Source organism: Schistocerca gregaria, chromosome 2 (assembly GCF_023897955.1).
Source record: "Schistocerca gregaria isolate iqSchGreg1 chromosome 2, iqSchGreg1.2, whole genome shotgun sequence".
Taxonomy (NCBI): domain Eukaryota; kingdom Metazoa; phylum Arthropoda; class Insecta; order Orthoptera; family Acrididae; genus Schistocerca; species Schistocerca gregaria.
The window spans coordinates 847,937,134-847,998,081 of NC_064921.1; the positions used below are offsets into that span (position 1 = coordinate 847,937,134).

General features: G+C 43.6%; 1 protein-coding gene and 1 pseudogene across 1 annotated transcript; one reads left to right on the forward strand and one right to left on the reverse strand.

The window, feature by feature from the left end:
- The first annotated feature begins 17,843 nt into the window (after nucleotides 1-17,843).
- On the forward strand, nucleotides 17,844-26,596 carry LOC126336005 (charged multivesicular body protein 3-like; annotated as a pseudogene).
- Nucleotides 26,148-59,956, reverse strand: LOC126335206 (uncharacterized). Its single transcript, XM_049998218.1, has 3 exons — nucleotides 59,288-59,956; nucleotides 33,625-34,078; nucleotides 26,148-27,520 (listed from the first exon to the last, which is right to left on the reverse strand). Exons 1-3 carry the CDS (start codon nucleotides 59,715-59,717, stop codon nucleotides 27,355-27,357), a joined length of 1,050 nt encoding a protein of 349 aa, XP_049854175.1. The 5' UTR covers nucleotides 59,718-59,956; the 3' UTR covers nucleotides 26,148-27,354.
- Nucleotides 59,957-60,948: the final 992 nt, after the last annotated feature.

A 60,948-nucleotide genomic window follows, 5' to 3' on the forward strand; every position in this document is an offset into this window, starting at 1 on the left:
CTCGCTTTTTTTTTTTTTGTAACTCGTCTGTAACGGTTCCAGCCAGGACCAAGCTCTTCGCTGGTGGACGGAAGATAACGTTGATTTTAATTTTCAAAAGCACTCTATCTTAGGAGACACATTCTCAGCATATGAAAGGTACGCAATTGATTTATAGCGGTCATCAGTGTCCTCAGTGCGTTGCTTTTTTGCATTATAGCTGTGATTGGCTTTCCCTGTTTGGTGTGCTTTGTAGTCATTCTCTTTAGAAACCTTCTCCAAGTGTTTTAATTATACGTGGAGGTTTTCATAGTCCGATATTTCGTGCGCCCAATGCGTTAAGCTACTAAGAAGACTGACCGTTTGTGCTGGGTGACGTCAGCTAGACGCCTGCAGATATAAATCTCTGTGGGTTTTCTGTGCACAGCATGTCCCAATGATCCATCATTCTTAGGGCGTACTACCACGTCTAGAAAGGGTAAAGTTTCTTTCTCAGTCTGTAACACCTATTTTCGACCTATTTTGTATGTGTATCGATATTCCTATGTCAATTTTTAGTGTTGTATCAGCCAAAGAAAATTCTTTGATTTTGTACAGTTAAGTGAACTTTTAGAACAATGCTATTTAAACTGTGCTTGTGGATTTAAATAACTATTGGAATGATTGTTTTATAATGCATTGTGAATGACTTGGCCCATACCTAGGGAACGTAGGGTTCAATGTAAAAGATTAGGTGTGGGGGAGGGGGGGGGAGAGGGGGGGGAGGAACCCCCGCAGCTACGGACGTAGCCTGGAGGAGTGGAAAAGGTGTGGTTGTCGCGCAAGTGGCAACTCGTCCTTTGTGACGAGTAAGCAGTCAGGACTGAGCAGTACTGTGGTTAACATCTCGCTAGCAGCAGCGGATCATTGTGGCTCATATTCCTGGAGTTTTGAGTCCAGCTGAGCTTAAGGGCAGTATTTATTGGCCTCGGATTTTGCATTTGGTGATACCATTATCATGGCATGGTTTTTGGCCCTGTAAAAATATGATTCCGACTCCAAGAAGATCAGTTACAGGGGGAGGCCAACAGTACTGCCATGACTGCATCGCCGCCATCTTAACAGCCACTGCAAATTACGCCACCACTACCACCAGCCTTCCACTAAATTGTTTATATTTGGCACTCTGAAAACTGTGCCCGTGGTCTAGGGGTAGCGTATTTGATTCATAATCAAAACGTCTTCAGTCCCGGGTTCGATCCCCGCCACTACCTAAATTTTGATAAATAACCAACATTGGAGGCCGAAGACTTCCGGCATAAGAAGTCAGCCTCATTCTGCCAACCGCCTTGTCAAAGAGGGCGGAGGAGTGGATAGAGGTTCAGGGCATTCTCTTGTTCTAGGAGTGGGAAATTGCCCCTAAAGGCGGAAGAATCAGCAATGATCAACGACATGAGGATGCAGAAGGCAATGTAAACCACTGCATTAAAGACACGTAACGTGTATCCACAGGACATGTGGCCTGTAGTTGAAGAAGTGTCATGATGATCTCTCCATTGGCAAAAGATTCCGGAATAGTCCCCCATTCGGATCTCCTGGAGGGGTAGCCAAGGAGGAGGTTACCATGAGAAAAAGATTGAGTAATCAACGAAAGGATAATGTTCTACGAGTCGGGGCGTGGAATGTCAGAAGCTTAAATTATTTAGGGAAACTAGAAAATCTGAAAAGGGAAATGCAAAGGCTCAATCTAGATATAGTAGGGGTCAGTGAAGTGAAGTGGAAGGAAGACAAGGATTTCTGGTCAGATGAGTATCGGGTAATATCAACAGCAGCAGAAAATGGTATAACAGGTGTAGGATTCGTTATGAATAGGAAGGTAGGGCAGAGGGTGTGTTACTGTGAACAGTTCAGTGACCAGGTTGTTCTAATCAGAATCGACAGAAGACCAACACCGACAACGATAGTTCAGGTATACATGCCGACGTCGCAAGCTGAAGATGAACAGATAGAGAAAGTGTATGAGGACATTGGAAGGGTAATGCAGTATGTAAAGGGGGACGAAAATCTAATAGCCTTGGGCGACTGGAATGCAGTTGTAGGGGATGGAGTAGAAGAAAAGGTTACAGGAGAATATGGGCTTGGGACAAGGAATGAAAGAGGAGAAAGACTAATTGAGTTCTGTAACAAGTTTCAGCTAGTAATAGCGAATACCCTGTTCAAGAATCACAAGAGGAGGAGATATACTTGGAAAAGGCCGTGAGATACGGGAAGATTTCAATTAGATTACATCATGGTCAGGCAGAGATTCCGAAATCAGATACTGGATTCTAAGGCGTACCAAGGAGCAGATAAAGACTCAGATCACAATAGAGTAGTGATGAAGAGTAGGCTGAAGTTAAAGACATTAGCCAGGAAGAATCAATACGCTAAGAAGTGGGATACGGAAGTTCTAAGGAATGACGAGATACGTTTGAAGTTCTCTAACGCTATAGATACAGCAATAAGGAATAGCGCAGTAGGCAACACAGTTGAAGAGGAATGGACGTCTCTAAAAAGGGCCATCACAGAAGTTGGGAAGGAAAACATAGGTACAAAGAAGGTAGCTGCGAAGAAACCATGGGTAACAGAAGAAATACTTCAGTTGATTGATGAAAGGAGGAAGTACAAACATGTTCCGGGAAAATCAGGAATACAGTAATACAAGTCGCTGAGGAATGAAATAAATAGGAAGTGCAGGGAAGCTAAGACGAAATGGCTCCAGGAAAAATGTGAAGACATTGAAAAAGATATGATTGTCGGAAGGACAGACTCAGCATACAGGAAAGTCAAAACAACCTTTGGTGACATTAAAGGCAACGGTGGTAACATTAAGAGTGCAACGGGAATTCCACTGTTAAATGCAGAGGAGAGAGCAGATAGGTGGAAAGAATACATTGAAAGCCTCTATGAGGGTGAAGATTTGTCTGATGTGATAGAAGAAGAAACAGGAGACGATTTAGAAGAGATAGGGGATCCAGTATTAGAATCGGAATTTAAAGGAGCTTTGGAGGACTTACGGTCAAATAAGGCAGAAGGGATAGATAAAATTCCATCAGAATTTCTAAAATCATTAGGGGAAGTGGCAACAAAACGACTATTCACGTTGGTGTGTAGAATATATGAGTCTGGCAACATACCATCTGACTTTCGGAAAAGCAACATCCACACAATTCCGAAGACGGCAAGAGCTGACAAGTGCGAGAATTATCGCACAATCAGCTTAACAGCTCATGCATCGAAGCTGCTTACAAGAATAATATACAGAAGAATGGAAAAGAAAATTGAGAATGTGCTAGGTGACGACCAGTTTGGCTTTAGGAAAAGTAAAGGCACGAGAGAGGCAATTCTGACGTTACGGCTAATAATAGAAGCAAGGGTAAAGAAAAATCAAGACACGTTCATAGGATTTGTCGACCTGGAAAAAGCGTTCGACAATATAAAATGGTGCAAGCTGTTCAAGATTCTGAAAAAAGTAGGGGTAAGCTATAGGAAGAGACGGGTCATATTCAATATGTACAACAACCAAGACGGAATAATAAGAGTGGACGATCAAGAACGAAGTGCTCGTATTAAGAATCTGTACATCGAGGAAGCAATGATGGAAATAAAAGAAAGGTTCAGGAGTGGAATTCAAATACAAGGTGAAAGGATATCAATGATACGATTCGCTGATGACATTGCTATCCTGAGTGAAAGTGAAGAACAATTAAATGACCTGCTGAACGGAATAAACAGCCTAATGAGTACACAGTATGGTTTGAGTGTAAATCGGATAAAGACGAAGGTAATGAGAAGTAGTAGAAATGAGAACAGCGAGAAACTTAACATCAGGATTGATGGTCACGAAGTCAATGAAGTTAAGGAATTTTGTTACCTAGGCAGTAAAATAACCAATGACGGACGGAGCAAGGAGGACATCAAAAGTAGTGAAACATGGACTGTGGGAAAACCGGAACAGAAAAGAATCGAAGCATTTGAGATGTGGTGCTATAGACGAATGTTGAAAATTAGGTGGACTGATAAGGAAAAGAATGAGGAGGTTGTACGCAGAATCGGAGAGGAAAGGAATATGTGGAAAACACTGATAAGGAGAAGGGACAGGATGATAGGACATCTACTAAGCCATGAGGGAATGACTTCCATGGTACTAGAGGGAGCTGTAGAGGGCAAAAACTGTAGAGGAAGACAGAGATTGGAATACGTCAAGCAAATAAATGAGGACGTAGGTTGCAAGTGCTACTCTGAGATGAAGAGGTTAGCACAGGAATGGACCAGGTATTTGTGAAATTGGGTTGATTTTAACAATAATCGTGGTGTTGCTAAAAACTCTATCTTACACGCGTTATTATCCCGTATCACAAACTTGGACAGGAATCCTATCCTAGTGAATTCACGTAATTCCAAGTGTCCTAATTTATTATGGAAAGACTTATTTGGCAGCTGTAAATGATTTTGTGATTGCTTTCTAATGTGTGGAACTATAATGTTTAAAGTTCAGTTTTGTAGTTAATAGTAAAGTTGTTAGTTGAAAGAACAATAATATTGATCTGAAATGAAAAAGGTTATTAATTGTTATATTTATGCACTTTGATCACAATCACAAAGTTTTATCAGTGTTCATTTCATGATGAAGTGTTTGAACTTGAATTTAATGTTGAGTTGGCATTTGCACAGCGAACTATATTTTGAGAAGGTTAAAAGCATGCTTGTTATTTGAATAGTTATAGTTTGTTGTGATTTAGTTAATTAATAATTACTGATGAGAATACTAACCATTTCTCATACATACTTGAGTAGTTTTGCTAATGAACATGTTTCTTCAAACTATGAAAGTTTAAGGGGGCTCATGTGCTAGTCTAGTTAGTTAATGAAGCAAAGCAAAGGCTCTTTCAGAGCCAGTGTAATTACCTTTGCATTCTGTTTAATTTCTTCAAACTGTACTTAAGAAAGATATATTTACGGTGTCAGCTATTCCGTTGCTAGGCGCAGGCGTAGAGACCCTGTACTAAACAATGATATTATAGAGTATGATCGTTAATAGACCCCCTGATTTAAGTCAGAATCATTTCATGCACTTCCCTTTCTATTATTGCTATTAGTTTCATGCACGTTGGTGAATGGTTCTAAAAACAGCTGCATCAAATTCATTAAATGTATGTGTTGTTGAGAGGCATGTGTTGTGAGTGTGTGGGTCTTCTTTTGTCAAGTTTCGGAATGGGTTGATCCAACAAGTACCCTTTGGCGCCTGCAAGAAACAATTTCCTCCTCACACTACTACAGCAGTCAGACAGATGCTCCTAATGTAGCAACAAGAACTGCTTGAAAAACATTCAGCAACAAATATCTTCTGAAATTTTCCGCTGTAAAGACACAAAAATATTCTATATTCTTATGTAACTAGCAGAATACATGTGTACTGGAGTATTGCTAGTTAGTGTAAGAAAAACATTAAACGAAAGAAAAATATTATTTATTGCAAAAAATTCTGAGAAATCAAATGAAACATTTTCTTATAAAATAATAAATTTGCGGGCTCTTTTCGGAACAGTAGATTGCCTCTTATGGATAGTAATGTTATTATTTTACAAAGTGTAGATAGGTTCTTTTCTCCATATTTTTTTTAAAGAATGTTGTTTGCTCGGCAGAATGGCTGAGAGCCACGCCTACACAAGTTGAATAACTTTTCTAGGTATGGTCAAGGCTGTCTCGTGAGAAATTTAATGGAGTGTACTGTTATGGAGGGCAGATGTGGCTCGCATATGCTATAGCGCACAGTACCGTGAGCTGCGACGACTGCTGCCTGCGTCGCTCGCTGCTGACAAATTACACAACTGTCTCTTTCTATCTGGACTGACCGTCACCAATCAAACTCTCCCTACACATTGATGAAGTCAAAGACTCCTATCCTCCCCTATTGTAACTATTGGTATGGTACACTGGTCAGATAACCATTCCTCTGTGATGCCACTCAATATTCGCTCGCAGGTGTTTAACCAGTACTCTGTCCGTGTTCACACCACACAATAAGTGTGGTGGCCAACACAGTGAACAATATCAGCCCACACTCCGCTGCAGAATGAAAATCTCATTCTGGAAACATCTCCCACGCTGTGGCTAAGCCATGTCTCCGCAGTATCCTATCTTTCAGGAATGCTAGTACTGAAAGTTTCGCAGGAGAGATTCTGTAAAGTTTGGAAGGTAGGAGGCGAGGTACTGGCAGAAGTAAAGCTGTGAGGACTGGGCGCTAGTCGTGCTTGGGTAGCTCAGTGGTGGAGCACTTGCCCGTGAAAGGCAATGGTCCTGAGTTTGAGTCTCGCCCGCATCTTGTGGTCGTGCGGTAGCGTTCTCGCTTCCCGCGCCCGGGTTCCCGGGTTCGATTCTCGGCGGGGTCAGGGATTTTCTCTGCCTCGTGATGGCTGGGTGTTGTGTGTTGTCCTTAGGTTAGTTAGGTTTAAGTAGTTCTAAGTTCTAGGGGACTGATGACCATAGATGTGAAGTCCCATAATGCTCAGAGCCAGTTTGAGTCTCGGTCCGGCACAGTTTTAATCTGCCAGGAAGTTACATATCAGCGCACACTCCGCTGCAGAGTGAAAATCTCACTCTGGACAGTGAACAATGATTAATCGCGAATGACTCAATGTAGAGTATCTCTCCAATTCGCTAACGACAGAGGCGATCTCCCAGTGAAGTACTGACGAGGGACTTTGTTCCTTGCTCTTTGCGTACACGTACGAGCGCACTTGCTGTCGTTACATGTTCCCACTCCAAGAGCGACAGCGAAATGGCCCCTTTTTCTGGGAAAATTGCAAGGGTATATCATCCGCTGTCTTCCCTCACTCCTCTGGCTCTCTGTGTCGGAAATATTGATCCATTGAGCGTTGCTCTTTTAAATAGTAGAATGACGTTTCGTTTAAGTCGACCAATGCGGAAATATGTAGCATCTCCGTTAGGCACATTCTGTCCTCCTGTGAGAACTGCGTATCTACACAGTCGGTCCGTCAAAAAATGCGTCTTCTGGGCGCTCTCACAGAATTTGCTTTTAAGTCGAACACAGGGGTTGTTATCCCTTCACTCTGGCAAAAGCTGTCCTCTCTCTGGGCGGTCGCTCTGGCCGAAGTAGGTGTTTGTTGACTCAGCCCTCTCAAGGGTTCAAATGGCTCTGAGCACTAAGGGACTTAACTTCTTAGGTCATCAGTCCCCTACAACTTAGAACTACTTAAACCTAATTAACCTAAGGACATCACACACATCCATGCCCCAGGCAGGATTCGAACCTGCGACCGTAGAGGTCGCGCGATTCCAGACTGACGCGCCTAGAACCGCTCGGCCACACTGGCCGGCCCTCTCAAGGGACGGGCCTTCCAGCGAGCTGGTTGCCTCTTTAGAACGAAAATTCCTGTGGCCGTCATGTTGTGTACGCCAGCATCGACTTTTTCAATCTTGATGCGCACTTGCGAGTTACTTATTAGATTTGCATATTGCTTACATGAATTCATACAAAATTGGCTCTACATTATAGAGAGTTGGGTTCAAATGAAGCGTCTTGATGTGCTGAACACGATTGTGAGGATGTAATAGGTAAGAAATGAAGGTCAGGAGACCACGCTGCCTTACAATGTTACTGTCTGATATCTCAATGGCCATTTGTTTAAATAATTCAAAAGCCAAGATTGCTTGAATTGTGTTTACTGAATAACCGGTTTCATCACAAGAAATTTACAAAAACAGAAAGAGGTTTCTAGACAAATTGGATCATATAGTAATCGCGAAACCGTTAAAGAGATGATGCATAAACTCCAGTGGAAGACTCTGCAGGAGAGACGCTCAGTAGATCGGTACGGGCTTTTGTTGAAGTTTCGAGAACATACCTTAACCGAAGAGTCAAGCAGTATATTGCGACCTCTTACGTATATCTCGCGAAGAGACCACGAGGATAAAATCGGAGAGATAAGAGCCCACACAGAAGCATACCGACAATCCTTCTTTCCACTAACAGGAGCGATTGGAGCAATAGTCCTAGTATCAGGATTAGCAAAATGATTTCACCTACTTAACATTAACTTATTTATAATATGATTCAGAATTATCTTACTAACTATAATTCAAAGATGACGAGATGTAGTACGAGAAGGAGAGACTGGAATAGAAGGGAGAACCGATAGAGATACTCAAGGTACCCTCCGCCACACACCGTCAGGTGGCTTGCGGAGTATGGATGTAGATGTAGAAATTGTTGAACGACCAATTAGAATCGATGGTTCATAATTTCTTTGACATATTTGATGCAGTGCTCTAGAGATCCCGTGCAGTCTATTCACACACTATGATGGGTGTTGTGTATCTTTTATGCTTGGAAAACCACCTATTAAATACTGCTGTCATTTATTGGTCACTTTGTTTTGCAGGGCGTGCCCTGCCAAGTTATGGTAAATGATTGTTATGAGGTCTGACATGTGGTTGGTCAGCCTCGGCAGTAAATCTTTGCTTGATGATTACCATTGCCCGCCAAATGTGTCTTCGTCACGTTTCTATGTTCTACGGGTGTATTTGTGTATGGCCAGCCAGAATGGGGTTTTCTTGATATCATAGTAACACGTTCTCCATAACTCCCCATTTGGTGAGTTGAATGGACGGAACGAGTTCCATACCGATGGGAGCACACTTGGAGTGGCTGTGCACCTTGGTGCGCATGTCTGTTTGTTCCCCCCTGTTCTCGTTGCCCCTCGGATTGTTTCTGACCTACCCTTCCTTCATTTCGTGTGGCTATGCAGGTTTTCATAGTCGGCCCGTACTATGTTCATAATGGGTGTATAGATGGTGAGGGCTTTTTGTAGCATGTTGGTACTTTTTGTACTGCTTACAATACCTAAGACAGTAGTGCCCAGAAAGGCAAAGCCCAGTATATAGGTTGTAAGCAATTGTCACATTGCATCTAAGTCGTTTTATGAACAGCTTACTGTGTGTAATTCCTGATTTCTATACATGAATAAGGGTAAATTATATAGTTTTGTATGGTGTTAATATGGATAAAGCCTTTACTTCAGATGTTTTAACTCTGTAATTGACGTACTTTAAAGTATGTATAGTATGCATTGCATGTATAGTATGTACAGTAAGTGTGCTTTGCATGGGTATTTCATTAGCAGTAATAGTAAACAGGGATGGCTAGAGGACAAATGTAAGGATGTAGAAGCTTATCTCACTAGGGGTAAGATAGATACTGCCTACAGGAAAATTAAAGAGACCTTTGGAGAGAAGAGAACCACGTGTATGAATATCAAGAGCTCAGATGGCAGCCCAGTTCTAAGCAAAGAAGGGAAGGCAGAAAGGTGGAAGGAGTATATAGAAGGTTTATACAAGGGCGATGTACTTGAGGACAATATTATGGAAATAGAAGAGGATGTAGATGAAGACGAAATGGGAGATACAATACTGCGTGAAGAGTTTGACAGAGCACTGAAAGACCTGAGTCGAAACAAGGCCCCCGGAGTAGACAACATTCCATTAGAACTACTGACGGCCTTGGGAGAGCCAGTCATGACAAAACTCTACCAGCTGGTGAGCAAGATATATGAGACAGGCGAAATACCCTCAGACTTCAAGAAGAATATAATAATTCCAATACCAAAGAAAGCAGGTGCTGACAGATGTGAAAATTACCGAACTATCAGTTTAATAAGCCACGGCTGCAAAATACTAACGCGAATTCTTTACAGACGAATGGAAAAACTGGTAGATGCAGACCTCGGGGAGGATCAGTTTGGATTCCGTCGAAATGTTGGAACACGTGAGGCAATACTGACCTTACGACTTATCTTAGAAGAAAGATTAAGAAAAGGCAAACCTACGTTTCTAGCATTTGTAGACTTAGAGAAAGCTTTTGACAATGTTGACTGGAATACTCTTTTTCAAATTCTAAAGGTGGCAGGGGTAAAATACAGGGAGCGAAAGGCTATTTATAATTTGTACAGAAACCAGATGGCAGTAATAAGAGTCGAGGGGCATGAAAGGGAAGCAGTGGTTGGGAAAGGAGTGAGACAGGGTTGTAGCCTCTCCCCAATGTTATTCAATCTGTATATTGAGCAAGCAGTAAAGGAAACAAAAGAAAAATTTGGAGTAGGTATTAAAATTCATGGAGACGAAGTAAAAACTTTGAGGTTCGCCGATGACATTGTAATTCTGTCAGAGACGGCAAAGGACTTGGAAGAGCAGTTGAACGGAATGGACAGTGTCTTGAAAGGAGGATATAAGATGAACATTAACAAAAGCAAAACGAGGATAATGGAATGTAGTCAAATTAAATCGGGTGATGCTGAGGGAATTAGATTAGGAAATGAGACACTTAAAGTAGTAAAGGAGTTTTGCTATTTAGGAAGTAAAATAACTGATGATGGTCGAAGTAGAGAGGATATAAAATGTAGACTGGCAATGGCAAGGAAAGCGTTTCTGAAGAAGAGAAATTTGTTAACATCGAATATAGATTTATGTATCAGGAAGTCGTTTCTGAAAGTATTTGTTTGGAGTGTAGCCATGTATGGAAGTGAAACATGGACGATAACTAGTTTGGACAAGAAGAGAATAGAAGCTTTCGAAATGTGGTGCTACAGAAGAATACTGAAGATAAGGTGGATAGATCACGTAACTAATGAGGAGGTATTGAATAGGATTGGGGAGAAGAGAAGTTTGTGGCACAACTTGACTAGCAGAAGGGATCGGTTGGTAGGACATGTTTTGAGGCATCAAGTAATCACAAATTTAGCATTGGAGGGCAGCGTGGAGGGTAAAAATCGTAGAGGGAGACCGAGAGATCAGTACACTAAGCAGATTCAGAAGGATGTAGGTTGCAGTAGGTACTGGGAGATGAAGCAGCTTGCACAGGATAGAGTAGCATGGAGAGCTGCATCAAACCAGTCTCAGGACTGAAGATAACAACAATAATAGTAAAGTTGTGTTGTAGTAGTAATGAGTGGTTATACTGTGGGACTGTGTGTGCACTACTTGGACAGCACTATCTAGTGGCCGGTTGTGAACCACTAGAATCGCAGCAGGTAAACCTGTGCGAAACAGGGCAGTGTCATGCCGACCATTATTAGTCAAGCAGCGATCATGTACCAAATAGTTTTATATTGTCACTTTGGTTTTACATGTCATATGGAAAAGAATGACTATGAGAGCAGTTGATTTTTATAATGGTAATGTGTATAGTGTAACTAGTGTAATCTCTCCCTCAAACCTGTCATCATGTTACATCTTCACAGATCCGATGATGGCACCTTTATTTTGTTGAAACCGGTTATCCAGTAAACAGTATGTAAGCGATCTTGGCTTTTGAATTATTTCTACAACAGAGTGGTCGCCCCACTACACACTATGTGTTCACTGCAAAAAAGGCCATTCCAAGTTAATAGTTCATTTATCTGAAAGGTTAGGTTACTGTGGTGTAATGTGAACAGATATAAAGAAAGAGTTTAGTGTGTATCAAGAAAGGTTAAGTTAGACTTAGCATTACCTTCTGCTTTATTGTATTGCTTCACACAAGAGTGCCTAATTAGGCTGACGACCGATATTAATACGTAATATTGAAACTTGCTTTTGTGCTGAGAGAAAGTCTGCTCCTGACCCACCTGTTTATGGTTGGTTATACTCTGCTGCAGTGTTTTGGAAACGAATCCCAGTCTGATTGCTCTGTTCTCATTAGCTTATTTCGAAATTTGTGGGAAGTTCCTAGGGGAACTGCAGGGTCATCGGTTCCTAGGCTTACACACGACTTAATCTAACTTAAGCTAACTTAACGCTAGGGACAACACACTCCCATCCCACGGTGGACTCGAACCTCCGACGAAGGCAGCTGCGCGAACCGTGGCAAGGTGCTAAAGACCATGCGGCCACCCCGCTTTGCTCATTATATTACCTCACGGTCACAACTTTCTCAAAAATTCCTCGCAGAGATTTAACGTTAGCATTGATTGCAGTTTAAGGTGATCGGTGTTACCGTTACAAGTCTCCACCGTAAACATAATGTTCTTATGTAATGGGCCAAAGACCATGCGGCCACCCCGCTTTGCTCATTATATTACCTCACGGTCACAAATTTCTCAAAAATTCATCGCAGAGATTTAACGTTAACATTGATTGCAGTTTAAGGTGATCGGTGTTACCGTTACAAGTCTCCACCGTAAACATAATGTTCTTATGTAATGGGTTTAAGTGAGGCCATACAACAAATATATCATCTACATATCGCAAGAAAACGATGGCCTTTAAAAAGGCAGGTGCTTTCTCCTCAAAGTCCTCCATAAAAGATTAGCCACCACAGGAGTCAATAATCATATAAATCGTGGCAACTTTTTCAGTTGGAAAAAAATTGGAATCCTACAGTTAAAATTATCTAGTCAGATTGGAGTCAACGGGGTTATTCGATAATGATTAGATCATCACTCTCTTCCAGGGGCAGCACACAGCCGACTGCTGTGGCCGAGCGGTTCTAGGTCCGGAAGCGCGCTGCTGCTAGGTCGCAGGTTCGAATTCTGCCTTGGGCATGGGTGTGTGTGATGCTCTTAGGTTTAAGTAGTTGTAAGTCTAGGAGACTGATGACCTCAGATGTTAAGTCCCATAGTGCTTAGAGCCATTTGAACCAAGTGCAGCCGCGCGGGATTAGCCCTGCGGTCTAGGCGCTGCTGTCATGGACGGCGAAGGTTCGAGTCCTCCCTCGGGCATGGGTGTGTGTGTTTGTCCTTAGGACAATTTAGGTTAAGTAGCGTGTAAACCTCACACACATTTGAACATTTGAACCAAGAGCAGCATACACAATTCGGCTGTCCCCGCATATCATCACCTGACGCATGCGCCGAAAGATGGCTGCACATTTCTAATGAACGAGATTCGGCATAAATACCGTGAATGCACCTGGGCTCTTTAATAGTCGTCTACTCACCTGAAGATGGACTGACGTCTGCGGGCCGATATATCGTCGCACACCCGAAAATTATTAAAAGACGGAAATGCGTGAGAGGTAAGTAATGTGGATTTGGATGAAATCAGGTGGAACATCTCAGTGGGCACCCTCACTTGGCGGGAGTCGCAATTGTTCGAGGCATCTGTACGTGCTCACTGTGTGCTGAGAACTGAGAAGAGCGACGTAACGCAATACATCTGAGCAAAGCTTCATCGGATTTTCACTGTCGTTTCCATTCCACGACCTATCTGACCTTACTTTCCTAATAGCCCTCGTAGTCTGGGTCAGCTTTGTGAGTCTCTTTTGCCCTTATTTTTCTAACGATGAATACGGATTATCTTAGAAGTAGCTTGGAGCCACGTTTGACTTCGCTGGATATTCGAATGTAGTAATCGGTCGACTCGCTAGGCTGTCGAGGAGAGGAATTTCGTGGGAGCTGAACGTAAAAGACAGTTCCATTACAAGAGGAGAGTCAATCGAGAATACCGTGTCGAACGTGGGCGTCCCGGAAGAGAGAAAGCAAAAACAGTCTCAGGAGTCGGAAGGCGCCCCTGTCCCAGACGGACAGCTGAATGGGGACTCTCGACACATCCGAAATCGCGGGTGTGTCTGCTGCATTGCGGGCGAGGTGCGAAAAACTCAAGAACAAAGCGACGAACACTGAAGAGCGACTGAAACCGACGTCTCGGCGTCTGACGTGATGTAGAAGATTTGTGAAGCTCCCATCCTGCCTTTGTCGACGATTAACCTTTAACAGTGACGACGCACATTCAACACCTCTCCACCGTTCAGTAGCCAGTCTGTGTAGGCGAGGTGCATGCTGGGTGCCACCTAACCGGTGTGAAACAAAATCTGTTGCCCTGGAACACATTCCCAAATTGCACGAAGTATCGACAATGTGAATGAGTGTTTTGCACAGAACGGCTCGTAATGGCATTTAATAACAGTCTGTTAAAGTGTAAACGGACAGTCACATTATTATTGACTATTCAAAAAAGTGTATATTATTTTGCCTTAAGTTGTCGCTCATAACTTTAATTCATGTGTACACCAAATGGTAGAGTGCACGTGACAGTTTCCTTGAAGTGGAGGAGTATCTTTAAGCGAGGTCGTATGGCATGAAGGGCAGGTTGAGCCGGCTAATTGGAAAAGTTTTCCCTGTCCGTCGTGCCCACAGGCACCTTCCCTTCTCGATGTATAAAAGCTGTCTGCCAAGTGTGTCTCTTAAGTGTGATGATGATGAGGTCCCACACTCAAAGGAGCGTAGGGGACCATGCGGGAAACCCACACCGTCGTACTAGGCAAGGTTTGCCGTTGCCTTCCTCCGACCGTAATGGGGATGAATGACGATGATGAAGACGACACAACACCCAGTCATCTCGAGGCAGAGAAGATCCCTGACCCCGCCGGGAATCGAACTCGGGACCCCGTGCGGGGGAAGCGAGAACGCTACCGCAAGACCACGAGCTGCGGACCTCTTAAGTGTAAGTGACTGTAATTGGTGTTTGTGTATTGTAGTGCCATATTCGTGTTTCAGATGATGCTCTCATCGTGCCATTGCTTTATCGTTTGACTGGAGAGAGGTTTGGAATTTAATCCAGGACATTGGTGCGAAGTCTGGTGATCAGGGAGTTCACGCCACCACCCCTCCGGTTCTCTCTATCGTAAAGGCATTGTGATGACTGAGAAGAACAAAATGAACGACATTTGCGGGCTAACAGACGTCGCGGTCGTAACATCTTTATTGTAATACCCCTGTGATGGGACGTTTCCGTTAAGTGAACTACACTGTTCAGTCCATAAATGTGACCTCCTGTCAAAAGCCTGAATAACCATCTTTTGGAGTGCAGACGTCGCTAGGATTCTCGGTTGAAGGATCCATGACGCTAACAGCCCAAAAGATGGTGGTACCACAGACTCTCGGTTGCATTTAAATCTGGGGGGGGGGGGGGGGGCGCGGGTTGGGGGGGGGAGGGAGAGTTGGGGTCGGGGGAGTATAGTAAAATCATCCCGGTGCTCTTCGAATCACGCATGAACACTGCGAACTGTGTGACACGTTGCATTGTTCTGCTGATAAATGCCATCGTGTCGACGAAAAGTAAACTCCATGTAGGGGTGCACATAGTCCCCAAGCATAGATGTATTCTTCTATTGATCCACTGTACCTTTCATAATGACTACATATTCTCCAGTCGATACCACACCCTTCTCCAGCGTGGACCTTTCCGACGATTGTTGCAGGGTGTCTGCTTTCCGACGAACCACGCCGTACACGCCAACGGCCATCTATCCGATGCAGCATAAAGCGTGGTTCACCTGAAAAGGCCACCTGTCGTCACTTACTGAACGGGTAGCTGAGGTACTGGCGATCAAATTTCAGCCTTCGTTGCCAATGAACAGCCGTCAGCATGGGTGCGTAAACCAGGCGCCTGCTACGGAGGCCATACGCAGCTACACTACTGGAGACACTATTGGTAGCATCGTTGATTCACGAAGTCGGTCAGCTGCTCAACAGTTGCGCGTCCGTTCGCCCGCACACATCGCCGAAGCTGTATTTCAGCCCCGTCACCTACAGCCCATTTTGCACCACAGTTGCCTCAGGCACCGGTTTTGCGTAGCGCCATTTTTCCATACACGATATCCTTTAACCATAGCGGCACATGGACAGTTTACAAACTTACCCTTTTCCCGGAAGCCAAGGATCATGCCTTTTGGACGCGAGATAAATCGCTCTGTTTCTGCTTACGACAACAACTGTACTGTGTTCCGCGGCTCCCACCTCTCCTCCGCTCCCCGACACTTTTTATACACCCTCCGCTGCTAATGCTGCCACCTACGTCTGTGAGTGGTTATTGCACGTTGATGTCGACCATACGAGGTGATCACATTAATGTGACTCGAGCGCGTAGTATTACACCAGATCCTTAACAAACAATATGTGAAAACCCACTGAGCGATAGCCGGTGCGCTTACATACTTCGTTGTGAATGTTCAGCTCGTGAGAGATGTATGTCAAATGTGTAATTTTTATATCCATTTATTGCACGTATGTGGGGCTTCGATCAGTTTTATTCTGCAACTTTAAGGGCAGGCTACATTGTTTCTGGTCACAACAGTGAGCCAAATTTGGCGTCCACTATCGCGCAGCGAGTGTTGTGTTGGAATATGCGAGAGAGAGAGAGAGAGAGAGAGACAGTCGCTGTTTAAACGGGCGTCTTTTAGAAAAGATATAACCTTCTTTGTGGTTCCTCAGATGAATTTCAATATTGGTTCCATGATTCTCGGGTGCACTACCAGATCCGATCTTCCAAAAGTCTACGATATTTTGGCAGACAACCTTTCCTACATCACCAGCTGGTGCTGAATCCATCAATTTCAATAGTATTTGAACAGTGAATTTCCTCAAATTTCATCAATGTGGTGATCATCAAAAGTGGAGTGTATGTGTGCTATTAAATCTGAAAGTTCCAATGGGCTCTTAACACCTAGTTACAAAATTTCTGCTTGTTTGCCCTATGTAAGCAACCAGCTAATAGACGGCGGCTTCGTTAAATTTGCCTTCAGAAACGTTGGTTCCAAAACGTTTGTGGAATATGTTGTGCTATTTGAAGCTTCGAAATAATCACCAGATTATCTCTGAAAGCTAACCAGTCAGTTCTCAAGATTTTGTTCGAGCAGCCTGACTCATTGAACATCCACCACACAGCTTCTCAGCCACTCGCAAATAAGTTTTTCTGGGACTGAGATGGACAACAGAGATGGTCTATCTACTTTCCTCACCACTGTTGTGATAGGGAAACAGTTATCCAAAATCTATCTGTTGATACGACACATCCTGACACATCAAGATATTGTCAATTTGGTAATGGTGTTACGTGTCGTACACAAATTGCAGTGGGAGACTAAGGTTTGACTACAGCAAGTGGGTTGAAATGTATGTAGCTATCTTTGTTACGCTGAGATGGTGTCAGTCACACAGTGGAGAGCTTTCGAAGTGAAGATCTCAGCAATGTAACAGTATGCTCAACATCCAGTTTCTGAACAGACTGAGAGCGCTGACAGTTCTCTAGAAGATGGGAATACACCAGATGCATTATATTCCGATTAAAATTACTTGGTAGTTCAAACTTGAAGCGTTGGAGCGGGTTTCCTCCAGTCAGAGCGCTCAACGTCACCCCCAAACCTTTAATAGTCGACAAACTGCCACAAAAATTATTCAATTCTCTTCCAGTTCCTCGTCTGACTTTCTTTCTTAATGTGTTTGAATCCAGAATCTTGGACCTGGCCCTTTGATTTCACATTTCATCACATATGGTAACCACACAATGACAACACACACACACACACACACACACACACATAACAATGATAACGAAATACACACGTTTCATACGCAGCACTAACCAAACACTACAGGATCCTTCCGCCCAAGGCGCAATTTATTGTTTATTAAAATCACAGAGATTGGCTTACCTTAGATGAGTTTCGCTCGAGATTATGTGAAGCTGAATTTTTGAAGGCTGTCAATTAATCGTTGCCACTGGGACAGCAGAATCATAAATATAACAGCATTTTTCAGAGTAGTGGAATAGCATAGTGGTTAGCGTATGAACCTAACGTGCAGTTCAGAGACTGTGGTTTAGACAATGCCAGTCATAGAATATATTTGCAGAGATTGTTAACTAACATTTTGCAGTGAATTACTCGTAGCTTGTCGCTTTTTTAGCACGTATCACGCCAGTTTTCTTCAGTCATTACAGTTTCAATATTATGGTTCATGTGAGGTGAGATATCTGGCCTACGATTGTACAAGGACAGCCAGCATGACATGTTTCTTGCTACGTGGGAGTGATTGTCATGAAAAGTTTAAGAAGTGTCATTCTAGTTTAAAATGGGGCTGTTCGAGAAGACACCAGAAAAAAATAGAAAGAAATTGGTTAATGAATAGTCCCACAAAATAAGAACCGGCAAATAAAAGCAGTACGGAGGGAAGAAGATGAAGTGAAGAAATCACTGAAAGAAGCAGCAAAGAAAAGTGTCTGCACGATTTTAGCGAAAGAAAGCGGTGAACAAAATACGTACAATAATGGCTCATCTCAGCTCTGTACAGATGCAAATGAAGAAACAATCAGCCACACTCAGAGTTTCTGGTTCACAGCAGCTCTGTACAGATGCAAATGAAGAAACAATCAGCCACACTCAGAGTTTCTGGTTCACAGCAGAAGTCAACAGAATTCATGCAGGCTAAAAGTCATTAGTGCGGGTGCCAGAAGCAACAAAAATAATGAGGGAATTGTTGGAAGAGGCAATGGAAGGGGAACGGAGTGAGAGATTGAAGAAGAAGCCCAGGAAAGGTTGATACGGTTCTGTGGAAGCTGACAGCACGCACACTGGACGAGCTCCCAGCCGCCGTTACGGTCTCCCTTCGTCCAGCAGCGTCCGTCGTTGCCGCAGCCTCGGCAGATGCTAGTTTGCTACTGGAAGTCGAGGATGAACTCAAGGACGTGCAGAGTAGGTTGCGGTGTCTCCGAAGGTACTGTAAAGCTGCACAGTTTGTATTTCTGGGAAATAACTCTACCAATTCTCTTTTACTGAAGTATCTGGAGATAACTACCACGAAATATTAGTTTATGTAATTAACAAGTAGGCCAAGAGTACTATTCTACTAAAGGGCAAACAAATTTTTGGTATTATGATAGTATATAATGCTTTCGTATTCCCTTTTTTAGATTTGTCTACGGTGTTTTTGAACAAAATAGACAGAATAAAAAAGGAGCACATTTGATTTGCTTGGCATGTAATGCAGTCTGTACAACTCATGAAAGATCGATCATGATAAATGGCAAAAAAAAAGAAGTTTGAATCTCGTCCAGAACAGCAAAATTTTTATTTTTCTAAGGCTAATCAAAAGACTTCGATCACCATGTTTATTCAGTTAACTGATGTAAATGTAATTTTTTATTTGTAATACTTGGCTGTATCATTTTCAACATAGCATTGACTTTTTTATTTGCTATTATTTCTATTCTCATAATTCATGTTTCATTTGGAATCTGCTTGTGTTCCCTATAATCTGCATCCAAGGGCCTTTCATGCCTGCTCATGATTGATAAAGCGGGATCCTGTGTCGCCAGTGTGACGACAGTATCAGACAACCAGTGTCAGGGAGAAATTACAGTTTGTTTTTACCGCTAAAACTGGAATTTTGCTGCAGAGGGTGGTTATACAATCAAACTTTTTTTTTCATGAGGCATGCTCGTAGATGTGACCCTTAAACGCCGTGAACAAAGCGATCGTGATTTTATTTCTTCCGCAGATTGTTGATTGCTATTTTCTCGGGTACATTGTACATCACGAAGTTACGGTTAAGTTAGGATATGACTTAAAATTCAGGGGTACAAGTTGCTTCATCTGCCGCAGTTCAGTCATTGGCCACTTAAAACAGGCTGTCGGCAGAACATCTCCCATTTCCTTCATACCACGCGGCCTCCACTTCCATTTCTACGCGTGTCGTCTATTACCGAGCGGTAGGCGGTAGCGGATGTGGCAAAACTGTATCGGCAAGTGACAGACATCAACTTGAAAGTATTTTTTAACAGGACAATATGAATTTTCTCAGGGTGGCGAGATTCTGTCGACACAGGCGCTAAACAGGTCATTCCTGTTAGGTTCAAAAATGGTTCAAATGGCTCTGAGCACTATTGGACTTAACATCTACGGTCATCAGTCCCCTAGAACTTAGAAATACTTAAACCTAACTAACCTAAGGACAACACACAACACCCAGCCATCAAGAGGCAGAGAAAATACCTGATCCCGCCGGGAATCGAACCCGGGAACCCGGGCGCGGGAAGTGAGAACGCTACCACACGACCACGAGATGCGGGCTCCTGTTAGGTGCAGCATCAAATTCCCACAGAGCTCGCTTGAGAAAACTTTGTGTAAGACGTCTGTACGAGGAGAAGTGGCTGCAGTATCAGTATCTGTAATATTTGCCTCAGGCAGTTTTATTCCTGAGCGCGTGGGAGGAGACTACCTCTCTGGGGTACTAGAGTTAATGACGGTACGAGTAGATAATGTTACTTACTTGCTTGCTTCCTTCTGATTGGTCACGACTTCTTGTAATCGGCTCCTACCGTTGGCAATGATAGTGTGGAGATGCCGTTACCTCCATCTCGGAGTATGCTGAATGAGGTAGTGCATTTGCATTTTCTTCCAGTGCATAGCTATGAGTGACTTACTTACGGAAGATTTTTCATTTCAAGAGAAATTCAGTCCAGGGTTAATATAAAATAGTCTGGGCAGCTATGTTTCGATCGCCTTACATGTACTCAGGGAATCATTCCCTCTCTCTTCATTCTTTCAAATGCACTTAATGGAGAAACTATATCCTGTTGAAACTCTGTAATTTACAACGACCGTTTTACGTGTTCGTGCTTGTTCAAGTGATTGTTAGTCCAACAGTGTTTAATAGGATCATGTTTATACCTTCAAATAATGTCTTTTTAACCCTACCTGCTTTCTCATTTAATATACAGGAACTAAGCTGAAATAAGCTTTTGATTTAGGTAATCTTTTTCTAGTTGTTGCTTCACAATCCTGCGTTAGTCTTTGCCTTCTTAACAATATCCTTCTATTCTGCCCTCTCCTTTACTTTCTTTCTCCATTCTCTGATTCCTAGGGCTCTGATGTTTTCATCCATATCATCCAGGTATCTCTTACGTGGACTTCCTTTTAATTTTCTTCCTGTCGGTTTTCACTTGAAGATTTCCTTTGTAGTTGTATCCTCCAGCCTTAGAAGATGCCCCAGTCAGACTATTTACGTAATCCTCGATCCTCATATTTTTGTCTTCTCGACTGAAAATTTGCTATGTACAACCATTCTTAGTCGCATTGTAAAGTGGCGAGATTAATTCTGAAATGTTTGTGCAATCGTTGCGCGTATCACGTACTAAATATGGATTTATTTTACAACGCTTTAGATGTGCTACGTGGTTAAATTACAAGTCGACTTGCAACGAGGTTAGACATTACAGGTATTTGGCAGAGCAGAACAGATTTTCGCTTTGTGACGCAGGTAAGAATTAATATAGAGCTCATGCTACCGGCCACAATCACATGTACTCTACATAACAAACAAATGCCAAAAACTCAACGTGTTGGAAGCCTTGGAAATTGGCGAACTTTTGGCCCACAATACTTGTTCAATATTAATTGACCAAAACACAGCTCAGTACTTCCCCTCTTATGATATTCACTTAGTCCTCACAGTTTTCCAAAGTTTATTACACTGTCTTTTCTATTCCTCCATTCTCCTGAATCTTTTTTATTTTATTGTAGTGGGCTATTTACTCCAGTTGTTAAAATTGTCAACTCTTTTCTTTTTAGTTTTACTCTGGTTCTGTTTCTTTCCATAGGTACCTTTCAAACTATTATTTAGTATTCTCGTGCAGTAATAATTTCTTCTTATTTGGATTGTTTTAACTTAATTTGAATTGTTGTAGAGGTACTAATGCTAATGCTTTCCCTGGTTTGCTTTCGTCATATTTATTTACTGCTTAGGTCATGACTTTTTAATGGAGTTACCATTGCATTATAAAAGACGACATTTACGCTGTGGTAGTGCTTCAATCTAGAAGAGTCTTCTTTTCCCATGTTGCTTACAAATATTGTAACTGCTTTGACGACGAGACTCAGTTAAAGCACGATGATGGCTTTGTAAGCCGCAAACTGGATAACTAGATAAATTAATCCTGTAAAACATATACGATATTATGCGTTTCATTTATAATTACGCTCTTCTATCGAGAAGCGACAGAATAATCAGTGAACTTGCTGCAAATTTGGGTTTGCTTTTCTTCAGCCTATCTTTTAATGGAAGTCATGAAATCAGTATTGCTTTGCGTCTTTCCTTATTTATCCGGTACTCAACTTTTTCCCCTGTGTCAGATTCTACCAGTCGTCCAGTCTTTCCGTACATAATCATGTTAGTATTTTGCAACCACAACTTATTAAACTGATGGTTCGGCAATTTTGTTTTGGGTCATCAGTCTTCTGTGCCAACCTCTCCATCTCAGAGCAGCACTAGCAATCTAAGTCCTCAATTATTTGCTGGATGTATTCCAATATCTGTCTTCTTCTATACGTCTGTCCCCTACTGCTCCCTCTAGTACCATGGAAGTCATTCCCTGATATCTAAACATATGTCCTATCATCCTGTTCCTTCTCCGTGTCAGTGTTTACCACACATTCCTTTCCTCTCCGATTCTGCGTAGAATCTAATCATTACTTACCTTATCGACCCAACTAATTTTCATCATTAGTCTGTAGCACCACATCTCAAATGCTTCGGTTCTCTTCTGTTCCGGTTTCCCCTCACTCTACGTTTCACTACCAAACAGTTCTGTTCTCCGGGCCTACATTCTCGAGAATTTCTTCGTCTAAGTAAGACCTATGTTTGATACTAGCAGACTTCTCTTGGCCAGGAATGCCCTTTTTGCCAGTGCTAGTCTGCTTTTGATGCCCTCTTTGCTCCGTCGGTCATTGGTTATTTTGCTGCCTAGGTAGAAGGTTCTCGCTGTTCTCATTTCTGCTACTTCTCTTTACTTTCGTCTTTCCTCGATTTATTGTCAATCCATATCTTATTATCATTAGAGTGTTCATTCCATTCAGCATTATCTGATCAAAAGTATCCGGACACCTCCAAAAACATACGTTTTTCATATTAGGTGCATTGTGCTGCCACCTACTGACAGGTACTCCATATCAGCGACCTCAATAGTCATTAGAAATCGTGAGAGAGCAGAGTGGGGCGCTCCGCGGAACTCAGGACTTCGAACAAGGTCAGGTGATTTGGTGTCACTTGTATCATACGTCTGTACGCTAGATTTCCACACTTTTAAACATCCCTAGGTCCACTGTTTCCGGTGTAATAGTGAAGTGGAAACGTGAAGGGACACGTATAGCATGAAAGCGTACTAGCCGACAGAAAAGAGGCTCGTAATGTGTAATAGGCAGACATCTAGGCAGACAATCACACAGAAATTCCAAACTGCATCAGGATCCACAGCAAGTACTATGACAGTTAGGCGGGAGGCAAGAAAACTTAGATTTCATGGTGAGCGGCTGATCATAAGCCACACATTACCTCGGTATATGCCAGACGACGCCTCGCTTGGTGTAAGGAGCGTAAACATTAACACTGAACGATTGAACAATGGAAAAAGGTTGTCTGGAGTGACGAATCAAGGTACACAATGTGCCGATTCGATGGCAGGGCGTGGATATGGCGAATGCCCGGTGACCGTCATCTGCCAGCGCGTGTAGTGCCAACAACAAAATTCGAAGGCGGTGGTGTTACGGTGTGGTCGTGTTTCTCATGGAGTGGGCTTGCGCCCCTTGTTGTTTTGCGTGGCACTATCACAGCACAGACCTACAATGATGTTTTAAGCACCTTCTTGCTTCCTACTGTCGAAGAGCAGTTCGGGGATGGCGACTGCATCTTTCAACATGATCGAGCAACTGTTCATAATGCATGGCCTGTGGCAGAGTTGATATACTACAATGGCATCCCTTTAGGGGACTGCCCCGCACAGCGTCCGGACCTGAATCCTATAGAACACCTTCGCAATATTTGGAACGCCGACTTCGCGCCAGGCCTCACCAACAGACGTCGATACCTCTCCTCAGCGCAGCAGTCCGTGAAGAATGGGCTGCCATTGCCCCAATAAACCTTCCAGCACCTGATTGAACGTATGCCTGCGAGAGTGGAAGCTGTCATAAAGACTAAGGGTGGGCAAACACCATTATGAATTCCAGCAATACCGATGGAGGGAGCCACGAACTACTAAATAATTTTCAGCAAGGTGTCCGGATACTTTTGATCACATAGTGTAATTCTTCACTTTCGTTCATGATAGCAATGTCATCAGTGAAAGATATAACCGTTTCACCTCGAATTTTAATTCCACTCATGAACCTTTCTTTTGTATCCATCATTGCTTCTTCTACATTCAGGTTGAAGAGTAGGGCCGAAAGACTTATGTCCCTGTCTTACACCATTTTTAACCCGAGAGCTTCGTTCTTAGTCATCCACCCTTATTATTCCCTCTAGGCTCTTGTACGTATTATATATTACCCGTCTCTCCCTATAGCTTACCCCTATTTTTCTCAGAATTTCAACGCTTTACACCATTTCATTTTGTCTAACGCTTTATTCCAGGTCGACAAATCCTATGAGCGTGTCGTGATTTTTGCTTCCATTCTCAGCGACAACATCAGAAATGCCTCTCTGATGCCTTCACCTTTCCTAAGGCCGAAATGATCGTCATCTAGCACATCCTCAATTTTCTTTTCCATTCTTCTGTATATTATTCTCATCAGCAACTTGGATGCATGTGCTGTTAAGCTGATCGGGCGATAGTTTTCGCACCTGTCAGCTCTTGCAGTCTTCGGAATTGTGTGGATGATATTTTTCCGAAAGCCGGATGGTGTGTCACCAGACTCATATATTCTACACACCAACGTAAATAGTATTTTGTTGCCACTTCCCCCAATGTTTTTAGATGTTGTGATGGGATGTTATCTATCCTTTCTGTCTCCTTTGATCTCAAGTCCTCCAAAGCTCTTTTAAATTAACATTCTAATACTGGATCTCCCATCTCTTCCATATCGACTCCTGTTTCTTCTTCTACCACATCAGACAAATCTTCCCCCTCATAGTGGCTTTCAACTCTCTCTTTCCACCTATCCTCTCTATCCTCTGCATTTAACAGTGAAATTCCCGTTGCACTCTTAATGTTACCAGCCTTGCTTTTAATTCCATCGAAGGGTGTTCTGAGTTTCCTGTATGTTGGGTCACTCCTTCTAACAATAATTTCTTTTCCGATTTCTTTACATTTTTTCACACAACCCATTCGTCTTAGCTCCCTGCACGTCCTATTTATTTCAATCCTGAGCGACTTGTATTTCTGTATTCTTGAAATCCCTGAACATTTTCGTACTTCCTTCTTTCATCGATGAACTGAAGTATTTCTACTGTTACCCATGGTTTCTTCACAGTTACCTTCTTTGTACTTACGGTTTTCTTTCCAACTTCTGTGACTGCCCTGTTTAGAGATGTCCATTCCCTTTCGACTGTACTGCCTACTGAGCTATTCCTTATTTCTGTACCTATAGCTTTAGAGAACTTCAAGCGTTTCTCGTCATTCCTTAGTACTTCCACATCCCACTTCTTTGCATATTGATTCTTATTGACTAAACCCTTAAACTTCAGCCTACTCTTCATCACTACTACATTGTGATCTGAATCTATATCTGCTCCTGTGTACACCTTACAATCCAGTATTTGATTTCGGAATCTCTGTCTAACCATGATGCAATCTGACTGAAGTCTTCCCTTATCCCCCGGCCTTTTCCAAGTATACCTCATCCTTCTATGATTCGTCTCTATTACCAGCTGAAATTTGTTACTGAACTCAATTAGTCTTTCTCCTCTCCCATTTCTTGTCCCAAGCCCATATTCTCCCGTAACCTTTTCTTCTACTCCTTCCCCTACAACTGCATTCCAGTCCCCCACGACTTTTAAATTTTCATCTCCCTTTACATACTGTATTACCCTTTCAGTATCCTCATATACTTTCTCTGTCTCTTCATCTTCAGCTTGGGACGTGCGCATGTAAATCTGAGCTATCGCTGTCGGCGTTGGTTTGCTGTCCATTCTGATAAGAACAACCATATCACTGAACTGTTCACAGTAACACTTTCTCTGCCGTATATTCCTATTCATAACGAATCCTTCTCACATTATACCATTTTCTGCTACTGTTGATATTACACTATACTCATCTGACCAGAAATCCTCGTCTTCTTTCCATTTCACTTCACTCGTAGAACATTATCCTTTCGTTGATTACTCAATCTTTTTCTCATGGTAACCTCCTCCATAGCAACTCCTCTCCCGGACATCCGAATCGGGGGCTATACCTCGAAAAATCCTGATCCTAAAAACAGGAGTGTTTACATAACGATTACACTGCACGATGTGCTGCACGTAATTTCACTAGATATATCACTATTTTGTTTTACACAGTAACGTTGAAAGTCAACTGAAAAGTGATGATCATGGAAATGGATCGTAATGGAATCTGTTGTTAATGTCCTTATACCATCACAGGATAATAACTGGAAAAATATATTGGTAAATTACAGAAACTTTATTGTCAAAGTGATGAATGAAACAAAGTGATAGGCTAGAGAATATTGTACAACTGCAACAAGCTACTTATATGTGTTACGATATTTCTGAGATGCATCTATTTCATAATAAATAAAAGGTCTCCACAGTTTAATCACTAATAAATATAAAAAACCTGTGTTAAAATCTTTATTCAAATCATTTAAATACCGCTTACGACGTACAATACTATTTGCTAAAGTTTATGATTTGTGACAGTATTTCATCATTCGCAATTCACCGCCAATAAGGCACTGAACCGATGAATATACTTGTGACAGGAACTAAGACTGTCAGAATGGCTGGAAAGGCGATCACGCGAGCCCAGTTCAACTAACATCTCCTGCAACAACACGTGGTTACCTATCTCATGGACTGTAATTATGCTCTCCTTGATACTTTTCAGGTGAGCCAGTGCACTCAGTAGGCCAGTCTGATCCATTTCGACGGAGTGCTTATTTGTGAGGCAGCGAGGAAAGGCTTGGATACAGTTCACTCACCATTTGTTGCTTGCTGCGGTAGCTATTTGCCGGTACCATTTAACTCAGTGACAATGCCTATCGCGCGAAGGAGTTGTGTTTAACACATTCCAGTCACACTGATCGATTGAGATGATAATAGCAGCAAAAACTGGTCACTATGTTCAAGAGGAATCATACTGCTGGTACACATACATTCCACAGTCGTAGGGTGCTGAAGAGTCTATCTAGACAGCATTGCCTCATCATGTGGTAGCTCGTAATTATCGCATTACAATTTAGACATACACATTAAGTCACTCCTATTGTAAGACTGTTCCTTCCTGGCATTTGAGCACCGCTTGACATTGCAATTGTGACTCTTACACTCACCTCTAGACTTTCAGAATTTGGTGTATACAGAAACTCTCGTAGTTTGCAATGAAAATATTTGTTTTGGAATATATACGTCAATATTCGAGTAACATTTGAATTCGTACCTTGCTAAGTACTCCTTGTTTCAGAGGATCATTACAGACACAGACAGGAGACTGGAACAAAAGTCATTCAAATCGTCCGTGTATCATGTATCAGTCACACTTGTAGTCAACACTATGAGCCCTCCCCAAACATAGCTCTCATCGATCATCTTAGGGGGTGTGGACAGAAACTGCAGCTTTCGCCTGCTGGAATCTGCTGTAGTCCATGGTCTAGCGCAGCGCCAGCTCTCCACCAGGTAGTCTCTCCAGGCGACCCTCTCGCTCCAGGTCCATTCGGCACTGCTCCACCCTGTCCTCGCAGACTCCAGACCGCGCTCCAGACAGGAACTCCTCCCGGTACTCATTCATCAGGCCAAGAGGGATACCAGCGTCAGTCCTGGAACAGTTCAGCAACGGACTAAGTGAATGCTAACGCCCAAACCAATTTCTTCTCAGAAATTAAAAAAAACTGTTGAAACTAACCTGGTACGCAAACCTTGAGGACGAAATTAACTTTCGCATAATTTATCACCAACCAAGAAAATAGCTCGCTGAAACGTAGATGACACATAGAATTTCTGTAGTGCAGTGCAGTGCAGTGCTGAGGGTAACAGAAAGAAATACGCTATGAGACGAACAGCAATGATATTTTTTTTGAAAGACAATAAATAAGACTGAAGTCACCGCGATTCATGATGGCCCCGGGTTACTACAAAAGGTGGTTGATTCAGATGGCTCAAATGGCTCTGAGCACCATGGGACTTATCATCTGAGGTCATTAGTCCTCTAGAACTTAGAACTACTTTAACCTAACTAACCTAAGGACATCACACATATCCATGCCCGAGGCAGGATTCGAACCTGCGACCGTATCAGTCGCGCGGTTCCAGACTGTAGCGCCTAGAACCACTCGGCCACTGCGGCCGGCTACAAAAGGTGGGAAACAGTTCTTAATACGGCATGTGATTATCACAGACGGCATGCATAGTTTGCAACGTGTTCCCTGGTTGGTCACAACTTTGGTAAACTACTCTTGTGGTAGGGTGTTTCATTTCTCCATCAGCGCTGTTAACAAGAACTGGATGCTCGCTGGTACATGTAGAAGTGGTACAATACGTCTTTTCAACGCATCCAACACGTCCTGAATGGGATTTACATAAGGGGAACGGGCAGACCAATCCACTCGTCGAATATACTCTCGTTCCGAGAGCTACTCCACTTACGCAGTTCCATGCGGGAGCACATTGTCACCCATAAAAACGAAGTCAGGGCCAAATGCACCCATGAAAAGATGCACGTGTGGAAGGAAAACAGAATCACAACAATGTTGACCGGTGAGTGTACCGCGTTCAAAGAAATGGAGGTCAGCACGCCCATGTAACATTATGCCTCATCACAACGTAACACCTGGACCAGCAAAAGGAATGTATTCGGCAAGGTCACAAGTGAATTACTTATTCCCAGCTCTCGCCACATGAAGATGCGTCCAGCACTGTCGAACGTGATCGTTTCAGTGGTCCAGGTGTTGTGATATAGCGAGACAAAATCTGACCTCCAAATCTTCGGACACGGTACACTCTCCATTTCACGTTATTGTGACACCGCACTGCTCCCCCACGTGCTGTGGTGCTTTCGGCAATGACATGTAGATGACGATGGGTGACAGGAAGTGGAGGAGCTCTTGAAACGAGAAGATATCGGGAACGGGGGGGGGGGGGGGGGGGTATGGGGTGCGGAGTGAACCGCTGGGTCACCGGACTTAAATACCATCGTGAGCGTGTGGGATACGTTGGGGAGACGTGCTGCAGCTCGTCCTCATGCTCCAACGACCACCCAGCCGCGCTGGTAGAGGAATGGAACGAAGTACCAGATGAAATCCTTACCAACCTCAAGACCAGCATGGGAGCACGTTGCAGAGCATACATTGTCGTCGGGCGTGATCAGTCACACAATTAAATACCCCTTTTTTTTAATTTCCAGGGGACCATCATGAATCTCTCTGACTTGATAAAAGTGTCATTTCTGTTCATCTCATTATGTATTTCTTTCAGTTACCACCTGTACTCTACCGTGAAAATTCTTTCTATATATGGTCCAAATTTCATCGAGCTATGTTACTTGGGGGTGATACATTATGCCAAAGTTAGTTTCTTCCTCAATTTTTACACACCAGTGTATAGTGCTTTACATTTGTTGAGGAATAATCTCCATATGGAATGGAAGATCAAGAGAGAAGTGCTACGACTAGAAAGTGTGTAAGCGACGGATGCAATGTTTCTTTGTTGTTCAACCTGTGTATCGAGAAAGCAATGAAGGGAATAAAAAATAGTAAGTTTCAATTCGGGATGAAAAGTTATCAATGACAAAATTATCACATGATATCATTATCACCTATGAAGCTTAGGAAGAAGACAGGATCTCGGGAATGGTATGAACCGCGTGGTCTCAGGCGCCTTGCCACCTCCCCCCCCCCCCCCCCCCCCCCTCCCTCGGACGTTCGATTAAGCTACATTAAGTACTGTGTAAGCCTAGGGACCGATGGCCTCAGCTGTGTGGTCCCATAGGAACTTACCACAGGTTTCCAAAATGGAATGAACAGCCTGCGGAGCACAGAATATGATTAATGACAAATTAAGAAAAGACGAAAATACTGAGGATCAGTATAAAAGAGATACTCAAAAACTTAACTTCAAACCTGGGGACCACATGTAGAAAAGTGAAGGAATTCTGCTACTATGGAAGTAAGAAAAACGCATGACAAGCAAGGAAGATATAAGAAGGAGATTGCCACAATCCTCGCAAGAAGTGTTATCTAGCATAGGTCAGCAGTTGAAAAAGGAATTTCTGAGGATGTACTCATAGCTCACAGAATTATGTCGAATTGGGAAAGCCAGGACAGAAGAGAATCGAAGCAGTTCAGATGTAGTGTTACAGAACAATACTGAAAATTAAATGGAATGATAACAAAGGAGGAGGTTTTCCACAGAATCGGCGAGTATAGGTGTGGAAAAGGCCACTATAGGAAGCCACAAGATGATAGGACATGTGTTAAGACATCAGGGAATAACTTACAAGGTACTAAATGGAAGAGTAGACCGTAAAAGTTTTGGGCGAATACTGAATTTGAAAATATATACAACAAATAATTCAGGGAATTGGGTGGAGTAAGTACAGATCTAAAATAGGGAAAATGGTATAGCACAGATAACTGTAGCAAGCTACATTACAAAAGTTAGAAGACAGTCGATGCAAAAAAGAAAAAGAAAAAAAAGTGACAACACAAAATCATTTAGGTCGCGCAACCAGTGTGATACTTATTTCGAATTTTTTATTTTTATATGTTCTTGTGATGTTCAAGAATATTATTGGCGGCGGCCGAAGTGGCCGTGCGGTTCTAGGCGCTACAGTCTGAGCCCAGCGACCGCTGCGGTCGCAGGTTCGATTCCTGCCTCGGGCATGGATGTGTGTGATGTCCGTAGGTTAGTTAGGTTTAAGTAGTTCTAAGTTCTAGGGGACTGATGACCTCAGATGTTAAGTCGCATAGTGGTCAGAGCCATTTCAACCAACCAATATTACTGGTGAGAGTGTCAAGTAGGATCCTCACTTCAGCAGCGGTTTGTCTGTGGCTGAGAAACGTGACCTACTACGCACCGTTCACTAGCTGTCTGCAGCCAATAGGGATTGAGAGAGAGGAAGCACTGGTTGTCTGTTTGGCCACCACCGTAGGGCAGACACTCAAAGCCACTAGTTTTCTCCGGCACCTGCTCCCAGCTAACCAGGATGTATTTCATCCCAAAACCCTTTACGGACTTCAGTTCCGCATGATCCTTCGCCCTTAGCATGGTTTTCCAGAGCCTTGCGAACAAACCTGGGCACATTAGTTTATACTCCGAATAAGGAACAAATTTCCTGTTTGTTCTAAAATTTACATCTTATTATTTAACGCCCCCAAACGATTCCCACATTCTGGCTGTCCTAACGATGCTCACTTTGCTCTATAATAATGTCGAAGATGGTAGATTTGAATACGGGCTAGTTAAAAGAGGTGCAGCCTCCCTAGGGACTACCATGTTACCGTTGGTGGGGAGGTTTGTTTGTGTCAGCGATTGCCTGGGCTGTGCTGGCGGGAGCAATCGTCCTGGAAGGGTCACCTATGCCAGATTCGTCAGCTGGTGAGATTCCATCCCTTCTTGGATGTATGTCGGCGGTAACCACACGGGAACTTAGCAAAGTCTGACGTTATTTCCGCTTATTTGTGTCAGGCTTCTTCTGCTTTGTTTTCTGTCAAGATTAATTGGTTAACTACTGATTTGTTCGACCTCAACGGTGTTAGGTTTCGACGCAGGAGTGCATCTTTCATTTTCATTTTCTAACTCCAACGGCGGCCACAGTGAAAAGGACCTGGCGCTATTTATATGGATTTGTTGAAGACCGGACCAAATGTATTGTTTGAATATTTCACTAAGCTACTTAATTTCTTTCTTAGTCGACGGGGAATCTCTGACGAGTTTCAAGAAGGTTCAAAATGGCTCTGAGCTCTATGGAACTTAACTTCTGAGGTCATCAGTCCCCTTGAACTTAGAACTACTTAAACCTAACTAAGGACATCACACGCATCCATGCCCGAGGCAGGATTCGAACCTGCGACCATAGCGGTCGCGCGGTTCCAGACTGCAGCGCCTAGAACCGCTAGGCCACTCCGGCCGACTTTAAAGAAGGGTTCATCACAAACATATATAAACACGAAAGCAGGGCTGACTGCGCAAAATATCGAGACATCACAGTTCTGTATCGAGATCATATGGTAAGATTCTTAAAACTAGAACTGAGAGAAATATTGAGGAAGTGGAACATACAGGTAGTTCTTGCACTGATAATATTTGCAACATTACACAGGTGACTGACAAGAAAATGTGACATAACTTCTAGACACGCGGTCTTCACAGACTCGCAAAATGCCTATTACAGTGTACTACTTTCTATTACGTGGGAAGCAATGAATAATAAGAATATTCATATATGTTCTAAACACGCCATTAGAAAGCTGTATTCAGATAATACTTGTGTTAAAGTTGGGAAGTTACTGTCACATAAATGTAAGTTTAGCAATGGACAGACGCTGCTTAGCGCCCACCCTCTTCAAAACGTTTTTGAATGAAGGACTGAAAAATTGGAAATGGAGAGTAAAAATATGGGAAGTAGAATAGGTTGTGACACCTGTTCTCCCTAAATAACGTCGACGATCGGACAGTTTTCGCTGAGGAAGAAGAAGGTATATAGTATGTGTTAAATAGCTTAAGGAAGGGTGTGAGTAGTGGAGTACGAGAATAAACTCCACAAAGACTAAATACTTGTTTATCTGAGATATAGGAAGGGATCTTTTATGGCTAAAGCGTAGTCGACCATACAAATATTTAGGGATATCGTTTTGGGCAGGGACGGAAGCTACGAGAAAATAAAGCTCAGAGTAGGGAAGGCTAATGGCTCTGAGCACTATGGGACTCAACATCTTAGGTCATAAGTCCCCTAGAACTTAGAACTACTTAAACCTAACTAACCTAAGGACATCACACACACCCATGCCCGAGGCAGGATTCGAGCCTGCGACCGTAGCAGCCCCGCGGTTCCGGACTGCAGCGCCAGAACCGCACGGCCACCGCGGCCGGCAGTAGGGAAGGTAAAGGTGGCAATTAGGCAGATACATTCCACTGTTTGGAACAAAAATACATTAAAAACTTGGAAAGAAAGATATACAAAACTATATTGAGAGCATTGTTCTGTGTGGTGCTGAACTGGCGGAAGTCTCCATGGCCAATCAGAAGAAATGAAAAGCAATGGAAATGAAGCTGAGGAGACGAAGTTGTGAAGTAACAAGAAGAGAGAAAATAAGAGGTGAAGTGTGACGAGAACAGAGTGGAGCTATCAAGGATACTGAAAACACAATTGGGAACAATCACCTAACATGGTATGGACATTTTAGACGAATGGCAGAGGAAGAACGGTTTCCTGAATTATGGCACTGTGACAGGATCTGGGCTATACTGAAACAAATGGAGTGTAGTGTCCAATGCAGGACAGAGCTAGGCAACACTAGGACTGTAAAAATACAAATAGATGAGAATTTGGACGCGAGAGGCGCTGCAAAGTGTAGAAAACTCTTAGGAAGAAAAAGAAGCAAAAGGGGTACAGAGAGTCTTTTCTTCCTGTACGACATTCACAGAAGGAACTGGGTAGCGATTCTCTTGTAGCAAGCACCCTTCACATTAGGTGTTATAATGGCTTGTCGCCGGCCAGAGTGACCGAGCGGTTCTAGGCGCTACATTCTGGAACCGCGCGACCGCTACGGTGGCAGGTTCGAATCCTGCCTCGGGCATGGATGTGTGTGATGTCCTTAGGTTAGTTAGGTTTAACTAGTTCTAAGTTGTAGCTATTCCATAGTGCTCAGAGCCATTTGAATAGCTTGTTGAGTGTAGGCGGAGAGCTGGACAGACAGAGACTCACATCATCTGGTAGCCCTGGAAACCCCAGGCGACGCCCAGCTGACAGGCAACGCTGAGGCCACAGCCCCAGGGCCTGGCCGGTTCGGGCACGGCCTGCGTCACGTTCAGCATGGCAGGCGCCTCCGTGGTCGGCACCGGCTCTTCCGGCTGCTGGTCTCTTTCGCCCAGTTTGCCCTTCCGCCGCCTGACAGTGGCGGCCGTGGTGGTCGTGGTAGTAGTGGTCGTGGTAGTAGTGGTTGTGGTGGTGGTGGTGGTGGTGGTGGTGGCGATGTAGACGGGCACCAGCACGGAGAGCAGCGGCGCCAGCAGCAGCACGGGCGCGATCAGCAGCTTGAGCAGCAGCAGTGGCACCTTCAGCACCAGCTTGGCGCCCAGCAGCGCCAGCACCGACTTCACCACCGACGACACCAGGCCGCCGCCCTTGTCACGCCCGCCGCTGCCCTTCCACCACGAACCTGTCCACACCACGACAACAATGCTTGACGAGTACCTGTGTTACATTTCTGTGACTACTGGAGGGGCAGATGGACAGTTAGATCAAAACACTGCTCGCAAAGATCGGTCTACAGTCCTGCAGTTTGGATTTTATACGCTGAAGCCCTCCTCCGTCTACCAGACTGGGAAATCAAATTGATGGTCCAATCACACTTGTGAGGCCCACTGGCGCCCACTTATAGCAAACCTATCTATAGCAGTACAACAAAGCACGTTACTCCTCTGTGAGCGCTCTTGGGGGAAGATGGTTAGCCAAATCCAAAGGACGTTTTAGAGAAATGATCTGTGGACCTATAATCTGGATAATAGACATGAAACCTTACTCCGTCGACTGGGAAGATCAAACTGACGGGGTTGCCAGCCAGACTTGTGCTGTTTTAATACCCTTTCACCACAGTCTTGTCCACACCACGACAGCAGCAATGGCCATGTTACATCTCTGTGGCTACTGAAGGTGGCGAATTGCCGGTTCGATCCAAATGCTGCTCATGAAGGTCAGTCTATAGTCCTACAGTCTGGATTATCGGATGAAGCCCGTCTCGATCTACCTGGATATGATATCAAACTGAAAGACTAACACATTTGTCACGTCCCTGTCGCACTTTCGCTGCAAACCTGTCCACACCAGTACAATCAACAACGCAAGCGTTGCTCTTCCGTGACAACTGTGTGACAGGGGGGGGGGGGGGGGGGGGGCGGGGGAAGTTAGTTATCAAAATCCAAATACATTTGTGATCGATCTGTGGACTTACTCCGGGTTATTGGCACTGGACTGGGATGATCAACTGATGGTGTTGTCTGATATGCTTGTAGTGTCTTCAAAAACGGCTCTAAGCACTATGGGGCTTAACATCTTTGGTCATCAGTCCCTTATGCTTAGAAGTACTTAACCCTAACTAACCTGAGAACATCACACACATCCATGCCCGAAGCAGGATTCCAACCTGCGACTGTAGCAGCCGCGTGGTGCCAGACTGATGCACCTACAACCGCTGGGCCACAGCGGCCGGCTTGTAGTGTCTGATGGAGTCCTTTCACCATATTCTTATCCACAGCAGGACAACAACAACGCCTTTGTCATATCTCTGAACCCTTCCTCGTTCAACTAAACTGGTAAGATCAAACTGACGAGTTTTCCTGTCGCACTCGTGGTATCCATTGGCGCCCGTCCACAACAGGACAACAATAATGCTTGTGTTGCACCTCCGTGACCATTGTATGGCCAGATGGTTAGCAAGGTTCTAAGTATGCTCATTACTCTAGATTTACGGATCAATATTACTGTTGAAACTTCCTGGCAGATTATGACTGTATGAGACTCGAACTCGATGCATTTGTCTTTCGAGGGCACGTGCTCTACAAACTGGACTACCCAAGCACAACTTACGATCCGTTCTCACAGCTTTACTTCCGCCAGTAACTGATTTACTATCTCCACACTTCACAGAAGTTATCCTACGAAACTTTCGGGACTACCACTTCTGGAAGAAAGAACGTTGTGGAAGTCTGCCAATAGACATACATCAGGCTCTGGCTAAGCCATTTCTCTGCAATATTCTTTCTTCCAGGAGTGCTAGTCCCGTAGGTTTCGCAGGAGAAGTTACGTGAAGTTTGAAAGGTAGGAGATGAGGCACTGGCGGATGTAAAGCTGGGAGGACGGGTCGTGAGTCGCGCTGGAGTAGCTAAGTTGGTAGAGCACTTGCCCACGAAAGGCAAAGGTCTCACGTTAACTCCTCGTTCACTAGCACGGTTTCAATCTGCAAGAAAGTTTCATATCGGTGCACACTTCATTCTGGCAATATTATCATTTGCCAAAAGGGCACCCCTCCTTGCTTTGCTGAATCGTATAAGCTGTCTGATATGTAGGTCTTCAACTAGCGAATTTTGTGAAGGGATGTCAAGTGAAAGTTACCCGGTACCATAACTACATGAATCTGCCTATACCATTCCTGAACTAAGTATCCGTCAATGATAACATTCCAGTTATTCTACACTATATGATGTATGCAAGAAAAAAACAGTTTATTTATTTATTTATTTTTAAATTTGTTGTAAGTTCCTGTGGGACCAAACTGCTGTGGTCATGGGTCCTTAGGATTACACCCTACTTAATCTAACTTAAAATAACTTACGTTAAGGGCAACTCACACACCCATGCCCCAGGGAGGAATCGATCCTCCGACAGGGGGAGCCGCGCGAACCGGGGCAAGATGCCCAAGACCACGCGGCTGCCTCGCGCGGCAAGCACTTTATATTTTTACGTAGAAAATGTACTTTCTGGATGTACAAAAAGTGAAGCAAGGTACACGAACAGAATATTTCCTTTGAGCCTGGCCAACATGATAGTAATATTAAATAGCAAAATGATTCAAATGGCTCTGAGCACTATGGGACTCAACTGCTGTGGTCAGCAGTCCCCTAGAACTTAGAACTACTTAAACCTAACTAACCTAAGGACATCACATACATCCATGCCCGAGGCAGGATTCGAACCTGCGACCGTAGCAGTCGCACGGTTCCGGACTGCGCGCCTAGAACCGCGAGACCACCGCGGCCGGCTATTAAATAGCAAACCATTTCCTAAAGGTCTACAAAATCATAATTATTTGTCACGAACCGGCTTTCGGCTTGTTAGGTCATCTTCAGGTGACAACGATTCATTGTTATGACGTAGAACGTGAAATTTCACATTTTGGTAACAAAAGGAGGAAGATGACGCTACTGAAAGTACTGGAAATCGTCAAACACTTGGATCAAAATACCAGTTTAGTAAATGACAAGACACATTTTCGTTTTCACCTTTCTTAACTTACGTTTTCGTTGCAATTACTAGATTTAAGTTGTATTTTTATCTTATTTTCCTCATCATCTGTTTAATGTATTTCCACATAAAAAATTGTTACCCCTCCACTTTTAAGTTAATTTAATTAGTGCTGTGAGACAAACACTGTAATCTTTCCCTAAGTATCTGTGTAGCTCGTGAAGAAATAAATACAATTTTTCAAACCCTTTGAAAGTGCTTTCCTCCTTAAATTTAGCATTGTACATTCTTTTCACCTACCATGCTGCGTCTGTTCCCTAGTTCCGAGGCCTGTTACTTTCATAAAATAAAAATTATGGACAACTGTGTTTGATAAGTGGGCATGCAACTTTACGAAATGTATATAATTGCATGTCTGCTTGAAATGGATAAACAATATTTTATTCAAAATAATTTTCATTGTTATTTATACATTTCTCACACCCCTCCGGCAGGCTATGAATTCCACGCCAAAAAGAACAGTTCTTTTTTTGAAGCGAACCAGTCAGCGGGCCATTTAATACATTTTTATACGAATTAAAGCGTCATTCAGCGAGAGCGTTTCCCAGTGATGCAAATACACTCCTGGAAATTGAAATAAGAACACCGTGAATTCATTGTCCCAGGAAGGGGAAACTTTATTGACACATTCCTGGGGTCAGATACATCACATGATCACACTGACAGAACCACAGGCACATAGGCACAGGCAACAGAGCATGCACAATGTCGGCACTAGTACAGTGTATATCCACCTTTCACAGCAATGCAGGCTGCTATTCTCCCATGGAGACGATCGTAGAGATGCTGGATGTAGTCCTGTGGAACGGCTTGCCATGCCATTTCCACCTGGCGCCTCAGTTGGACCAGCGTTCGTGCTGGACGTGCAGACCGCGTGAGACGACGCCTCGTCCAGTCCCAAACATGCTCAATGGCGGACACATCCGGAGATCTTGCTGGCCAGGGTAGTTGACTTACACCTTCTAGAGCACGTCGGGTGGCACGGGATACATGCGGACGTACATTGTCCTGTTGGAACAGCAAGTTCCCTTGCCGGTCTAGGAATGGTAGAACGATGGGTTCGATGACGGTTTGGATGTACCGTGCACTATTCAGTGTCCCCTCGACGATCACCAGAGGTGTACGGCCAGTGTAGGAGATCGCTCCCCAAACCATGATGCCGGGTGTTGGCCCTGTGTGCCTCGGTTGTATGCAGTCCTGATTGTGGCGCTCACCTGCACGGCGCCAAAATCGCATACGACCGTCATTGGCATCAAGGCAGAAGCGACTCTCGTCGCTGAAGACGAGACGTCTCCATTCGTCCCTCCATTCACGCCTGTCGCGACACCACTGGAGGCGGGCTGCACGATGTTGGGGCGTGAGCGGAAGACGGCCTAACGGTGTGTGGGACCGTAGTCCAGCTTCATGGAGACGGTTGCGAATGGTCCTCGCCGATACCCCAGGAGCAACAGTGTCCCTAATTTGCTGGGAAGTGGCGGTGCGGTCTCCTACGGCACTGCGTAGGATCCTACGGTCTTGGCGTGCATCCGTGCGTCGCTGCGGTCCGGTCCCAGGTCGACGGGCACGTGCACCTTCCGCCGACCACTGGCGACAACATCGATGTACTGTGGAGACCTCACGCCCCACGTGTTGAGCAATTCGGCGGTACGTCCACCCGGCCTCCCGCATGCCCACTATACGCCCTCGCTCAAAGTCCGTCAACTGCACATACGGTTCACGTCCACGCTGTCGCGGCATGCTACCAGTGTTAAAGACTGCGATGGAGCTCCGTATGCCACGGCAAACTGGCTGACACTGACGGCGGCGGTGCACAAATGCTGCGCAGCTAGCGCCATTCGACGGCCAACACCGCGGTTCCTGGTGTGTCCGCTGTGCCGTGCGTGTGATCATTGCTTGTACAGCCCTCTCGCAGTGTCCGGAGCAAGTATGGTGGGTCTGACACACCGGTGTCAATGTGTTCTTTTTTCCATTTCCAGGAGTGTAGATGATAATCGGACGGAGCCATGTTTGGAGAATAAGTGACATGCCCTAGTATTTCCCAACTGAACGCCTCGATCGTTTCCCTGACCAGTTTTTCTGTGTGTGATCGGCCGTTATCATGGAGCAATACAGGTATGAGTTTGTGTTGTTTTTTTCCCATATTCCAATCGTTTATCACGTAATGCTCGATTTAAATGGACCATTTGCTGTTGGTAGCGATCAGTGGTAACGGTTTCACCAGGTTTTAGCATCTAATAATAGACGGCATTCTTCTAATCCCAGAGCATTGTATTCTTTCCCAAGCGATTTGGTCTTGCAGTGGATGTCGGTGGTTTTCCTGGATTCAACCACTATTTACGTCGCTTAGGGTTCTCAAAATATATCCATTTTTCATCATTGCGGGCAGCAATTCGCAATTTGTCTTTCGATTTGCTTGCTGTCTTTCATTCAGTTCATCCGGATCGCATTTTCCTACTTCCTGCACATTTTCCATAGCTTTCAACCGAAGAGAAACGGCTTTCTGCGTCCCATTCAATTTTTCCGCGAGTTCCTCTTGAGTTCGAGTGTCATCTTCATCCAGTAAGGCATGCAATTCGTTCTCTTCGAACTATTTCGGTGGTTTCCCGCGCTCGTCGTTTCTCACGTCAAAATCACCACTTTTCAATTTTCTGAACCACTCGATACACTGTGTTTTCCCAAGAGCATGTTCGCCGAAAACTTCGACAAACAGTAGAAGGTTATTCACGAGTAGCTCCGTGAGTTGAGATGAGGACTGTACAAAATCTACAAGACGTATAGAAAAACAACACATTTCGGTAGATAGCTCATCCCGGCAAGTTTAAATTCGTGATACGCGCCGTGGTGTAGTCGTACTGGAGGCAGAGATGTCAGAACATGTAGACGAGTCATCTCATCCATACTGTCACATCCGAATAGTTCGCTCTTGCTGCTAGGCACCTCAGCTAAGAGATGTCCAAAGCGCACTTCTGTCAGGCCATCAGAGACAGTTTGTGTCTGCCGCTTCAATGACGTATTGACATTTGCGACCTCACAAACGGTGCCGGACATCTGTAAAGTGAGTTAAAATGTTGGAGAGGTGGGCTATCCACCGATACGTTTCGCTTTTCTGCATCTCTTGTAGTTTTCGGGCAGTCGTCTTCTGAAATCACGGAGGTACTTATGAATAGCCCAGTATTTTCTGTGGTTTTCGTATTCCTCTGGCATCTTTCTACTAATGTTCACACTTCCACTAGGTGTTCGGTGTCTTTTCTACGGACAGCTTTCACTATAATTATTGAGATGTGCGTCGCTCGTGTTCGTGCCATATCTCATTTGACATCTTATTTTTCACTGTACGACCACCTCGTTTTGTGGATTTCAATTACTGGTGCCACTAAGTTGCCGCCTTGCCGGCCCGTGAGCGGCAGCAGCTGCGCTTATCGACATAAGCCCTGGCGTATTATCTTTGCTAACTGCTATTACTTCCTGATTGTCGTGTGTTGGGAGGGAGTTCGGATCTGCCAGCCAGTTCGAACGCGTCTGCAGTGCAGTTCGGACCTGGCAGTCGTAGAGTTGGGACGGGGCTTGGGTAGCCATGACTCGCCCGGCCATCGCCGGCACACATGACTTGAACTGGGGACGGCCTTGGTTGATCACCGTTCGCTTATGGGCTGCCGGTGTGTGTCTCAACTCGTGGTTCGGCAGTGTCATTGCTCGGTCACTGCTTTTAGCATTGGTTGCGTTCTTCGTCCTAGTGTTTGTGAAATTATGGGTAGCTTGTGATCTCGACTGCTCAGTTATTTTAGTGCTATCTCCATGCTGGTGTGTAAGGAGTCGGTCGGTTGGGGTGGAGCAGCGAGGAATATTCCGCGGGGTGTGGTTTGGCCGGGCCCACACCGTGTCAGAATGTGTGGGGCTGTTCCCATTTCTATGAGGTCCGTAGCTCACCGACCCTGGACACGAAAGTTGAGTTTGGATTCACATTGTACCGTTTGGTTCTCGTTGTTGGCTGTTGGAACATTACCGCGACCGACAACGTTTGTGTTCGAGTTGGCGAAGGTTTAGCTTCAGTCCGGTGGAGTCTAACTGTATTTGGTTATTTGCAATTGAAGTGCACCAGCGGAATTTTCTGCCTTGTGGCCGTTAACGTTCCGGTTACCTGCCCTGGCCAATGACGTAAATTTAGGCAGTGCCCTTTCCTCACCGTGTTGTCGCTGTCAGGCAGTGGGTAGATCGACAGCATAGTGTATGCTTGGTTGTGGGCGTCCATGCCTTTTACATTTGTATTGAACTCCCAGTTGTGTGCTGGGCAAGTGGAGCGTAAGTTACCTTGTCGGTGGGTTGGTTTGTCGTCGGACCGAGAATGGTTGGACCGACTGCCTGTCTCACCTAAGTGAACGTTAGTATTTCAAGTGCCGGCCGGTTCGTGTACATGTTGTATGTTATCCGTATTTCCCTACAGTTTACCCCTAGAATCTCCAACATCATGCACCATCTGACATTGCTGAACGCTTTTTCCAGGTCGATAAATCCCATTAACGTGTCTTTACTTTTTTCTAGTCTTGCTTGCATTATCAACTGCAGCATCAGAATGCCTCTTTGATGCCTTTACCTTTCGTAAATCCAGACTGATCGTTGAGGGATACCAACACGAAAACCTTTGGGTAACCCATGTCACACAACCAGGCTGCACATCTTTTGGGTAACTCCAGCGTGCTGGGTAATGTAAGACAGTAACGTATTTTAGACTATGAAGCGAAATGAGACAGCCGGAGTTGTAACTAAAAAGGATGTTTATTTAGTCGGTGACAGGATTCTGTGTATGTCCACTCTCAAACCAACCAATGTTTGCGAAGTAAAATGTCCGTCCAAAATAGCAGACAATCAAATGGGTACATACTCGTGTGTGTATGGTTCCAACTAATGTTTTAATGATTCGTTAACGAACATTAGTTGGGACCATACATATTCGTACCCTCTGTATTTACTGCTATTTTGGACGAACATTTTACTTGGTAAACATTGGTTTGTTCGAGAATGGGCATAGCTCGAAACCGGTCACCGATAAAATAAACATCCGTTTTAGTTTGCAACCCCGGCTGTCTCTTCTTACATCACTGAAACCTTTCTCCTCTGTTGGATTCGGAAGAGTAAACCAACGGGGTTATCGCACTTCCAGATGAACTTCCAGGAAACCTCAGGCCCATACGAGAGACATGGGCTGCAAGGAGTAACTTCGCAATGAGCCCAGAGGATCACGACGTGCTGACCACTCACTGCGTCATCCTCCTCCATATGGCGTCACTTGATTGAAGTAGGGAGGTGCTTGAGGTAAGCACATCATTTCTCCAAGCCGTTGTCAGTTTTCCAGATACTGGAATCGGTACTTCTCATTCAGCAACCTCTTCAATTCCTCTCAAGAAGACGTACGCACCCTCTTCGTCTCATTCCCTCTCGATGCTCGGAATTTCACCGTGACCCACTCGCGGTTCTCAACTTCCTTGCGTACTTAGTTGCAGAGGAAGGCTTAACAGTCATACAATAACCACAGAATATAACTCCAGTTTAAAAAATTGGTTTGCTAATGAAGGGAAAATTTTGCCGCTATCTGAAACCCGACCATGAGGTTGGGGAATGCATTGTTTACTCGCGTGATCTGTAGATATAATGCTCATGAAAGATTAAATTTTCGTCAAGAAACTCTGCCAAACTGAAAGCAAATAGGACGTTATAGGAACTGACCGAAACACGCGCGTACTAAGTGCCACTACAAACGATCTGGCGTCATCTCCACCATTTTTATGAGCTTCGCAGCCAGTGTGATGGGAGCACGTAAAGACGGGGCTTCTGACACCACACCAGTAGATTTAATTGACTCCTGCTGGGAACTATATTACGGAGAAGATGCGAGAGATGTATCACATCATATTAAGCACAATGAAAGAAGTGTAAAATGAATCCATAGAACCAGCTTATTGCCAGATAAAAATTCATTAATGTTTTAAACAATCTGAACAAAAACAAGTCAACTGGAACAGATAAGATTCCTGCTGAGTTATTAAAGAAAGCTGGAGATAAGGCAAAGGAACAGTTACATAAATTTGCGTGTGTCTGTTATGAATCTGGAACGCTACAAGACGATTTATAAAAAGTAAAACAGTTACCACACCTCAGAAGGCATATGGCAATTTTTGTTCAAGTTATACAACCTTGGCAATTTCAGCTAGGGAATGGCACTGTGAGTGATCTAAGAAAGAACAGGAAAACGTAAAACACTTCCAATTCCATAAATTAAAGAAAATATTTGGTAGAGTGGGCTGTAAAGTACTCTCTGGAAAAGTGAATAAAACCATATCACGCTGGTCACATAAAAGACTGAATCTCACTCCACCAAAAAAAAAAAAAAAAACAGAATGTGGAAATAGATATCGACGTAATCAGAAGAAAGGCTAGGGTAAGAAAAAGTGTCCTACAGTTTTGTTCTCTCTCACAACATTTACTTAATTTGTTCACAGAGAGTGCAATACAAGTACTAAAAAGAGCCATTTAAGGGGATCAAAATTAATGGTAAACTAACACATTGTATTTGTTTTGCTCATGCTATGGTAATTATAGCAGATTCTGAAAAGGACTTGAACTATAAGCGAAAAATTTTGTCTGAGAACCACAAACTGAAAATGAATACAGAGACTAAAATGATGGAGCCAGATAGTCGAAGAGACAAGTAAAACAAACTTTAAGATAGAAAATAAAGTATTAATACAAGTAAATGAGTTTTTCTACTTGGAAAGTACAAAGTACTATATTAGATATTACAAGACGAATTGCAATGACTACACTCACTTTACTAAGGTTTGAAGCTCATAATGATGTTCTTCCGTGTTTGCGATTTAAAAATTGGGTTGTTTTGAAAATCAGCCTTATGCAAACACAATTAGTTCTTTGTGTCTACCCAATACAAAAATAAGTTAATTGTGAATTGCACAAGACTGATTTACAAAACAACCCAGTTTTACAATGACTTTGTTTGGTTCGCTTTCCCCACAACATTATCTTAGGTGTAGTACCAGTAAGTCATTCGTAATTGTAACGGCTAAGTATTTAAGAAGGTTGTATACTTGAAAGAAATCTGGAGATACTAAAAGGTATCAGATAGATTATATAATGGTAAGACAGAGATTTAGGAACCCGGTTTTAAATTGTAAGACATTTCCAGGGGCAGATGTGGACTCTGACCACAATCTATTGGTTATGACCTGTAGATTAAAACTGGAGAAACTGCAAAAAGGTGGGAATTTAAGGAGATGGGATCTGGATAAACTGAAAGAACCAGCGGTTGTACAGAGTTTCAGGGAGAGCATAAGGGAACAATTGACAGGAATGGGGGAAAGAAATACGGAAGAAGAAGAATGGGTAGCTTTGAGGGATGAAGTAGTGAAGGCAGCAGAGGATCAAGTAGATAAAAAGACGAGGGCTAGTAGAAATCCTTGGGTAACAGAAGAAATATTGATTTTAATTGATGAAAGGAGAAAATATAAAAATGCAGTAAATGAAGCAGGCAAAAAGGAATACAAACGTCTCAAAAATGAGATCGACAGGAAGTGCAAAATGGCTAAGGAGGGATGGCTAGAGGACAAATGTAGGGATGTAGAGGCTTATCTCACTAGGTGTAAGATAGATACTGCCTACAGGATAATTAAAGAGACCTTTGGAGATAAGAGAACTACTTGTATGAACATCAAGAGCTCAGATGGAAACCCAGTTCTAAGCAAAGAAGGGAAAGCAGAAAGGTGGAAGGAGTATATAGAGGGTCTATACAAGGGCGATGTACTTGAGGACAATATTATGGAAATGGAAGAGGATGTAGATGAACATGAAATGGGAGATACGATACTGCGGGAATAGTCTGACAGAGCACTGAAAGATCTGAGTCAAAACAAGGCCCTGGGAGTAGACAACATTCCATTAGAACTACTGACGGCCTTGGGAGAGCCAATCCTGACAAAACTCTACCAACTGGTGAGCAAGATGTATGAGACAGGCGAAATACCCTCAGACTTCAAGAAGAATATAATAATTCCAATCCCAAGGAAAGCAGGTGTTGACAGATGTGAAAATTACCGTACAATTAGTTTAATAAGCCACAGCTGCAAAATACTAACACGAATTCTTTACAGACGAATGGAAAAAGTAGTAGAAGCCGACCTCGGGGAAGATCAGTTTGGATTCCGTAGAAATACTGGAACACTTGAGGCAGCACTGACCTTACGACGTATCTTAGAAGAAAGATTAAGGAAAGGCAAACCTACGTTTCTAGCATTTGCAGACTTAGAGAAAGCTTTTGAAAATGTTGACTGGAATACTCTCTTTCAAATTCTGAAGGTGGCAGGGGTAAAATACAGGGAGCGAAAGGCTATTTACAATTTGTACAGAAACCAGATGGCAGTTATAAGAGTCGAGGGACATGAAAGGGAAGCAGTGGTTGGGAAGGGAGTGAGACAGGGCTGTAGCCTCTCCCCGATGTTATTCAATCTGTATATTGAGCAAGCAGTAAAGGAAACAAAAGAAAAATTCGGAGTAGGTATTAAAATCCATGGAGAAGAAATAAAAGCTTTGAGGTTCGCCGATGATATTGTAATTCTATCAGGGACAGCAAAGGACTTGGAAGAGCAGTAGAACGGAATGGACAGTGTCTTGAGAGGAGGATATAAGATGAACATCAACAAAAGCAAAACGAGGATAATGGAATGTAGTCGAATTAAGTCGGGTGATGCTGAGGGAATTAGATTAGGAAATGAGACATTTGAAGTAGTAAAGGAGTTTTTCTATTTCGGGAGCAAAATAACTGATGATGGTCGAAGTAGAGAGGATATAAAATGTAGACTGGCAATGGCAAGGAAAGAGTTTCTGAAGAAGAGAAATTTGTTAACATCGAGTATAGATTTAAGTGTCAGGAAGTCATTTCTGAAAGTATTTGTATGGAGTGTAGCCATGTATGGAAGTGAAACATGGACGATAAATAGTTTGGACAAGAAGAGAATAGAAGCTTTCGAAGTGTGGAGCTACAGAAGAATGCTGAAGATTAGATGGGTAGATGACATAACTAATGAGGAAGTATTGAATAGGATTGGGGAGAAGAGAAGTTTGTGGCACAACTTGACCAAAAGAAGGGTTCGGTTTGTAGGACATGTTCTGAGGCGTCAAGGGATCACCAATTTAGTATTGGAGGGTAGCGTGGAGGGTAAAAATCGTAGAGGGACACCAAGAGATGAATACACTAAGCAGATTCAGAAGGATGTAAGTTGCAGCATGTACTGGCAGATGAAGAAGCTTGCACAGAACAGAGTAGCATGGAGAGCTGCATCGAACCAGTCTCAGGACTGAAGACCACAACAACAACAACAAGTATTTAAATGAATTAATTTACCGTTCAAACGAAATTTAGCAGAGTCCTTTGAGTACTCATGAGGATGACTTCGCACTTTTCGTTATTTAGAGTCAGTTTCCACTTTTCGCACAGTACAGATATCTGGTCTGTTTTTTGCAGTTGGTTTTGATAGTTTTATGACTTCAAAGGGGGCAATCGACTACATCATCTGCAAACAATCTAAGCGGGCTGGTTATATTGTCCCCTAAATCGTTTATATAGATCAGGAACAGCAGAGGGTATATAACGCCAGATATTACTTCTGTTTTGCTTGATGACTTTCCGTCAGTTACTACGAACGGTGATCTATCTGACAGGAAATTGCGTATCCAGTAGCACAACTGAGACGGTACTCGGTAGGTACGCAGTTTGATCAGTACTCGCTTATGAGAAGCGGTGTAAAAAGCTTTCAGGAAATTAAAAATATGGAATTAATCTGACATCCCCTGTCGATAGCATTCATTACGAAGTGTTAATAAAAAGCTAGTTTTGATTCACCAGAACGATATTTCCTGAATCCGTTTTGTCTGTTTGTCAATAAATCATTCTCTTCGAGGTGATCCATTGTGTTCGAGCACAGCATATGTATTTAAATCGTACTGAAAATCCACATTAGCGACAGGGGCCCGTAATTCAGCAGATTATTCCTATTCGGGTACTTGTGTGATCAGTGCAACTTTGCAATCTTTAGGTAAGAATCTTTCGACGAACGAACGGTTGTATATGATTGTTATGTATGAAGCTACTGTATCAGCATACTCTGAAAGATATGAAACCGGTATCTGAAGTCCTTGCCTTTATTGAGTGATGTAACCTGCTTCGCTACAGTAAACTATCTAAGACTACATCTAAGTTACTCATTTTGGCAGTTCTTCTTGATTAGCGTTCCAGACTATTTACATCGTCTTTAGTGAAAGACTTTCGGGAAACGGTGATTAATATCTCTGTTTTAGTGGCACTGTCATCAGTGAAGGTATTGATTGTCTCTTGATGCTGGTGTCCTCCATATACGACCAGGATCTCTTCCAATTCCTGCCAGTTTTCGATGCAGGCTTTCGTTGTGGAGACTGTGAAAAGCTTCTAGCATTGATGTCCGCACTAAGTTTCGAGCTTCAGTAAAACATCGCCAATCTTGGAGTTTTTGCATTCTTTTAAATTTGGCACGTTGAAGTCACTAATGCGTGTATCCGTCATTACGCTCCCTATTTGCTCAAGATTGTATGTTATTGAGGGGTCAAGTACGTTTTCGCAACCATTTATAACTATTCAAAATAAATTTCGGAGAAAGCTTTCATAACGATTTCGGACAACGTTTTATGCTTACCGCCAACTTTGAAAACGAATTTGCAACAACACGTGGAGGATAGGTTTGAAGTCACCACCAACTGTATTTGTATGAGTGGGCTGCCTGTTTGAAAAGAGACTCAAGTTTTCATTGAAGTGCAGTAACTGTATCTTCAGAATCGGGGGGTCGGAAAAGGAACCAATTATTAATTTATTCCTGTTGTTAACCATAACCTCCACCCACACTAACTCACAGGAACTGTCTACTTCAATTTCATTACAAGGTAAGCTACTTCTAACAGCAATAAACACTCCACCATCAATTATATTTAACCAGTTATTTTTGAAAACGGTAAGTCCTAGATAAAAATTGAACTTATCTGATGTTTTAGACAGCTTTAAGTACCCGTAGGGATTTGAGCATCAGTGCTTTCTATGGCGATTGGAGATCTGATACTTTCCCATTATACCCTACAGAGGCATGAAAATAAGGAATCAACAAAAAAATGACACACTGGAAAGAAAAATACCAGTTGCCTTAAAAATGTCAGACGGCCACGTAAACATCAGTATGTGACTAAGAAAATAAAAGAACCCACTGATGATGGTGAAACTTGATCGAAGCATGTTTGGGTGTCAAAAGGGAGAAACTGTTTTCATAGCTATATATTAGGAAGCAAATAAGGACAAAAGTGAGTTTCAAACAGAATATGAATACGTAAGAGTTCACTTTGTAAATCAGAGATGTTCACGTGTTATATTGGATTTTCCATTGATTTAGTATTCGCGAATTTATTAACATATAATGCTCCTATCTTTTGAACAGCCTTTCCTGGTTCAACCACAATATACGTCGCTTCAGGGCAAGCTATAATTCTAAGAAGCTCAGTAAGAGAAGTGAGTAAATTCTAAGAAAATGAGCAACCCCGCACCGTGTCAAACAGCATCAATTTCTCTACAAATAACCGTTTGTTCCTTAGAGTTTGAGAAACTGTGAAATGCAGACCTGACGAGCACAGGATAGAGAGAACTTCTGATGCAACAGTTAAATCTCTACCGTAAACAATATATGCAAGCAGTGTGGCCAAATGATTTTGAGCTCGGACCTCAGTTCTGTTATTTTAAAGGATGGACAAAATAAAACTCGCCTGGAAAATGTATCCTCATCCACAATTGAGGCAGATGATGTAACTTAGATTGCCTATCATGAGGTGCATGAAATATTTTTCAGGCCAGTTTTATTCTCTATATTATCAGGTCCAGCGAAGTACCGAAGTGCAGATATTCCTACAGATTGGATTCTTCTTCGATGAGGTCACTTTCGATTGTGGTGCTATTTTCAACTGGCGTAATTGCTACAGGGGATAGGCAAAACACCTGTACTTACTTGGGAATGGTTTATTAATAAGGGCTTGGACACCAGTTTGCCCGTAATACAGCTACGATTCTTCTTGGAATACTGACATATGATGATTGTATAGTCTGCAGTGGAATGTTACGCCACTCTTCGATCAGAACGTCTTCTACTGCTGTCGTTATGAGGAAGGCGGAAATCTGCTTCGCAGTCTGAGCTCCAATACCGCCGAGAAGTGTTAGATAATGTTCGAGCCCGGAGACGGTGCTGGCGATGGAACACGCTGGAGTTCAGCTGCATGCTCCTCATACCACTACTGTACTGTCCTGGCTGTGTGCCTGGGTGCATTATCGTCCTAAAATATGGCATTATTGTTGGGGAAGAACATCTGAATCAAGGGGTGCCCCTGATCACCTAAAATGTTCACATAATCGTTGGCTGTAACACGGCCTTTGCGAGTAACGATGGGACCAGCAGAATACCATGATATGACTGCCCACACCATCCTACTTCCACCTCCATGTTAACCGTTGGAATCAAGCAATCAAGATTGTAGGCTCCAGATGTAAACCCGGCCCAATCTTGGAAATAACTGAAACGTTGACTCGTCAGACCATGTGATCAGCTGACCAGGATTTATGCTCCTGACACCACGTTTTACACCTCTTTGCGTTGGTTGTTGTCACTAATGCTTTCGTATTGGCAACTCGTCTATGAATATACGCCTCATGGAGTTCTCGGCGGACGGCGTCGATAGATACGGTATCTCAAAGATGGTTATTGAGCTCTGCAGTCACTTTAATCGCAGTAGTTCTTTTTCGTGTTAGCGTACGACGATCTCGTCATTTAGTTTAGATTTGCGCCCGCTATTACGTTTACACTCTGATGTCTTTCCATGTTTTGTGTAGGCTGTCATGACTGTTGAAACAGTTGCTCTTGAAACATTCAACAAGTTGGCTATCTTGGTTACACGTCGACCTCGGCCTCTGAACTCAAATACAGAATGTGCACTACTCGTAAACAACACGCACTGATGCCTATTCCCAACTGAACACGCACAGCCCAGCGCGACACGTGGCTTACCTGCATTGTTGACCGTCAAACACAACCATCCAATACTATCACAGTTCACATTATTTTGGGTATCCCCTTTGTGTCTACAGTGTTGACAGTCTATACGTTACATTCGTCTGAAATCACCAGAAACTATTCCCTACCAATGCGTGGATTGCAAATGGACAAACCTGGCGGGCAGGATTTTTGGTTGCTGCTTCCCATGTGAGTGATTTACGTTAAATGGTGATCGTTCGAGCTTGTAACATTATGTGATTGCCTTATCATTTTAAATCATTCACTAATCGAGCAGTCGCTCGGCAACAGCTACAGTTAGCAAATAATGTTGCGAGAATGTAAAAGGTGAACGACCTGTGACGTAACTTGTTTATTGTCGAAGCGCCGTCAGAGATGCAGTGAGTTATTGACTTTGAAAACCGCGGCGCGAAAAACAGACAGAAGAAGAACACTTTTACACTTTTTTTTAATGTACGGGATATTCTCGATGAACAGTTACTCATTATTTTCTTGTCTCTTGTAACTTGTGTCGGACGCGCATGTCTTGCCGCCGTATTATTATCGTTAAAAGTAAAGTAAAGTGCAATACTGGTAAATTTATTGAGCAACGTGTATGTGAAAACGTCAAAGGAATTATCGTCATTACCAGAAGAGAAGTACCAGTCAAAAACGGCATCCGTATTAAATCTTTCATTGCAGTGTAAGTTCTTCTATTAATTGCCATAAATTCAGATTTAAATGGAATTGGTGTATGGACTATTTATTTAGTGTAGAATCTATGTCTCACTCCTTCATGAAGTTATTTAATTTTCTTTATGTTTCTGCCAAATAGATAGTTCACAGTCACGAATTCTTTCGTCGAAATCGGACGGAAGTTGTATGCGACGAAATATTTTCTCCGCGCCACATTCTACTGGTAAATGCATGATAAACTACGGTTCCTTAGGAAATTCATGTTGAGCTATCCAAAAGTAATTATATTTTGAGTAGGCATTTACTCTCCTCTGCAATGCAACTTCCGACTGATCAGACGATCCAACAAGAGGCAGCCGCACACGGTCGGCGTTTGCAAATATATTTCCACCGCTGATTATAGCTATATGTTGCAGCACAAAAGAACATATTGTTATAATTAGCGACTACGAACGGGAACCTTTATAACGTATGTTTATGTATACACATTACGTAAACATATCGTTATAAGCTGTGTTGCCACAGTTGCTGGAGACTGTTTCTTTTATTGTCCACTAGGAGAAGTGGTTTCTATAGGATGATTCACAGTCTTATTTCGATATTAATGTCCGTGAGCCCCTAAACAAGAGACATCCTCATATCATCGTTTGTTTGTTAGGAGAGATCCCGTCCGACGGCCAGTCTGATCTCCGGAACTCATTTTTATGGGTGTTTCCTGTGGAGCTGCATCATGTCGCTGATATATGAAACGCTGCTTGAAAATGAAGAGGAAATTACTCTTATCTTATTAAACCGTGTGTTCAGAAAGTAACTATGCAGTGCCATGTTGTGGTGTGCTAAGTAATGAATAATATGATTGTCAGTTATTAATACAATATTTACCATTGTGTAACATATTTGAACCATATTTGACCAGGTATTTGTATTTGATCGCAGGTACGGTTTGACTGAAGACCAACGTTTTCTGTGATATCATTGTGATCCAGGTTATCATGCTGACAATTGAACAAAGAGTGTTTCTTGTGGAGCATGTGTTCGGCGATGAAGACCAGTGTACCTCAGCAGTGGAAGCTGAATTACAGCTAAGTTCCCAGGACTGAAGATGCCTAACAGCAATGCTGTACGGCACTCATCACCAAGTTTCGAAAGACCAGAAGCGTTCATAATGCTCCAAAATCAGGCAGGCCATCCACTTCCACATCCGAAGAGAGGGTGGCAGAGGTGCAAGACATGATGCTGCAAAGTCCAAAGAAATCGGTTAGAAGACTAGCTCAGCAGGCCCACATATCCGTGGATTCCGCTCACAAGATTCTCCGGAAGTCACTGTCCATGTAGCCGTGCAAAATGTCGTCGTGCATGAAATGAGAGACGCCGATCGTCCGGCGTGTATGTACTTTTGCAACTGGTTTCTGTTCTTCCTGCAAGACAATGGTGAGGGGATTCTTGACACAGCGTTCTTCACGGTTTTACCTCTCCGGTTACGTGAGTAGCCAGAATAGTCGCGGAGGATCTGCATGAATTTAAAGTGTCCCCACTGCATGATCAAAAGGTTGGTGTTTGTTGCACCGTGACTCCTAAACGCATCATTGGGCAGATTTTCTTTCAGGACACCATAAACTGGAGCTGCATTCTGGAGCCCTTCCTAGGAGAACTGAATGAGGACGAAATTGAGAATGCCCACAATGCGACGAACTTTTTAAAGGGCATCTTCGGTGACAGCATCACCTGTCGAGAAGTGTGGCATCCGCATTCACCTGACGTGGCTCCACCGGATTACCTTCTATGGGGTACGTTGAATGGAAAGGCCTATGAAGGCAGTCCGCACCACCATACAAGAACTCCAAGCTGCACTGTCACATCACATTCGGAACATCGTCCTGATGTTCTGCACAACGTCTTCAAAAACATGCAGAAACGTGTGCTACTGTGTCTTCAAGCTCAAGGGGATCACTTCCAGCATCTCTTATAGCTTCCATTAATTTAATACGGCACGTTATGAACTGCATAGTTACTTATTGAACACCCAGTATAACAGTGAAGGGAAATGTTAGATGGGGTGTCGAAAATTTGAGCGGTCTTGTAATGCATGCGAAGAAACCCGTTGTCACAAGTTTCTATGAAGTGTACGTTGTTTCTACGAAGAAAAGAAAAATGAATACTGATACTCCTCTTCTCAGTTTAGTACCTCTTGCCATACGTACAACTTTGATCTTAGAGATATGGGACATCTTGTATGCAAACAGTGATTATGGAATCGAGTAAATAGACGACGGACGCTAAATGGATAAACCTGCTTTTAGTATGACTTGTTTCTCGGCTGATTTTATATGCTACAATCGCAAAGATCCTTGTAATATTCGAAGGAGCAGTCAGTTCCATGTTCGATAGTGTAGCGCGAGAAAAACATTTGTTCTTATCAAGGTTGTAACGGAAGCTTGTCGCTGTCTTCTATGCACGTGTATTATGCTCACGAGATTATTACGGGGCGATGCACTAGCTATGCATAAATTGGAATCAGCAGATCGGCTAAACACAGGAAAGAATCAATCAGGCCGAGAAAACCAAGAAGCCGAAACTCTTCCTTTCTTTAATTTTTTGCTCATTCATATGAACGCAAGCATAAACTAACGCTCCATAGTGGTCGCCCTAAATTGGTTACGTCAAATGCCTGGATTTGCTCCTCTGAAAAGGCACAGATAATTCCTTCCCTATGCTTCCTCCGCCTATAAGGTCTACATGATCATCACATCCGGCAAGCCACTACTAGTTGCTCCGCCCCCTGTTCCACTCGCAAATGCACGGAGCGAAACACGACTATTTCTTTCAGTATGAACCTTATCTTGTTTCCGTGGTTCATTACGCGAAGTGTCTGTAGGTGACAGTAAAAGCGTTCTACAGTCGCAAATGTCGGTTCTGTGAACTTTCTCAATAGCGTTTCACGAAAGTAACTTCGTCTTCCCTCCAGGGATTGCAATTTCACTTCACAGAGCATTCGCGTAACACCCGGATGTTGATCGAACCCACCGGTTGCAGCTACAGAAACAAGCCTCTGAATTTCTACGATGTCCTCCTTCAATCTGACCTGGTGGCGATCTCGAACAGTCGAGCAGTTCTCAAGAATGGGTCTTAGAAGCGTTCCATACGCCGTCTCCTTCATAGATGAGCTACAGTTTTCTAGAGTCCTCCCAGGAAACTGAAGTCGACCTTCCCTACGACTGGCCTTACGTGTTCTTTCCATTTCATGTCACTGTGAAATGTAACTTCTAGATAGTCAATCGACATGACTAATACAGCATTCGAACATTATAGGGTTGTTTTTCCTGCTCAACTGCATTACTTTACATTTCAGATATTGACATGAAACTGCCAATCATTACACAAAATAGAAATTCTGTCCACGTCATCCTGTATCCTTCCACATCCACTCAACGTTGACATTTTCCCGTACACAACAGCATGATCATCAAACAGATGTACGTCACTCCTCACCTTATTCGACAGACCGTTTTCGTACGTGAACAAGAAGAGCGGCCTTTCAACCGTTCCCCGGGTCACTCCTGGCTCTATTTTTGTCTCCCTGATGGACACTCACCGTCCAGGGCAACGCACTATTACCCAAGAAGTCTTCGAGTCACGTATCTGAGAACCTATTCCGTACGCTCGAACCTTCTGTAGTGGTGCATCAAACACTTCCCGTAAACCTTGGAATGGAACCTACCTGTTCCCTTATATAAAGAATCAGCTATCACCCAAATAGACCTCTGGGAAGTATCTACAGCCATATTATTCCTCTGCAATTCACAACTGAGTGCCTGGCAGAAGGCTCATTGAATCACCTTCAAGCTATTTCTGTGCCTTTCCACTCTCGAATGATTCGTGGGAAAAACGAAATTTAAATATTTCCTTGTGAGCTCTGATTTCTCTTGTGTTATTATGATGATCATTTCTCCCTATGTAGCGGAGCGGCAACAGAATATTTTCGCATGCGGAGGCGAATGTGGGTGATTGAAACTTCATGCGAAGATCTTGCCGCAGCGACAAACGCCTTTGTTCTAATGATTACCACACCATTCGCGTGTAATACCCGTAGCACACTCTCCCCCTATTTCAGGCTAATACGAACCGAGTTGTCCATCTTTGGATTTTTTCGACGACCACCGTCAATCCTATCTGATACGGATCCCACACCACATCACCATACCCCAGAAGAGGACAGAGAAGCGTAGTGTTACCAGACTCTTAAGGAGACCTACTGTATTTTCTAAGTGTTGTATCAATAAAAAGCAGTATTTGGTTTGCTTTCCCCACAACATTATCCACGTGATTGTGCCAACTTAAGTTATTCGCATTTATAATCCCAAAACATTTAGCTGAATTGACACCCTTTAAATTTGTGTAATCTGTATGTACCCGAAATTTCGCAGATCCTTTTTTGTAATTATGTGGATTATTTAGAGTCAATTGCTGCTTTTGGTACCATACAGGTATCTTCTAAAACTTTTTCAATTGCTTTTGATGACTTTATATGACGGTAAATGACAGAATCATCTACAAACAATCTAAGTGCTCTGCTCAGATTGTCTCCTAAATGAATACGAAGCTGGTATCTGCACAGATACCATTGGTGATCTTGAAGCTCTCTAAGAATGAAATTACAATGAAATCAGACCATTAGGTGCTTACAGGCGTTGATAAATAACAACGACGACAGTTGAAAAATGTGTGACGCGACCGGAGCTCGAAACTGGGACCTCCTGCTTACATGGCAGACGCTCTATCCTACTGAGCCAGCGAGGATACTGACAACAGTACGACTGCAGGAACGTATCTCTGGCACGGCACCCGTGAGACCCACATTTCCCAACTTTCTGTCCACACACTACATTTGTAGTGTCCCTGTCCACCGTACTCATTACTCGCGGAAGCCAATCTACCGAGTCCCGTAAGAGTTCGGGCAATCTGAGTGCATCCGCACTGAAGATCATTGGCCGGTGAGCCTTATCTATATGAAGCTGGTATCTGTACAGATACCATTGGTGATCTTGCAGCTCTCTAAAAATGAAATCACAATGAAATCAGACCTTTAGCTACCTACAGGCATTGATAAATATCAACGGGGACAGTTGCAAAAATGTGTCCCCGTTGATATGTATCAACGCCTGTAAGCAGCTAAAGGTCTGATTTCACTGTAATTTCATTCTTCGAGAGTTGCAAATCACCAATGGCATCTGTACAGATAGCAGCTTCATATACAGGGTGTTACAAAAAGGTACGGCCAAACTTTCAGGAAACATTCCTCACACACAAATAAAGAAAAGATGTTATGTGGACAAGTGTCCGGAAACGCTTAATTTCCATGTTAGAGCTCATTTTAGTTTCATCAGTATGTACTGCACTTCCTCGATTCACCGCCAGTTGGCCCAATTGAAGGAAGGTAATGTGACTTCGGTGCTTCTGTTGACATGCGACTCATTGCTCTACAGTAATATCATCAAGCACATCAGTACGTAGCATGAACAGGTTAGTTTTCATCACGAACGTGGTTTTGCTGTCAGTGCAATGTTTACAAATGCGGAGTTGGCAGATGCCCATTTGATGTATGGATTAGCACGGGGCAATAGCCGTGGCGCGGTACGTTTGTATCGAGACAGATTTCCAGAACGAAGGTGTCCCGACAGGAAGACGTTCGAAGCAATTGATCGGCGTCTTAGGGAGCACGGAACATTCCAGCCTATGACTCGCGACTGGGGAAGACCTAGAACGACAAGGACACCTGCAATGGACGAGGCAATCCTTCGTGCAGTTGACGATAACCCTGATGCGAACGTCAGAGAAGTTGCTTCTGTACAAGGTAACGTTGACTACGTCACTGTATGGAGAGTGCTACGGGAGAACCAGTTGTTTCCGTACTATGTACAGCGTGTGCAGGCACCATCAGAGGCTGATTGGCCTCCACGGGTACACTTCTGCGAATGGTTTATCCAACAATGTTCTCTTTACGGAAGAGGCTTCATTCCAACGTGAGGAAATTGTAAATTTTCACTATCAGCATGTGTGGGCTGACGAGAATCCGCACGCAGTTGTGCAATCACGTCATCAACACAGATTTTCTGTGAACGTTTAGGCAGGCATTGTTGGTGATGTCTCGATTGGGCCCCATGTTCTTCGACCTACGCTCAATGGTGCATGTTATCATGATTTCATACGGGATACTCTACCTGTGCTGCTAGAACATGTGCCTTTACAAGTACGACACAACATGTGGTTCATGCACGATGGAGCTCCTGCGTACGCTTCTCAACAATAGATTCGGTGACCGATGATTTGGTAGAGGCAGACCAATTCCATGGCCTCCACGCTCTCCTGACCTCAACCCTCTTGACTTTCATTTATGGGGACATTTGAAAGCTATTGTCTACGCAACCCCGGTACCAAATGTAGAGACTCTTCGTGCTCGTATTGTGGACGGCTGTGATACAATACGCCATTCTCCAGGGCTGCATCAGCGCATCAGGGATTCCAGGCGACGGATGGTGGATGCATGTATCCTCGCTAACGGAGGACATTTTGAACATTTCCTGTAAGAAAGTGTTTGAAGCCACGCTGGTACGTTCTGTTGCTGTGTGTTTCCATTCCATGATGAATGTGATTTGAAGAGAAGTAATAAAATGAGCTCTAGCATGGAAAGTAAGCGTTTCCGGACACATGTCCACATAACATATTTTCTTTCTTTGTGTGTGAGGAATGTTTCCTGAAAGTTTGGCCGTACCTTTTTGTAACACCCTGTAGATAAGGCTTACCGGCTAATCGGTAGATTGACTGCCACGAGTAATGAATGTGGTGGGCAGGGGCCCTATAAATGTAGTGTGTGGACAGAAAATTGGGAAGTGTGGGTCTCACGGGGAGCGTGCCAGAGATAAGCCCCTGCAGTCGCACTGTCCTCTGTGTCCTCGGTGGATCAGCTAGCTGGTCTCTGTAATAAAAAACTGGGTGAAGATCTCATGTGACGTCCACGATGACCAGTTGCAACGACGATTAAAAAAAAAATCCGATAGAGCGCCTGCCATGTAAGCAGGAGGTCCTGGTTTCGAATCCCAGTCGGGGCAGACCTTTTCCAACTGTCCCCGTTGATATTTATCAACGCTTGTAAGCAGCTAAAGGTCTGATTTCATTGTAATTTGATGTCTCCTAATTCGTGTACGTAGAAAACGAACAGAAGAGGGCCTACAACACTTCCTTGGGGAACAGATAGTACTTCTGTTTTACTCTGACTTTGCGTCAATTACAACGAACTGTGACCTTTCTGACAGGTAATTACGAATTCAGTCACGCAACTGAGATGATAATCCATTAGGACGCTAACTGACCAGAAGGCGCTTGTGAGGAACAGTGTCAAAAGACTTCTGGAGATCTAAAAATACGGTATGAGTTTGACATCTCCTGTCGACAGCATTCATTACTTCGTGAGAATAAAGAGCTATTTGATAAGAACGATATTTTCTGAATCCGTGTTGACTGTCGAAAAATAATTTTCTTCGATGTAATTCATAATATGCAAACACAGTACATGTTGCAAAATCGTACTGCAGGTCGATGTTAGCGATATACGTCTGTAATTCAGCGGAATACTCCTGTCTCGGGTATTGGTGTGACTTGTGCAACTTTCCAGTCCTAATGAACGGATCTTGTACGGGATTGGGCAGTTGTATGGGATTGGTAAGTATGGAAATATAGTGTCAGCAAACTGAGAAAGGAACATGACTGTCATACTATCTGGACCGAAGTGATTTAAGCTACTTCGCGACACAAAGAATGTTTACTTTTTAAGTTACTTACGTTTGCGGTTGTTTTTTATGCGAATTCTGCAATATTTACTTCGTCTTCTATGGTGAAGGAATTTCGGAATGCTGTGTTTAGAAACTCTGCTTTAGTGGCACTATCGTCAGTAACATCATCATTGTTATCGTGCATTGAAGGTATTAATTCCAAACATTCGATCAGTGTTCAAAAAGACTGGCACAAATGTTCTGTACGTGATCTCCTCTGCACATGAGCTACACTTTCTTAGAATTTACCCAATAAACTGAAGCCGACCATTCGCCTTCCATGCAACCGATCTTATATGCTCGTTCCATTTCATATCGCTTTGCAATCAACAGCTCAGCTGACAAACGGAAGCTGCTAATTGAGGGAGTAGTAGAATATTATATCTAGTACGTAACGTAAACCTTTTAAGTGGTATCAAGGTGAGTTCCTCAACCCATGAGACAATGCAGAGAGAGATTTGACATTCAACTAAGAACAGCATCGATTCTGAAGGTCATATGGTTTTTTTCCACCATACAACAACAAGCCAGCTAGCTGAAGAGTGGTAAAGAAAAGATCTTCCATCACCAAGGTTCCTAAAGGCTACTTGTTGGTGACCACTGCATCATTAGAGAGTGCCAATGGCAGGTTTGGAAGCCGTTCAATGAGACATGCATTATGTGAATAATTACGTCAAAAGCATTGGTGCAGGTGTGTTTTAAGTGGAATCTTACCAGAAGAATGGTGATAGTCCTCTAGATCATCAGAATCGACGTGGCTGTGGTGATGAGAATCTGCATGGTGAGAGTCCCCATGGTGGTGAGAGTCTGCTTGTGGATGGTAGTTGTGGTGTGGCTCTGGCGGCCAGTGCAGGGGCGGCGGCGCTGGCGTGTGCACGTATGCAGGAGGATGGTGCTGGTAGCCAGGTCCAGACCCAGAGGGGCCGTACTCAGCGTGGAACTGAGGCTGCAGCTGGAACTGAGCGTGAGGCTGATGGTGTCCAAAGTAGTGGCCCCGCTCCTCGAGGCTGGCGCTGCTCGAATCAGAGGCGCCGCCCACTGTCACGATGCGGGAGATGGTGCCCGATGGGGTCCCAGGGGCCGAACCACTCGTGGCCGCCACTAACAGCAGCAGCAAGACGGTACTTCCGCTACCAGCTCTCATAACTCCAGAAAGAGAAACGGTTTCCTCGAATCAGTAGAATAACCACTGGTCTCTCTCTCTCTCTCTCTCTTGTGGGAGGCACGAGGAGTGTCAGCTCTGTAGTAGTTTTCCAAGTCTTCCAAACTGACTTTTATTCCCAGCAGTTAATTAGCCTCCCAAATGAAGAGAGCACACGCCAGTGTCAATGTACTTGAGAACCAATAATTCTGCACTGGAGCAGCATTGTCCTCAGATGTTCAGTTATTCTCACAAGAGAATGGGACCAGCTCTTGGTCAGAGGATAATCACTATATCTACAGAAAGCAAGTACTATCAGCTTCACAAGGTCTAGACTACTGATCACTGTAAATCACTTCTTACTAAACTCATTATCATGTTTATTCTATAGTCCAAGCACCTGAGATCTCAAGCTATACCACTGTCACTATTGTGAATATATGTTCTGTAACAAGATTTCCTTCCTTCTGATTGACAACTACTACTAATTTTACACTGTTCCGACCATCTGTCTTTCAAGACAGCCCACTAAATCACTTATTGTCAACAACAAGGAAACTTACGGCAAGATACTGGAAATCTTTCAAATTGCACCATAGTGGAAGGGTTGTGAAGCTAGACCCTACTAGAAGTGTCGTCACCTGAGCTGAGACTGAGTACAGGCATCCGATTTCTGAAAATATGTTGGGAATTTTACAGGTTACATTAGAACAGCATATTACTTATCTAGACTTGACTAGAAAGGCCCTCACGTGAGCAGCGGCAGCATCCTCAAGAGTATCGCAGAACCTGCAGACGGATACTCACTCGCCGGACGACATGAAGGCAGAAGCTAAGCAGCGCGGACCACGCACGCCTCCTTATAACGCACGCAGCCGGCCTGCCGGCGCTCACGGGTCCGTGGAATACTCTCACCCGCGCGACAATGGCCTCCGGCGGCGTGACACGTGACATTGTCCTTCGCGTCGCCTGCGCCCAGGACAAAGGATGCGCGCACCGAGAGGGAACGCTGAGCGCTCACCGCTAACTGCCGCCAAACGCTCGGCAGTAAAAGTGCTTTCTTCTCTCAAAAGACCGTTTACCCCGCGGTCACTGGCGCGAAGCACGCACGCTCTGCAACCGTGCACGTTTTTTATGAGATGTATCAGATCAGCTCATCGTATGTCTAGTTTTCCTTATGCCTGTCGTTCTCTCACCACGTCCTTTCCCCGTTTCTACACACTGGACTCGTATT

Excerpts from the sequence above, each read along its gene's own strand:
- LOC126335206 (XM_049998218.1), bottom strand. The coding sequence starts at position 59,717 with ATGAGAGCTGGTAGCGGAAGTACCGTCTTGCTGCTGCTGTTAGTGGCG. Across the intron at positions 34,079-59,287 it reads GGACTATCACCATTCTTCTG|GTTCGTGGTGGAAGGGCAGC; the intron begins GTAAGATTCCAC and ends TGGTGTGGACAG. Across the intron at positions 27,521-33,624 it reads TTCCAGGGCTACCAGATGAT|GACTGACGCTGGTATCCCTC; the intron begins GTGAGTCTCTGT and ends GAACTGTTCCAG.